We start from the raw sequence: 72,089 nt of genomic DNA on the forward strand, positions 1-72,089 counted from the left end.
GATGTGATCCCGGATGAACATCCGCGACTCTACTCGGCGAGTCTTGGCTCCAACTCCCTGAGTTCCCCCACAATTTCCAAAATAATTAATTAAAATAATATACCTGGGAATTCAGGATGTTACATACGACACGGTCAATGCTAAATGGCGTGACCTTCGAGCGGATTGCACTAAACTTAACGGTGTATTTAACAATCTTAAAAATATGCATCGAAGTGGTAGCAACGATTTCAATATTTTATCAACCGCGTTGTACCAATACAGAATTACCAACAATGGTAAACCGTTTGCCAATTAAAAAGCGTGGAAGTTTGTCGCAATGGTTCAAAATGGGTCTTTTATCCGGAAACGACACATTCGGGATCTACCATCGGTTCCAACAAAAGGTCGAGAACGTCCAAGACGGACATTGGTGTTAACCTCAACCTCAATGATGAGTTCGACGTCACCGAGGGAGAGGGTCCACCGGACGTCCAACTTTGTCGACCACCGAGAAGGGACAAAGCGAGAAAGTGGGCATCTTCTAGCGGAAAATCAATCAACGAGGACATACTAGCGGTGAAAATCGACAAAACTCTAAATTAAAAAAAAATTGATTCAACAGAGGAACAACATCGGAAACAATCGACACTCACCGATCTTCAAATTATAAACACGGTGCCGCAACCGAATCTCGACCTGGAAAATTTAAGGGTGTTTTTGAAAATTCAACAAGAAGTTCTCGACAAATATCGCAACTAGATTCTATGTTTTTAGTAATTTAGGTTTAATTTTCTACGTTATTTTTAAGTTTTTTTTAGTATTTTAGTTTTCACTTTCTATGTGTTTTTATGTTTTTTTAGTAATTTATGTTAAATTTTCTATTTTTTTAGGTTTAGTTTTCTATATTTTTTTAATTAATGTAATGTGGTTTCAATTAATATAAAATATTTATTACGTTTTAAATTATGTTTTTATTTAATCTAATCATAAAAAAATAAAAAATAAAAAAATGATAATGGTGGAGTGGTGACCATTTCCTATGTCTAGTGGGTTCGTGGTGGGTTGGTGGTGAAGCTGACGTAGCGTAGAGATGACACCACTTTTTCGATGGGTTAGTGGTGACCACTCCCCACAACCTTAAGGTTAGACTGAACTGGGATGAAGGTTGACTGAATCAACCGAGCAGTTTAAATATTTGGCAAGATTTTATGCCAGACTCAATGTATGGAGCTTGGTGGTCGAGTCCGAGCACTTTGGTCCAATGGTTGTTGTCGGAAAATCAAATATGTTTTTGTTTATTGCTATACTGGTTGCCGGGCAGCTTTCTCCAAGATTATGGATATGTGTTATAGCTTTGTGTATCTGATTGCGTTTTGAGTTTTATTAATAGGAAAAATCAGTATTCCTTCTTTATATGTGGAAGGTGAATATATATTTCTCCTGTATACAATATTGATTAACTCGACTCTTTGCAACCGGATTGTAACGCCCCGATTCTCAGGTATGGATTTAAATAAAAGGTTCTTTGGTTTTAAGTCATACTCGATGAGTTGGTTGCCCTGCTCGTCGAGTAGCAGCGGGGTGAGATCGCGTGTTAAGTGACCTACTCGCCGAGTCCAGGGAGGGACTCGACGAGTAAGAGCTGGCAGAATAAACCCTAAATCTCGGGGTTTTTCACCCTATTTAAGGAAGCCTCAACCTCCTTTGGCCTCCTTACAGTCTTTGAGAGTTCATTGAAACCCTAATTCGTGTGGTACTCCTTGTGGTGTGTGTTAGACCTTGGAAAGAAGATTGGCTTGGAGGGAAGAGCTTGAAGAACAAAGGAGTTGAGGCAAGGAAGGTGTGGCAAATAGAACTTACCTCATCTAGCATCTTTTGTAGGTATCAAGTTGCAATCTTTACTCCCCTTTTCTTCTAGATCTCTTTGTGGTTGAGTTCTAGGGTTTTATGGATTTTTGGGAGTCACATTGGTGAGCTATGGGCTAGATATGAAGTTCTAACTTCAGATCTGGACCCTTCTCAAGTTCTAGAATCATAAAGTTTCTGTATTGGTCGTGGTTGAGGCCCTCCTTGTGCATGAAACCCCATTAAGAGCTTAGATTTGGCATTAAGACCCTTGTTAGTCATGCATGCACGTAAAGTTTGCAACTTTACGTGATAAGCATGTCCTAGAAGTTTGGATCTGTAATTTGGAGCCATTTCATGGCTTAAATAAGTCTGTATGGCTTAAGGACTGAAGGAACTCGGCAAGTCATATAAAGATGGCCGATGAACTCGACGAGTTGATGAACAACTCGGCGAGTCCGATGAAGATTGCCTTAGACTCGACGAGTTGTATGAACAACTCGGCAAGTCGGATGAGTTTTCCCCAAGTTATGAATGTGTGTGTAGCCGACGTGTTGCAAGAAGGAAACTCGACGGGTGACCTTAGGGTTTCGATCAAAAATCGTAGGAACTCGACGAGTCACCTGATGACTTGGCGAGTGGGAAAGAAATTCAAAGAACTCGGCGAGTAGCCGAGGGTACTCGGCGAGTTAAGGTCAACAGGGACTGTTGACCTTGACTGAGGACTTTGAATTTGACTATTGACCAGGGGTTGACTAGTTGGTTTATGGAGTACTTGTGAGGTTGAGAATTTATGAGTATGCTTGTACTATGGTAATAGATGGAGGAGTCTTTGGCGAGTGATCCGAGAGTTAGGATTTATCTACCGAGTCGACATATGCGAGGTGAGTTATCCTCACTGTATCAAAAAGGGTCTAAGGCACCAAGGCTGTCCCTTTATGGTTTGCATCCTGGTTTAGGATGGTTACTATGTTATTGATATGCTAGATACATCCTGGTTTAGGATGGTTGCTATGTTACTGATATGCTAGAATTCATCCTGGTTTAGGATGGTTGCTATGTTATTGATATTCTAGATACATCCTGGTTTAGGATGGTTGCTATGTTACAGATATGCTAGATTTCATCCTGGTTTAGGATGGTTGCTATGTTATTGATATGCTAGATACATCCTGGTTTAGGATGGTTGTTATGTTACTGATATGTTAGATTTCATCCTGGTTTAGGATGGTTGCTATGTTAGATTTCGGTTAGATCGGTATCCTGATTATAGGATGTTGTTATGCTATTTGATCTGTTAGATCGGTTTGACTGTTATGAATGCTAGCGTATGATATTTATGTGCACATGTGTGTTGATTGGGGGTTGGGTTGAGGCGGTCCTGCTTTGTGCTGAAGGCCAACATACCCTATGAGCGGTCCGGGGAGACTGTAGGCTCACGAGGCGTTCCAGTTATGCCGAAGGCTCGGTATAGATTCAGTTAGACTGTAGGCCCTGTAGGGCGGTCCAGTCGGGCCGATGGCCCAGTATGCATATTGATTGATTGATTATTACTGATATGATATTATCAGTGTGGTGTTGGTATTTTGGGGGTAGCTCACTAAGCCCTTGGGCATCTGATGACAGGTTTATATAGGTTTTGGTTGGTAGATGAAAAGTTGGTGGATAGTCAGCATCACCTAAAATCCATACGATAAGCATGTGTTGCTAGTCCCATATAGCTAGGGGACTAAGTGTAACATCCTGTTTCAGATCGTCCGTGATTAGGGTTCGTGGGCTGCAACCCGGGTATGAGGAGGTACCGGGGTTGCGACGAGTTGCTAGAAGCGTAGGGCATCTCGTCACCTTTCCGGGGATATGAGGTTCATTGGAAATGGAGTTATATCGAGGAATCAACAGAAGTTTGAAGTTTTGGCAGGAATAATCCCTTATTTGAGAAAGGTGGCAGTTGAGTACGTTGGGCGTACGTGTGTGTACGCTTAGCGTACTCATATGCGTGATTTTTAAGCGGAGCCACCTAGTACGCTGGACGTACCAGAGGGTACGCTGGGCGTACTAGGCACATAGTGAAAACCCTAATTTTGGGTGTGACCCTATATAAAGAATGAGATGGCCTCATTCCTGGCCACCATCCTAAGATTTCAAACTCTCTTAAACCCTCAACCTTCGTTCATGGAGCTTGTGAGTGCATTTGAGAGCCTTTGAGTGTTTTTGTGTCTTCTTGGAGTGAAGAAGAAGATTTGGAGAATAAGGAGTGAGAGTCTGGGCCCTTCGATCTAAGCATGTCTATGTTGGGAGCTTCATATAGAGGTATAAAGCTTCAAACTTTCTCACTCTTCTGATTTGTGCATCTTAGTAGAGTATTTTAGGGGTTTTGTCCCAAAAGTTGGAGACTTTATGAGATATTGAGCTCCAGAGACTTTGATCAACCCCTTTGAGTGTATTTAGTGGTGTAATGTCATAAAAATCAAGACTTGGACGTTGGAATCAAGCCATGCATGAGATATGAGCATTTTGTGATAAAAGAGTGAGAGCTTTGTGTGTTTGTGACTTTTTTAGCCATGTCAAGGCTTAAAGTCACTGACTTTATGGAGTAAGAGCTATTAGGGAGTCCAGATATGTGATATGAGCCAAGGTCTTAACGAATTAAGACCAAATGAGTAGAATGAGTGAATCTGGGAAGTACGTTGAGCGTAATTCCAGTACGCCCCACGTACTGACCAAGGGTCCCCGATGGCCAATCTGGATTCGTGAGTACACTGAGCGTACCAAGGGAGGTACGCCCTGCGCAACCTCACTGTGGACTTTTGGGTTAAGTCTCATTTTGGGCCTTGAATGTTGGGCCTGGAGTTTGGGCTTGTTGCATTAGAGTTTTGGACTAGAGGAATATATATATATATATATATATATATATATATATATATATATATATATATATATATATATATATATATATAGTTAGGTTCAAATGTTTTCACTATCTATTGTGTACATGTATGATTGATTATGGACCAATCATTTTAGTTATTTTAATAAAGTATTTAATGCATATTAAATGCTGAAGATGTAATTAATATCCATTATATCTTCAACATGTAATATGCATTAATTACTTTCTTAAAATAACTAAAATGATTGGTCCAGAATCAATCATACATGCACACAATAGATAGTGAGAACAAAATAACCTAACCCTATATATAGTTATATATATATATATATATATATATATATATATGTGTGTGTGTGTGTGTGTGTGTGCGCGCGCGCTTTAGGCCCTTGGGTTGAGCTTTCCATTAGATTTGAGAGATAGGCCTCGGGAGAGCCCATTTATTATTGGGCCTTGGTGGGCCCAATGGGTATTAGTTTATTGATGCGCTCGTTAGTGGGCTACCTTTAGACCTAATGAGTGAGAGTTTGGACTTAGTTCCTAATTGGGTTAATTGTGGGTTTGGCTCAAAGATAGAAGCCGGTGCGCAGCAACAGCGTTTATAAGGTTGTTCATCATCCGATGTGAGTCTTCTCACTATACTTACCATGAGTGGTATCTTTAGTGACTGATATGACTTATGTGTTTATCTGTGTATTGTGATATTCTGCATTATGTCTTTGTGATTTATGCTGAGTATTATTATTATGAGCTTCTTGAGTTAGGACCGGAGGGTCCACCCGAGTTATGGGACCGGAGGGTCCCACTGAGACACATGACTGGAGGGTCTTATCTGAGTATAGCCATGAGAGGCTACTGAGATATGTGTGGTATTTTGGAGAACTCACTAAGCTTCGTGCTTACCGTGTTATGTGTTATGTGTTTCAGGTTTTTCTCAGGATCGCGGGAAGGCACCGAGCTTGATTGTACACACTAGTGAAAGAGTTATGTTTTTGAGGATCCTGGATTTTAATCAAACAATTATGGAGTTGCGATTTGTAAATTAAATAAATGAGATTTTTGTGAAATGTGTTATGAGAATTATGTGATTTTAAATGAAAATTTTGTTTGAATTTACGGTGTTACACTAATCAAGCAACAAGATATTTAGGTGAGGTTTGGTAGCCTTCGTCCCTTAGCCAGGAAATCGAGCAACATGGTTGGGTTTTAAAATTTTGGTAGTTGTCGTCCCTTAGTCAGGGAACCGAGCAGCAGGTTGGGTTGGTATATAGTAAATCATAGGTGCTATGTTTGCATGTATTAAAGAATTTTTATTTTTTATGTGTAATTGTAAAGCTGTCAAATGAATAGTGTAAAAGTTATCAACAATTGTTTTGGAATCTCCAATCTAGTGTAGGACAATTTTTGTAGTGGTTCGGTGCTGAGAACTAATGTATTTTTCTGTGTAGGGTACAACATTAGAAGCTGTGTGTACAAAATTGAATGTGTCTTTGTGTATGTTGGATTAGGTGTCTAAGCCAATAACTAAATTAGTATATACTTAAATTATTAGCAAAGTCCTTTTAGGTTGCCCTTAAACGTAGTAATTAAATAGATAGACTTTTAGAAAGAGAGAGACTGATTTATTAATTTATTATGTGATTAATAAACTAATTATAAATCAAGATAAATAATTTATTAATATATTAAGAGCATAATATATTAATTAGAAATATTATTATTTAGTTATAAATTAATTAGAATTAATTTTGGGATTAATTTGAATAATTAAGAATGGAAGGACTAAAGGTGACAATGTTCAAAATTTGAACATTGACTAATTCTAGAACCTCCCTAAGAGGGGGGACGGATTCTTGAAGGGTTGTAGGGTTTTCTTGGGCATTAAAGAAGCATCGGATGCCTTGGAGCAAGGAAATGGATAAGACTTATCTAAGGAAACCTGTCTTATCCAAGTTCCCTTAGTCACCTATATAAACTCTCCATGTGATTCATAATTTCGACCATCTCATTATCCCAAGAGAAACCCGAAATTTTTACTCTCTTTCTCTTCTCTCTTTAAGTCTCTTTGTTGCTAAGGTTGGGTGTGAACCATCAGAGGCACGAGATTTCTGGTACAAGCTTCCAAGTGATTACAAGAAGGATTTTGTTTAATTATCTACTAGTATAATCAAGATATATGTTTTTCTAAACCCCTTTATGATTTTTGAAAATACTAGGGTTCTTGATGTTCAATTGGTTATTGCATTCAATAGTAAAAACATAGATCTTTTAGGTTGCATGCAAACTTAGGGTTTAAATTTTTCCATCAAAATATGATTTTTATAACATATAAATCTCATTGCATACAACATTTTTTCAAGCTTGTCTAGTAAATTTTATATTGCCTGGAATATAAGTGTGTGATAATTTTGATTATTTTAGTCTTCTGCAACATGTACATGAGATATGTACAAATTGTGATTGCATGGAGTGGGTGGTTCATACTACTTTTCTAAGACTAGAATACTAAAAATACTACTTTTGTTGCATTTGGTATTATAAGGCTATGCATTTATCATGTGCTGATAAAATATGTTGTAAGCAATAAAGCATGCATGAGCATAGTATGTGTTGCGGGTATGGTTTTTAGAAGATAAAACATGTTGTGTGTCTGTGTGTTTTTTGTGCGATGAATACGTATATACTATATACTGTCGATTGGAGAAGTTTTTTTTTTCTTGCGGTTTTGTAGGTGTTTTCCTTTTTGTTATGTCTTATTTCCTTTGGAGTTCCACCTATGGTCGCTAGATTGCATTTCTTAGAATGATATTACGGATGGTGCCAATATTGTTACGTCGGTTTTGTTGTCGGTTCTATGGGTGTTGTTTCAGTTCATATGTCGATCGAGTGTGCGTCGTAGTTGGATTCTGACTATAAAACCTGGGCAACGGCAAGAAACAAGACCGTTACATTTGCCTCAGGGACTGTACTCCGGGAGCAAGCTCTGACGATCAACTTAGATCGCTAATATGAAAAGAGTCGACTCCACCTAGTGGGATAGAGCCAACTGTGCGGAGACAGATGTCTCCATAAAAGAGTAAGGTTGAAGTGAGTTAAGAACAATTACTTGGAGTGTGTTTGCGAAGCTTTTATTTATAGGCAGGGAATGGTATAGACTTCATCCGTATATTCTTTATCAGATCTTCTTAGATGTACAAGATTCTTGAGAATAGTTCTATTTTTCTTTCCGATTGTACTTTCTATCCTTTTCTTCTACTCTTCCTTTCTATTCAATCATTCTTTTTGGCAAAGCCTTGACGGGTCGGGTAGGCAATCGTCTTATGATGGGTTGCGATTGAATATGGGCTAACCCCATACAACATTAAATATTCCTACAATAAAACAATAAATATATGTATATTAATTTATGTAATGAAATGAGCTTATTCATGTCAAGTTATGCAACAATTTTGTTTTTTTAACCATTTTTACAATATTATGTATGCATAAAATAATGAATATTCAATCATAAGTTAAATTTCAGTTATATAATCCATGTTACTTTATAATAAATTCATAATAGAAAAACATAATTATATAAATATACATTTATTCCCGAGTAAATTGCTAGAAATAAACATTGCTCATAAATGAGAACATGATTCGGGATTACTCCATTATTCGGTTTGGTAGGGTCATAGGAGGCTACACAATAAACAGTGACCAATAAGACACGGTAGAAATTATCACACCCCCGAGGGGCCTCTTTTTTAGACTACCTGACCACACCATTGCGACCCATTTCCTGAAACGCGGAATCCGGAATCCGGATAACTTTTACGCGTTTGTGCCTTACTTCCTAGTATCAAAGCATTAAAATTATATTTAATCACTAATGGTAAAAGAAATATACTATCTTTGATTTTTTATTAGCATATATATATATATATATATATATATATATATATATATATATATATATATATATATATATAGGGTTAGGTTCATGTGAGACGGCCTAATTTTGTGAGACTGTGGGACGCATTTTTTTATTTTTTTTTATTTTTTTTTTTAGTTAATTCAAGTTCCGAAAATAATATTTAAAAAAAGAATTTTTGGATTTTCCCATTTATTTTGTATTTTAAAATTATTTTTTAGAATATGTACAGTTTAATATTCTATTAGAATATTTCACGTATTTTTCAAAAAAAATGGAATTTATTTTTTATTTTTTTTTATTTTTTTTAGTTAATTCAAGTTCCGAAAATAATATTTAAAAAAGAATCTTTATATTTTTCCATTTATTCTGCATTTTAAAATTATTTTTTAGAATATGTCAGTGTAATATTCTATTAGAATATTTCACGTATTTTTCAAAAAAAAAAACGGAATTTTTTTTATTTTCTTTTTATTTATTTTAGTTAATTCAAGTTCCGAAAATAATATTTAAATTTTTTTTTTTGGATTTTTTCATTTATTTTGCATTTTAAAATTATTTTTAGATTTGGTCTTACGGTCTCACAAAATTAGAATGGTCTCAAATGAACTTGAACATATATATATATATATATATATATATATATATATATATATATATATATATATATATATAATGGTTGATTTTAATGAAAAAAATGTTCGATTACTATTAAACATTGCTTTCTAAAATGCTTGCATATCCGTAGGATAAACATAAAACTAATTTAATTTATAAATTACTATCATTCTTGTATGTATCTCATAAAACAGCACAAAATAAAGGAGTTTGGATAAGAGATTTTTGTTCGTTTAATTAAATGGATTGACACGACATAAAAATAACAAGTAAGGTTGTGGTTAAAAATTTAACTCAAAAATAAATTGTTAATTTATATGCAAGATTTTTTAATTTATATATATATATATATATATATATATATATATATATATATATATATATATATATATGTTAATTTGTTTTGTAATGTAGAAATGACTCAATCAGCTAGATCAAAAATTTAACACACACATACGTCTTCACTCATTTGTCTCCTTGACTCTTACTCTTTATAATTTTCCCTATAATAGTATTATGAGTTTCTCAATTCCGTCTCTTATCTCATGCTCTTTCTTATTCACTTATTTATTTTTACCTCCTCAACTCATACTCTTTCAACATATTAGACCATGAGATATACCCAACACACTCACATCAAAAATGTTGTCACCCCAATCCCATATTATCACAACATTTAAACTACACCACTTTAAAATACTACCACTCCACATAATTATATTTTTCGTATTTTTATATTATTTAATGTGTGTGTGTGTATATATATATATATAGTCCGGTTCCGGTGATGACTTTTTTTTCGGTGAAGACTCGTAAGGACATCTTTAAAAAATTAAAAAAAAAATACAGATCATGAAATCGAGCATAGTACTATATCGGAGAGAAAAAAAATTTGGATCACTAAAATTGAATAATGGATCATAAAACATGAATATGGATCGTAAAAAATGATCCATGATTCTGTTGGATTAGTGTCTAAGCCAGTAACCATAATTGGTAAATACTTGACCGGATTGTGCATGGTCCTTTTGGGTTGCCTTCACCAAAGCAACTTGACTGGAGAAATAATAAAGAAAGAGGTTATTATGATTTATTAATATGTTATAAGAATAATATATTAAAGGAGAAATCATATTTGTTTAATTAATATTGGTCAATAATTAATTAAGAATTAATTTTGTGATCAAATGTAATTAATTAAACTAGAGGGGCTGAATTGTAATTATGTGATAGTTGCAAAATAGGGCAATGGTTATCCTTGTTAAAGGATGGACGAATTCAAGGATAAGGATATCCTTGAAATCGTCCAAGGTCCAAGAGATAAGGGTTTTCAAGGCTTATCTTGTGGTTGCTTGGTGGGCAAGTAACTGGATAAGGATAAGGACTGAAACCCTAATCCCAACCCTATATAAAGACCCCTAAGGCCTTAGGATTTTGTGCACTTGATCCCTAGAGCATCTAAGGACAAATTTCTACCTCTCTCCTCTCTCTTTATACCTTCTCCATTTGCTCTTGGTGTTTGTAAGCCATTAGAGGCATTACACTTGTGGTGCTTGCTTTCTAGACTTTGGGTTTGAAGATTTAAGTTGTTGTTACAATATAACAACAAGAGGTATGTAATCTAACCTTCTTGGTTAATTTCAAAAATAGCAATCATGATTAGGGTTTAATTATGTGTTCATAATGTTGTGTATCTAATAGTGAAAACATAGATCCAATGCTAGGGTTGCATGTACACATAGGATTGTTTGTATAAAACCCAACAGTGGTATCAGAGCCTTTGGTTAACTTGTTTTCAATTAGTTTATTCAATTGTATGAACTTGACACATTAGGGTTTATTGCCAATAAACCCTAGGAGGCTAAGGTTTTTCGAGATTAGGGTTGGCAAACCCTAATTTGCAAGAGTTTGAATAAGATCTTCAAATCCTTTCCTTAAACCCTTAAATTTCGAAATATAGGGTTTGTTTTAATCCCTTGATTTTTGAAATTAGCCTCCTCCCCAAGATAAGATCCTAAATTTTAGGGATTTGGATTATCCCATATCTTGTAATTATCCTCTAATTGTTATATATGGTAAATATAGATTTTGCATTATCCTATCCTTATTTTCGAGATCTAGGGAGATAATTAAGGGATTAGGATATCTTAAATATATAAATGGTAATTATCCTCATGATTTAAATAATCCCTTATGATTTAATAATTAAATTAATAGTCTAATTCAAGATAATTATTAAATCAAGGTTTTTAATATTTAAAATTTTAATTTATATGTCATAAATTCAAAAATTTTAAGAGAAATTAAAGCTAAATTGTGTTGAAATGTTTCAAAACTTGCCCTCAAGTTTTGGAATTTAAAAGTTGATTAAAAGTTTAATTAGGAATGTTAAATTCTAAAACTCTATTATAGTTTTGAAAAAGTTCAAATCACACCCTTATGGTTTTATTAATTAATTAAGGTGTATAATTAAAAGAAGTTTAATAAATCCATAAAAGTTTTGGTTACAATTAAAAGTATAATTGTTATATTTGACCACCTAGTATTTTTAAAGTGTAAAACACACCCTATACTATATATAACATTAAAAGTCTAACATTATATATATGTATAAGTAAAAGTCAGTCTTACCGTTAGTAGGCCTCATTCACGAAGCTGGTCTATAAGGGGTGTTTAAGGAAATTGCCTATAAAATGGCGATTGAATGGGTATCCACTCTTACCCACCGCACTCTTGACTAGTGGAGGGTCGTTAGCCGAACGGGTAGGATAGGACAAAAACCTTCCATTATAAGTATAATGAAGTACAAAAGTAACTAAATGTTTTACAAATTCCCAATCTTAGTTACTTAGGCAAAAGTGAATTGATGCAACTCCATGAAATTACACTTTGTGCCCTTGCAAAGACGTTAGTGGAGCATGTGTGGTTTACCGGCACACTAAATGGTTCTAAGCAAAGGTAGCAAAGGGTGACTCAATGTTTGTCATAGTTCGGTGGAGCGTGTGTGGTTTACCGGCACATCGAATAGGTGACTGTAACATGTGAGGGCGCCATGTAAGTTTGCATGGTTATTCACACCCGCTTTGTGATCCTCGGCATCCCAGTCACAAACAAGAGGGGCATATCGAGATTTAAACATGCCATTGAAAGTTCAATGAATCTCAAAGGATCTAGGAGTTTTCATAGATTTAAAACTTAAATTCTTTTTCGTTTTTCGTGGTGGAAATTAGTGAATCGTCATTCACTTACCTTCAAATATTCTGCAATTAGGGTTACGGCATCCCTCTCCCGAGTTGTAGAATATTGTGTTGGGTCCTAGCCTTAGTATCTCATTTGGGTGATTTACTAAGGACTCAATCAATCAACTAACATGAATTCGTTTTCTCCCGTTTTGTAGATGTCAAAGTTTGACAACTATGGTCTTCTCAAATCCCGTGGAACAAGCATTCCACATGAAGATGATATTCCACGATTCGATCGAGGAACAAGAAATCATGCTTCATTTCCTCCACCTCCTCCAATTATTCTCCCTAACCCACAAGTTCGAAGGCTTGAAAAGTTCAAGATCACTCAAGCCCTTTTGGCAAGTAAACATAAAGAAGGAAAGTCGGTGTGTGGACACGTCCTAGGGATGAAGTCACACATTGATAAGTTAAGAATGTTGGGATCCGTTGTCTGTGAGGAAATGGCTGTTGATTGGGTTCTTCAGTCACTTCCTAACTCATATAGTGAGTTCGTAAGAGAGTACTATATGATGAACCGCGACGTGACCCTTATAGATCTCACCTATATGCTTATTGCTGCTGAATCAGAAATGTTTTGGCGCAATGGAAAAGCAAAGTTGATTAGTGAATCTACCTTCAAGACCTCTATGGATATAGACAATGGCAACGAAAGATATGCTATGATAGAAAAGTTTGATCATAAGAGAAAGGCAATGTCTGAAGTAGTTCCATGTCAAGTTCCAAAGGAGTCAATTTGCTTCTATTGCCAAGAGAAAGGACATTGGAGACGAAGCTGCCCCATTTACCTAAGAGATCTAAGAGATGGGAGAGTCGAAACGTATGACTCTAATAAAGGTAAAATCCATTAACTAACTCTTTTAAGCTTCTATTCTAGATTCTTAATACACAATGTGATAAGATTACAATTGATGTTTTGTAGGATTGAAGAAAAGAAAGGAAGCTTAAGGGAAGAAGTGAGCAAAATCTAACCGTGAAGAAATGGATTTCGATCGCATTACTTGAAAATTAGATTATTGAGCTACTACTTGGAGTTAGAATTAGATTGCTAAGAAAGATGTATTAGCATAGTTTTTCAATGAATTGCATTGTAAGGACAAATTTTTCCGCAATAAAATAAATTTTGATTTTATATTATTTATTTATCCTTGCAATGGCGTATATGAAAAAATTGATGTTTGAATGTTTCTATTATTAGAAATAACGGATTTAGTTCTTATTATGTTATTTATGAAAAGTCGAGAGCTTACCAAATAGGGAGAGTTTCTCATCGCCCAAGTTTCAATTGGACAGAAACTCGGAATCATGCAACTTGGTTGCACGATGAATGAGGAATTTCATATTTGGAAATTAGCCTAATTCATTGATAAAGTGTCAATTGAAGGACTAGGAGATCGAATACACAAAGTTGCGTGTTGATCAAGTCCACCATAAGAGTAACAAAGATATTCGTCATGATTTACTAAAAGTTTAGTAAATGTGATTATACTTACAAGGTTAAGTGTAATTCTAGAAAGGAACGAATAAGAAGAATCAAGTAGACAGAAAGATAAAAGTTTCTCCATTCTAAGAAGAAGGGAGAGTACCTTTTATGCTTTATGATGGGTCTTAATGATTAAGAACCATATCTCAATTGATCCTCTAAGTAAATCTTAGCACAATTGTATGTTTAAGAAGAGGAATCAAGGATTGAAGAAATGGTTAAATCAAGAAGTCTATCATACTTCATTCCAATAACAAGTCTTAAAGTTAAGATTGTGACAATGAGTGACAAGTATTAAGAAGGTTTATAACATTCATCAAATGTGGAAAGTTGTGACGTCTTGGATAAGACAAAGACCAACTAGGTCCAATTTATGAAGTGTTTTGATAAAAGCTACACTAACTCTTGAATATTTGTTTGTCAAGAAATGGTTATTGACAAAAGAATCTTATATGTCAAGGAGTCAGTGGGAGTTTTAATGGTCTTGAAAAGGTTCAAGAACAAATCAAATAAACCTTACCGATCATCACTAGCACACGAGTTGTGGTTTACAACCTATTGTGTTGACATTTTTTATTTCTATGCCATTCGAACTGAGTTAATTATGCATGTGAGTTCTATGAGTTCTCATTTTGAACGCATAAAAGGCAAGGCACCTTAATCAATGAAAGGTACATTGATAGGAAAGGGTGAGCTGCTTAACTACTTGGAAGACGTGGTGGGCAGCTGTGCTACCATAAGGCAAGAAATCAAGATTAAGAAATTTCGATCCATATGAGTTTGAATTTGTCGTAAACTTTGTTTTTAACAAATTCACATGGATAGGAACACATACACCGTTTAAATCTAAGTGTCATAAGGTTTCCTCCTTCATGAAAATGATTGTGAAGAAATGCTTTCACTAAGAAAGATTTTAAGAAGATAGTGATTGTAAAATTGCATTCTCAAATTCGATCATGGTTACGGTATCCCTTTCCATGATTTGAGTTGTGAGGTTTGGCAGTTAGTCTTAATTGTTTAGACACACATATGAACTATCTAAGGCAAAGGTGTATAAGTTCAAGAAGCCTTGATAAAGGATTATCAAAGCATTAAGTATTAAAAACATGAACTTAAGAAATTCAATAGGTATTGTTTTTCTGAAAGTTAAGATGTTTATGAATACATGTCGAAGCTAGTAGGAGCATAAGTGTTATGTTTTATAATAATCATCATGATAGTGGGAGCATAAATGTTATGATTGTATGATTATTAAGGCACGTATTGCAAGTTGGCAATATTAATTATAGAAAACAAGAGTTATACCTTGCAAAGTTGTAAGGGTTGTAAATTTGTTTTGCTATAATTAAGGGAGAGAATATTATGTTTCATTTCAAATCTAAAGGATTAGGTTGAGAAATGTTAATAAATTTAGTCAAGAGTACATAGTGTGTTCTTAAAATTTCGATTATGATTACGGCGTTCCTCTTCACAATTTGAATTTTGAGAACATAGCAAATAAAACATTATGCGTCGTGTCCCATACACTTCGGGTATAGGATCGATTGCAAATGCTTTAATGTTTGACCATTCTAAAATTTTCCAAATGTCGAGCGCATTTAGAGGGAAAAGGGACTATAATTGGTTTTGACTAAAATAATTAAACAACTATCAAAGGACAATCCATATTGGGAATGTGTCCATATTGGGAATTGAATATTGAGAAATCTATGACTAGATTAGAAACTTCTATGCAAAAGGATGTTCAAAGAATGTACTTTGAGTGAGAGACATCACGTCTATGGAATTGTCTTGTAACAATCTTCGATAGAGGACTTTGTAATATCATTGGCAATAGTCTTTGTGACTTTGGTGCAGTGACATTACGAAAGGATAGTTGCATAGAATTTTAGAATCTAGCATATTCTATAAGTAGCAAGAATTTGATATTCTTTAACTTATGAAAAACGGATTTGGAGTTGTGAAATGAGAATGATTGGAAATGTGTTCAATTTGATCTATTTCACAAAGTGAGAACCATAGGTAAACATTGTGTGCATGCTAGGAGCATGGGCCAAGTGTAATAATTCAAGTAAGAAGTTGATTACCCGAAACGAAAAATAATGAGTAATCGATATGGTGATAAATAAAAGGTGTTTTATTTATACTCAAAGGTTTGAGGCCATATGGGATTAGTATTATTCTTGTGTTTCACATTTGCATGTTTTTACTTACAGAATAATTGAATTTATTAAGAATAATCGAATTATTCGAACGGGCCACAGTCGTTCATATGTTGGAAGTAGGTATGAATGAAGACTGTCATGAATTGGTGTGTGGATTGTCTAAAAGAGTATTAGACATAAGCAAATGTTTGCTGCAACGTTCGTGAGTGCTTATGAATATGAATTTGAGCATTGGATTAAACCCACGCTCACTTGGATCATTTCATGAACTGTATCACGAATGATTGGTGAGACGATAACATCTTATATTCTTGAAACCGAGATGTGTGAGTTGTATCTTTCAAATCGGTTACACATTGATAACATGTAAACGCACTAGTAACTTGGTGTTATAAAACATATTGTTGTGTGTGATTCGGTGAGTAAGTGCAAGCAAGCATTGTATCAAAGTTTATTCGTTCCTTTTATCCAAGTTAGGATAAAAGCGATATCTTTGGGCCCCTCGATGATTTAGTGATGACAAACGTAAATGCTCGGCCGGGCTAGGGCTAATTTGATTTGTTCAATTAGTTAGTCGTCATAAATCGGAAATCGAGATATAGTACAAAGAGAATGATTTGAAATCATATCTCATATGATATCTAGAATGGAGGAATATATGATCCCTTATCTAAAGGACATGGTTACTGATAAGATCAGAGTGTGACAACGTCTTTGAGAGCTACGATTGCAAATCGAGGTGTACTTACATTTATAGTTACTAGACTTATCCAAGTGGGAGACTGTTGGATTAGTGTCTAAGCCAGTAACCATAATTGGTAAATACTTGACCGGATTGTGCATGGTCCTTTTGGGTTGCCTTCACCAAAGCAACTTGACTGGAGAAATAATAAAGAAAGAGGTTATTATGATTTATTAATATGTTATAAGAATAATATATTAAAGGAGAAATCATATTTTTTTAATTAATATTGGTCAATAATTAATTAAGAATTAATTTTGTGATCAAATGTAATTAATTAAACTAGAGGGGCTGAATTGTAATTATGTGATAGTTGCAAAATAGGGCAATGGTTATCCTTGTTAAAGGATGGACGAATTCAAGGATAAGGATATCCTTGAAATCGTCCAAGGTCCAAGAGATAAGGGTTTTCAAGGCTTATCTTGTGGTTGCTTGGTGGGCAAGTAACTGGATAAGGATAAGGACTGAAACCCTAATCCCAACCCTATATAAAGACCCCTAAGGCCTTAGGATTTCGTGCACTTGATCCCTAGAGCATCTAAGGACGAATTTCTACCTCTCTCCTCTCTCTTTATACCTTCTCCATTTGCTCTTGGTGTTTGTAAGCCATTAGAGGCATTACACTTGTGGTGCTTGCTTTCTAGACTTTGGGTTTGAAGATTTAAGTTGTTATTACAATATAACAACAAGAGGTATGTAATCTAACCTTCTTGGTTAATTTCGAAAATAGCAATCATGATTAGGGTTTAATTATGTGTTCATAATGTTGAGTATCTAATAGTGAAAACATAGATCCAATGCTAGGGTTGCATGTACACATAGGATTGTTTGTATAAAACCCAACAGATTCAATGTTAATGATCCAAAAAAAAGTTTCAATTTTTTTTCTCTCCGATATAGTATTATGCTCGATTTTATGATTTGTATTTTTTTTAATTTTTATTCAATTTTGTTAAGGTGTTCTCACGAGTCCTCACCGAAAAAATAGTCATCACATGATCCTGTTTATATATATATAATGGGTGTAACAGATAAAACAATGTATTCTTGTTAAACATACTGCAACATTCAACATTTCGAGAATCATGAAGTGAAAATTATTTAGAAGTGTCAAATATTAAAGGAATGTTGAATATTGACAAGTCAAAAAAAGGGTTACCATCTAGCGACAATAAGGATGACTTAATCAATGATGATTGATGGTAAGAGAATGAGAGCACATCGAAGGAAGTAAGAGGACTATATGGGCTAGACATGAAAGAGCATGTTAATTCTGAGGATATAACCTTGATAGGAGATTGTGGAGGTTAAATATTAGGGTTAATGAGTTGTCTAACCCCTCTTATTCCCTTGATTTTCTAATCTATTATGTTGTTTCCTAGTTCATGCTTATATGCTTGTACGATGATGTATTAGCGTATTTTTATTGGCTCATTAACTTACTCATCATTATATTTGTATCACTTACAAATATAAGATGTGTGTATTGTCATTTATCTATGTTTTAGGATCATTGCTTATTTTGACTTACTCTCCTCTTATTTTCCAGCATTGCAACTTGTTTGTTTACATATGTCGGAGGTCATTTATGTGTGATATAGCCTCTCTTCTCTATATGGAGACATGATCATTGATATCTACCTCTCATTCCTAAATGTAGTAAAATTCTCGAGTAATGTTGATGTTGTTATTAAATTATTAAAGAATACTTTTATGATTTTTAGGATCACATGTGACTTTGTAACTTCCCAAAAATGATTGTAAAATTTTTATTTTTCAAACCTCCAAAAATACAACCAAATTGTTCCAAATCGAGCATAGTATCAATATTATTAACATCAGAGTGAAATCAATGTCTATGTGGAATAAAAATAAGGGTTGCTATGATGGTCTTCCCTTACAGTGCCTTGGCTATCCTAAGGTCTTACACACAAGTGTCATGGGCAACCTTCATGGTCTTTCAACAAATGTCAAGTGCTACCCCCGGGTCTTCCATGTAAGTATCACAAATACAACTAGCATCCTACATAACAGAATCTGGTAGACCGACATTGGTGCCTTCGACCGACAAGTATAATGAGAAGACTCACCTTCCAAACAATAATCAACTGATACTGTTCTCACTGCCGAAATACAGATGCTATACACCACCTAGACAGTCACACAAGGTAAAAACCTTAGTCCACCTTCCAAAACTAGGCGTTTGACCAAAAGTCAACTCAAGTCAAAACAGTCGGTACATCCCTAGTTGTCACGTCGTGGCGGTCAGAATAGCATAACAGAGGCACTGGGTTCTTAACAGCTTAATGGGTTAAGTTGTTTCCTTTGATCCCAACAGCTCCAAAGCTCAGATCTGGTCCTTCCTATGGTTAAGACCCCCAAGAGATCAAGATCTCAAACCCTAGGTCCAATAAAGGCAAAACATGACATGAACTTAACCATTAAGCACTTAGTCTCTAAAGTTCTTAGTCCATCAGCTCCAAAAGTGTTTCTAACACCAAAACTAACATAAAAGTTGTTGCTTTATAGACATACATGTCTAATGCATGTATTGAACTCATATTAGGTCAAAATAAGAATTATGACCAAAATATAATGCATGAATCAAAATCCAACCATACTTCAGATGCAAACCACCAACCACTCCAAATGTCCCAGAGATTCATAAAGTTGCAAACTTTATGGGATCTTACCATTCCAACTAAGAAGAATATGGGACAAAACTATAGATCTAGCAACCTAACAACATAAAGGTTGAGTCTTGGACATTTACAAAGGTCCAGAAGCGTGCTAGAATGAGGAATGAAAACTTGTTTGCTGGATCTTGGCTCACTTCTTCTTCTTCTTTCTTCCTTCAATATCTACCAAAAGCACCAAAATACACTTTAAAAATGAAGAAAAAAGGATTAGGGTTTCTTTATGGTTTAGGACATCTCCAACCAACCCTCAAACTCCATTTTTTCGCCCATTCTCCTCCAACCCTACCCCATTTCCATCTCCATTTTTGTAGATATGAATAGTATAACCCCAAATATGGGGTTATACTCTTCATATCTCCAAAAATGAAGTTGAAGTTTCGGTTGTTAATTTTAGTCCCTTTTGTTTTCATTTTATATATTTTTAATTTATTTTTGTCTATTATTTATAATTTTAATATAATACATATTTGTAATATCATATTATATACTAATTTATATTAAGTAATCGTAAATATAAAATTCAATATTTATTTATCGAATTCATATAAAAAAATTAAATATATACTAAAGACTTGAAATACAGTAACATATTTTATAAAATATAGTAATCAGATATGATCGTGATTTTGATATATTTAATATAAATATAATATTATTTATTAAATAATTATTTATAATAACATAATATTTAATTTAAATTTATTATATATAAACATTTTATTTATGGTATATAATTTATAATATTTTTGTAATGAAAAAATATAATATATAGTATTTGTTAAATCTAATTAGTAGAAGGTGTATTTGACAATATATATAAGTTATAAAAATGGAATATTCTATGAGTATATTTTTTGGGGTAAAAAATGGAATAAAAAATGGAGTAGAGATGGAGATAAAACACTATTTACCCAATTTTTAATCCATTTATAGGGGAAAAATGGAGATGGTCTTATATTGTCCGCTTTGGGCCGTTCGACAATAAGACTTCCTACGGGGTCACCCATCCCAGTACTACTCTCGCCCGAGCACGCTTAACTGCAAAGTCTTTATGGGATCTGATGCACTCATGACTTTAAAACACGTTGTGTTAGGAAATGTATTCACACCCCTTATAAGGAATGTTTAGTTCTCCTTCCCAGCCGACATGGAATTAGGTGCAACTAACCTGCTAACCTGCTCGCCTTAAATTTATTTTTAGATTATTTATATTTAAATATATCTTATTATAAAAAAATTACTACTTCGATTGTCTTGACGTTAAAGCATTTATTTTTCTGACTTTTTCTTATTTATTTATTTTTTAAAGATTTTTACAAATAATTATGTGGTTGGATTTATTTTTTATTTCCAATTTAAAATCAACTAAATTTTCAAGTAAATCATTTATATTTTCAAAAAAAATCCGGTTCCATTTATTTGGTTGGAATTCGATAGCCTAAAAATTGACATTAATCCAATGTTTTAAAAACCGGTTTTTTAGTTGAATCGGTATGCTTATCAATTTCCGGTTCAACCGGTTTAACCGGTTCGACCGCCGGGTCAACCGGTTTCTATAATTTTCATCATTTTTCCTATTTTCCTATACATATATACATATATAAATTATGAATTTGATGTTTACTAGTTCAAACATTAGAAATATACATAAAAATAAGTTGTAGATCAATCCAAATACATTAAAATAACACATAACCATAAGTTCGAGTATTTTACATCAATCCATATACGTTAAAAAAACATAATACCAAAACAAAATATAGTTTTAAATGAATACAAACACATCAAAAAAAAAACTTTATAACATTTATCATATGTTTTTATTTAGAGAAAACTAAATACATTTAAAAAATCATCTTATTCAAATGGTTCTTTCCATGTGTTTTTATTCACTTTAACTGGTTCAACCGGGTTTTTCTAAAACCGGATGGTTCAATCCGGTTCAGAAATCGACATAAAATCGGTGATAGTTGAACCGCTTTCTTCTCCGGTTCACGGTCCAACCGGTTCGACCGGCCGGTTCAAACCGGTTTTTAAAACATTGCATTAATCATAACTTTTTAAAATCTTGTTCGTATATATGAAGCTCGTTCATCAGAATCTGTAACTTTGTTTTACAACTTACAATTTTTTTATAGTATTTTTACAACATGTATATAATATTAACTACTTGATGTCATGTTCGTATCGTAAAAAATAATTGTTCGTTTAATAGTTAAATTGTAAATCCGTATTTAATGCCAAAATAGATAAAAATGTTCCGAATTAATCAAACTCTGATAGCCCAAAACTGATTTTATATTTACGTATATAAACTCATTGTAAATAAGGCTAAAAATCAAATAAACTCTTTTTTTTAATCTCAAAAATATAAAGATTATATATTAAATAAGGGGAAGTAACAATGTAGCACATCAAAGTTTTGACAATTGTCTAATTTGGTCACTAATTTTTTTTGGTACATTAGACCACTAAACTCATATTTGATCTATCAATTTAGTCATTTTCCCTGCTTTTAAACGATTTCCCGGTTGACGTTGTATATGTGTCAATTAATATATATATTTTTTTGCTAATCCGATGACATGTGAGATATGTCACGTCAGTAAATGATATACAAACCTTAAAACCTATCATCTTCACCCGTCGACCTTCATTCTTCGTTTTTCACTGTAAACGAAGTTGTGCTAGGGTTTGTGAAGAATTTTTGTGATCAAGCTGAAGTACCAAAGAAGTCGCTCCAATGGCACGATCGGGACCTAATGGACTGTTTGCGATGGTGGAGCTCAACTACCAATGAGTATTTACTTGTAATCCTTTTTCTTACATTGGTGGTGTGAAAATCATTTTCAATGATGTTCACTTTTCTTTTACGACTTATTCTGAGTGTGTGACCTTCTTCGAACGTTTCATGCATGAAGATTGTAAAAAGGTATATTACTGTAAACCAGACATTTCCCTAATGGAAGGGCTTAATCCCATTTCAGATGATGTGGAATATGTTGCTTTTATTTTTTATGCTTATGGAACAGATGATATAATTTTTGTTTATGTGGATCATATTGGGGTTGGTGTTGATGGGTGGTTTGATGATGATGATGGACATAAGTCTTGTATTCATGGTGAAAATGAAGATAACATAGATGAACTTACGAGTATTGAGTTTGAATTTAATGAAGATGTAGTGCATATGAATAGGACATAAAATGATCCTTTCTTAAGTAAGTTATGTGTTGATGGGGAAGAGAATATTGCAAATGATGATGGTGGGATCGAATTTGAACCTAACATCCAAATTCATTCCATATTTAATGAGTTATTACACTAGAATAAACAAAAACCAATTATAGGAATGAGATTTAAGGGTCCAGGGAAAGTAAAATCAATGTTTTTGCAACCATGTCGTGGCTAATGGATATCAACTGTGTTTTGAAAAAAATGATAGGTATAGACTTTTGGTGAGGTGTAGTAAGGGTTCTTGCACATTTAGATCACGGGCTTCTTAGATGAGTGATGAAGAGAGTTTCGAAATCAAGTCACCAAAAGCTGATCATAATTGTACTAGGAATTTCAAGTTTGGATGACCGGTGACATATACATGGATTGGGAGTCAATATACCAAAGAGATTGTACAAACTCAGAAATTTAGTGTAAGGAAGTATTAGGTAAAGTTAATGACCAAGTTTGGTATCCAAGTTAGTATGGGCAAATGCATGAGAGCAAAGAAGTATGCACTAAATCTTATTGAAGGTAGTCTTGTTGAACATTATGCTAAGCTATGGTCATGAGATTTTGAGGACAAATCCTAGATTAACTGTAAAACTAGATGTGAAGATTGGTCCAGATGGAAAGAAGTATTTTATCAAGTTCTATGTTTGTTTTCAAGGAGTCAAACAAGGTGTATGTTGCCTTTTCAGGTAAATTAATGACATAAAAGGGCATTTTGGTCACTTATGAAAGTATGTTGCTTTTTAAGTATATTCATGACATAAAAGAGTATTTTGGTCACTTATGAAAGTATGTTGCCTTTTCAAGTAAATTAATGACATAAAAGGGTATTTTGGTCACTTATGAAAATATGTTGCCATTTTAAGTAAACTCATGACACAAAAGGGTATTTTGTGTATGCATGTGAATGTGATGAAGATGGTCTTTACGAAAGATGGTTGTGTATATTTCTGCATGGGATAATTTGGAATAATGTGCATGCATATGAATGTGTTATATGGTCCTGGATATGGTTCTTTAATGCGTTGAAAGGTCCCATTTTCCAATTTAAAAACATCCACTGACTATTGATTGAAAATGGTCCCCATGTATATAGTGTACTTTCACATGGACCACTTTCTACTTTATTCCTAATATAATACCATGCACTACAACCAATTTAATTATACATATAATAAAAGCAAAATAATCCATGCATGTTTCAATAACATAAACATTTCCAACATCTGATTATACAAAATGTCATACAATTGGGACTTTCAATCTGGCTTTACAAACGTTATAAATGTCTTTTCATTAGAGACTTACCAGCTTACAACATCAACACGCCAAGGTTAACATCCCCCCCCCCACCCAAAAAAAAAATTCTAACTAAAAACGGATTCCAAACCACAGTCAAGAAGAAAATAAAATTAGGGTTTTTTTTTTCAAAATACAAATCTAGCATGATCGACTTTTCACAAAGAAACACCACAGTCAAACCCTAAAATTTATGTTATAATAAAGGTAGCATGATCGAGATTATCAGGACTTACCAAACTATTTCGACAATTCCAGAAACGCCTCCCATGGTTTATTATCTTCCAATACGTTCGTTCTTTAGCTGTAACGTTGCAATCGCAAAGCTGTACCCTTTCTCGCATTTGAACACGAGTCACTTGTAGCTGATTCCTTGAAGTGGACAAGCTGAAAGACATTGTTCTTGAGGATGACAAGAATTGGTGGATAGGATTTGACTTTTCACAAAAGGTTAAGTAACATTTAAATAGTGGTTCGATTCAGGGTTTCAATTAATAAGGGTTGTTGGACGAGTCACCTTCTTTGTGTTATACATAAACTTATTGGACACATCACCCAACCACATAAGCAGTGGAACCAATAAATCGTCTAATTTTTTGAAAAATGGTGTAATTAGAAGGTAAAATTGGACTTTAGTGGTCTAATGTACAAAAAAAACTTTAGTAACGAAATTAGATAATTATCAAAACTTCGATGTGCTACAATGTCATTTTTCCTTAAACTAAATTAGAATAATTAGTAATGAAAAATAAATTATATATATATATATATATATATATATATATATATATATATATATATATATATATATATATATATATATATCAATTAATTCTCTTTATTTTCTTCTTCTCCCCCAAAACGCCACCAATCAACACCATTACCATCGGTGTTGAAAGACTTCCCCGAAATTCGAAACACGTTGATTAACTAGATTCCTTTAGTTGTGGACCCATCTCTCCCTCTCCGTCTCTATACAAAAGGCTATAGATGATTGAGGTAAGTCTTGTTCTGCGAGCAGTCGCAACCTCGATAAGTACTAATTAGAAATTTGTTATCTTCCTTTGTTGGCATTCGGGTGAAACAAAAGGAACCGACTGTTGAAGTCGTCGGAAAACATGGACGACAAGAGAAAACTAGTGTGCTAAAACCAAAAAATCAGATCTGGTGGTTTCCTCCAGCGAAGTCGAGAGCCGATACTTCCAGGATTTTGGTGGCCTTTTTTTTTCCACTCTACCCCTATTGTGCCCTCTCCTTTTCTTTATCTCTCTCTCCGTACTACTTTTGTACATACACACCTATAGATTAAAACACACGCATACGCATACCAAAGTTAATATAATCATGAAAAACTTGTTATTACCAATGACAACATAAAACCAATGTCATTTTTCCTTTGTTGAAAACAATGTATTTTTCCTCTGTGGAAAACTATGTATTAAAAACCTCCATTAGGGTTTTTTTAAGCATGACTATTTTTTTACATGAGTATGTATAATATGAAAAAAATATTACATGTAAAATTGTAAAAAAGTTTTAAACTTAAGAGTAAAAGCATAATATATATATATATATATATATATATATATATATATATATATATATATATATATATATATATATATATATATATAACTTAAGGTTTTTTTTTTTTGCAAAGTTAATATAATCATGAAAACTTGTTATTATCAATGACAACATAAAACCAAACATTTTAAAAATATATATGATTGGCAAAAACAAATATAAATCTAACTTTAAACAAAGACAAAATTGTACAAATAGTCCTTGTGGTTAGCTGAAAATTGTCACTTTGGTCCAAAAAAAGCTTGGACTAGCACCAGAGGTCCAATCTTTTCATTTTGTTGCGACTTTGGTCCAATTTAGATTGAACTTTTTTTATAAAGACGATTTTGCCCCTTGTTATTTATTTTTTCATTTTTCTTTTATTACCAATAATTAAAAAGCAATTAAAAATAAAATCTCTCTCTTTCTCTCTTTCCCTCCCTCCCCCCTCTCTCTCTCTCTCCCTCCCCCTATCTCTCTCTCTCTCCCCCCTTTACTTTTCAGTTTCAGAGATTTTCGTCTCTTTAATCTCTATCACCGCTATTCCTCCCTACCCGAATATTATGTTTTTTCAATTAGAGGTAAATCCAACCCAACAAATTGAGAGATTCACAGCGGAATGCTTCTAGCATGGTTCATGTCTTGAAACTTTCTTTAAAGTAAAGGGATTCAAGAGATACCCCATTTCAAAATCATGTTGGAACCATTTGCATCATCCTCTCCGTCTTCCAATGAAGATAATGACAATACTTTTGCAACAAAGAAGAAATATGGAGAAGAAATGGAGCCCAAACCATTAGTTTGACGACTACAGAGAAACACCTCCAGAACGGGGATCTATACATCGGAAGCTTTTCTGGTAACGTGCCTCACGGATCTAGGAAGTATTTTTGGTCTGATGGCCGTATGTACGAAGTTGATTGGAAGAGAGGTAAAGCATCTAGACTTGTTCTTACAGATCTTGAAATGAGAAAAGCGGCGGGTTAGGGTTTTATGAGACGATAAGGGTGACAACAAGAGGAGATAGATATAGACAGATGAAAGGGAAAGATCCGATCAGAGTTTGACTCAAACTGACCACAATTTGTTCTCCCAACTTCAAGTCTCCGATTTTGAGCTCCTATTGTGGCTTCGCCATCACTGGTCTTTCAGTCATCTCTTCCAAAGCCTCGCATTCTTCTACCTTGTTCCCTACATTCTTTGACTGCCAAAAACGACTTGATTCAGACTAATCACCTCAACCCCAAAACAAGCATACCACACAACTCATCAACCACTTGATGATGGTCTTGGTGCTATCGTACATTGGAGAGTATGGAGAAAGATTAGAAGCATGTTCTGTATCAAATGCAAGGGATAGTTGAAATTTTAGGATCTAAGTAACGGGTTAGTTTAGAATTGATTATTTTTTTAAAAAAAATTGTGTGATTGGGAGATGAGGTGTTCTTGATTGAGAAACAATAAAGTGATTGAAAGTTCTCTGGTTAAACAGAGAGAGAATTATGTGGGTATGTGTATGTATGTTCTTGAATGTTGAAGAACATTACAAACCAATCAATGTGTGTGTTATGGAGAGAGAGAGAGAGAGAGAGAGAGAGAGAGAGAGAGAGAGAGAGAGAGAGAGAGAGAGAGAGAGAGAGAGAGAGAGAGAGAGAGAGAGAGAGAGATTTTTTATTTCATTTTAATTGCTTGTAATAAAAGAAAAATGGAAAAATAAATAATAAATGGCAAAATCATCTTTTTAAAAAAGTTCAATTCAAACTAGACCAAAATCGTAACAAAATAAAAAAATTAGACCTTTTGTAAACTTTTTTGAACCAAAATGACAATTTCAGCTGAATTCGTAAACCATTTATGCACTTTTGTCTTAAACAAAATCTCCCAATAAAAGATTAGGATTTTTATGACATTAATTCTAATTTGTATAATATGATATTCCAAATATAGACACTACACGACACACCGCACCACTGTCAGATTGGACGTGTGAAGAAACAAGAAGACCGTGCGAACACCTCTTTTCGGTAAAAAAAAAAATACAAAGTGAAAAAAAAAAAAAACAAAAGCAAAAGAAAGGAATTTACTTTTCCTTAAAAAATAATAAAAAAATAATTTCCTTTCATCATTAATTTAAATTAATTATTAAAGCAACAAACGCAAGGACACCAAGTTGCTGGAATCTCGGTTAAAAAGCCAGACTCCTATCCTCCTACTTCCCACTCGACTCTCCCTCTGTTTCTAGAGAGAGAAACTCACCCTTTTTAGAGAGAGAGAGAGAGAAACAGTTACCTTTCACACGAAAATGGCTTCATACTCCGCAACAACCAAATCGTTTACACTATTTTGTCTTATCGTCTCTCATTTCCTTGCTGTTTTTACTGCAGAAGATGGTATGTACACTTACTTCATTCACTCTCTCTCTGTTTTCATTTTGATTTTCAATTGTCGGTGTTTTTCACTTGTTCTTGCTGTTTATCGCATTTGAGATCTGATTTTCCAATTCGTGCTCTGTTTGTGAGTGTTTTTGTTTACTGTATATGATAATACGAGATCTGTCTGTGTGCTTATGCGATTTAATTGCGTAAATGGAGTGAAATCGAGAGATTTGAGCTTCGTAATTTGAGATCATAGAGAAAAAGAATGTGTGTTTATACTTTATATTGTTGATTTCAAACAGCTTTATGTGTGTCCTTAGTTTTGTCAGTAAATCCTCTTAGCTCCCGGAAATCAAGTAATCGTGCAGATTTAGTTGTACTACAATGTACAAGTTCTAATGCACACTAACACCCCTTTCGTTCTCAAAACTGTGGATCCCAACGAAATACTCATCCTTTTCAACTTATGTTTTGCATTTTTCACACACTTGCTCTTAATTTATGGTATTTATAGCAAAACATGACTTAATGTGCATGTTTATAATGAACTGAAGAAAACATACAAAAATTATCATAAAATTCGTGCAACATTGTGAAATTATAGGTAGAAATTGTTATTTTAGGAGTTATTATACAAAATATGGGTAAAAAGTATTTGTAGTAACTTGTTTTTAAAGCATATAAACCGTTGTGAAAAAACTGCATGGCTTGAAGTCGTTTAGATTAGTGAACAACAAATTTTATATGATTCGTCTATGAAAAAAGGACATCGATTACATTGATATATAATTAATTGAAATAAAAATAACTGATAATTAGTAAGATATTTACTTTTAGGTTATGTTTGGCCAAAATAAGCTAGCTTAGTGTAATTTGTGGTTTAGTAAAACCCCAAAAACAAACTTATTTTAGCTTATGAATTAGTTTTGATAAACTACTTTGAGATAGCTTTTGATAAGGAATTTTTTTCATAAATAATCTAAACATGCCCTTAATAATATCTATTTTTCTTGTACTATTAGTTATATATGTAAATGTTTATTTATGTCATTGTACATCGTAATCAAGCTTATAAACTATTTTTTTACCGAACATTATTAATTCATAAACTAGCTTATCAATTATCACCTACCTTTGTTTGTCAAACAAAACCTTAATAAAAAATTTGTATATTATATTCAAGTACAATAACAATCCTTTATAATATGAGATATAACATATATCTTTCTTAATCGGTTAGTTGTCAATTTCGAAATTGCTTTTAATGGATATCCTATCACAAATAAATGTTGTAAAAATTAGTAATTTTGAAAGAGAAAAAAAAAATCATATTTTATATTTTTAAAAATTTATCGAAACACCTCTATATTAATAAAAGCTACAAATAATTTTACCAAATACATTGTAAAAGTGCATAAGGGAACACACTTGTTTAATAATACATATTTATATGCATCTTAAATATATTTTTAATGTAAAACCTTATTATACCAACATGACAATAATGTAAATGGAGAAAAGAACGAAAAAAACGAGTATCAGATTAACCCAACTTTATGCAACCTCTTTAGTCCCACTTTTGACTTGTCTATCTCAATCATTACCCATTTGGAAATCATTTTTATAATCTAATCTAAGCTCTTTATGTTATCTAATTGTATAATTAATTTTAGTAATAAAAATATGTGCATTAATGTACTTAAAAGATATCTCATGATTGCTATCACATGATATTAAAGTGGAATTTAATATATAGGTTTTTATAGAAAAAATGGCAATAAATTCTTTTTTAACCCATTTTGCATTTTCTTTGCAAACTACATTTATTACTGAAAAGATTGATCACCGATATGAGCGTTTTAGGAAGTTTCGGTTTGCATCCTCTTGTATTGTTTTATTTGCCCACCTAAAAGTGTCAAAATTTACCTCTAACTTTATACTTTGTCACTTTCATCAAGATACAACTATACAAGTACTTTTTATAGAGTATCCCCAATTCAATATCAAATTCTTTTTTTCTTTTTTCGTATTAATTTTGGTATAATATTGTTCTAACCAATATTTGTTTCATGAAAAAACATTCTTCTTAGTAAAGATCAAGTATCGTGTTATATTATTTGTTTAACGTAAAATACAAAGATTGTCTTTGAAAATCTTTAAAATATTGAAGAAAAGTAATGTATTTGTAACATATTTTTTTGTTGTTTAAAATGGTGCAATGGGTTGGAGGAAAATTATTTTGTTCACCAAATATTACACACTTTTTATCATTTTTATTACTTAATGGGTTGGATTTGGTTTCAACTAGCCTCACATCCTAAAACTGTAAAAATAATAAACTGTAAAAAAAATCCATATGATTCATAGAAAAAGATAATGATCACTCGAACATGGTCCATGTGATATCGTATCAGATAAACTCAAACATGGGCTTGTGCCTTTGTCTACCATTTGCATTTGTCTCTTGTCTTAGTACAATCTTTATTGGTTTTTTTGTAATATTTTCATTACTTGGTTGCACACCTTTTATATTACTTTCTTGTTAAATTAACTTAATTTTAAAAAACATGTAATTATTATATATGATAAAAAAATATTATATATAAATCAGCTCCTAAAACATTAATCTAGAAGTGATATAGTAATATAAAAAAGACTATGATTTTAGAGACATACAATGTCTCAATTAAGTCAAAAGCATGTATTCTTTTTATGCAAATTGTCAAATTTAAAATTATTGTATTTGATATAAACTTACTGAGATAAAGGAAGCATTTTATAAAGTAAGAATATTTATCTTTTTATTATTATTATTATTGTACCGTTGTGTTTTACCGCGCAAATATGTAGGCCCGTTTTGTTTGTCATGGAATCTTTGACAATAAGTCATTTATAAAATAATAACAAATAATTAAATAAAATAATACTTATTATATAGTGTAATAACTTTATTTTGTTTCGAAAATAGTTTTTTATTCTTATCCAAAAATATATAATATTTAGTTATAAGTTTCATTAGTAGTTTATTGTTTACTATTATTACACATGATAATCGATTTTCATAAAGGTCTATAATTTTTGTTACCTTTTCTAACCACCAACAAGGATATTAAATGAATACTTTTAAAGGTCCTAAAAAGAACTAGTTAATTTAACGTTAATCGTAACAAAAATGTTTTTTTCGATATCTATTGGGATAGAGTCATAAAATAATAATAATGTACCTTTTTATGTGTGGTATTAGTCATTTAGCAAAAGAAGAGAGTACCTGTCATAAATTTTCATCAATAGTTGTATTTTATTTATCTTTAAGTAACATACTTTGTAAATACTTCATTTTTTGTGGAAATGATATTTGCAATTTTTAATACTAAAAAACTTCAAAAAAGTTATTTTTTTTTTAAGATAGCATTTACGTTTTTATTTTTTATTTTTTATAAATCAAAACCGTTTTGGTTGCCACATTATCATTTCTAAATTGTTGTTAAAAAAAAAGACTAATTTTTGGAAATGGTTGACGGAATTAGACATATTTATCTTTTTTTTTCCCCCCAAATATTAATTTATGAAAAGATTAAATGTAATATAACAAAAAAAATCGTTTATCGGATAAATATATTTTATTATTTCCCCAAAAAAGATCTCCTATGGTATCTAATTTATTTGGTGCATTCTTTTTCTCATCATATCTAAATTTATTTACATATTATACTCCTTTCTTTTTCTTTTAATAACAAAAAAACTATCTAATCACATAGGCTTACTAACCAACGGCGACTTCGAGACACCACCATCGGGAGGTTTCGCCGACGAAGGCCTCGGGGACAACCCCGACGCAATCCCAAACTGGAAAGTCAACGGCACGGTGGAATTAGTCGCCTCCGGTCAAAAACAAGGCGGAATGATCCTCATCGTCCCCGAAGGTCGACACGCAGTGAGACTCGGCAACGACGCTCAGATCTCCCAAGAATTAAAATTAGAAAAAGGCGAAATTTACTCCATCACTTTCAGCGCCTCTCGCACGTGTGCACAGCTAGAATCCTTAAACGTGTCTGTTCCACCTGCGTCACAGACGATTGATTTACAAACGCTGTATAGTGTTCAAGGGTGGGATACTTACGCTTGGGCTTTTCAAGCTGATCAAGAAGATACTAATGTCGTTTTTACGAATCCTGGCATGGAAGATGACCCCACGTGTGGGCCCATCATTGATGATATTGCTATTAAGAAGCTTTTTGTTCCTACCAAACCTAAAGGTATGGTTTATGCTTTTAAATATAAGAAATAGCATCATACTTTTAGTAATACATTTAAAAGATCTTTACAAAACCATTTTCATAATTGGTAGATTTTTCAAAAGTATAAATACTCTATTAAGAACAAGATTTGAGTAAATTGCACTTTTAGTACCCTGGGTATAGCTAATTTTGCTAATTTGGTCCCTGATTCCATGTAAAATGACTATTTTTTGTTCTGAAGTACAACTGATTTTTGCAATTTTGGTCCTAAAAATAATCATTTTACTTGTAATTACAAAAACCTCAAGTAAAGAGTAAGGACTAAAATTGCAAGAGAACTTTTTGGGACAAAAAATGAGAAACTCAACTATATTCAATGACAAAAACAAGGTAATTTACTCAAAAAAAATTGATAGAGTTTTCAAAACAATATTTTAATAGAGAATATGAAAGTTGGATGCTATAATTCAAAGATAAATGAACACATGTTGAATTTAATCCGTAAGCCATATATGAGTGTTTCTTTTCGACTTAATGCAAAAAGAACATCTTAATAGAAAATTAAAAAAAAAATGAACCAAAGTTGAATTCATTAAAATTGGTCTTTATTTTCTCAGATATTTTTAAACATTATTTATCCAGATAACGCAGTACTAAATGGAGATTTCGAAGAAGGTCCATGGATGTTTAGGAACGCATCTCTAGGTGTCCTACTCCCAACCAACCTGGATGAGGAAATCTCATCCCTACCCGGTTGGATCGTAGAATCCAACCGGGCAGTTCGTTACATCGACTCAAACCACTTCTCAGTCCCGGGCGGCAAACGCGCCCTAGAACTACTTTCAGGCAAAGAAGGCATAATCTCCCAAATGGTTTCCACCACCCCAAACAAGCCTTACAAAATGTCATTTTCCCTCGGTCACGCGAATGACATGTGCAAGCAACCCCTTGCAGTCATGGCATTCGCAGGTGACCAAGCGGAAAACATTCACTATGCACCAAACGGGAATTCCACTTTTCAAATTGTGAATGTGAATTTTACGGCTAAGGCCGAGAGGACACGTGTCGCGTTTTATAGTGTTTATTATAATACGAGAAGTGATGATATGAGCTCTTTGTGTGGGCCCGTGGTTGATGACGTGGCGGTGGTGGTTTCGAAGGGGGTTAGAGGGTTAGGGTTTTCGGGTTTGGTGGTTTTTGTTTTGGTTTTGTTGTTTGTGGTTTAGTTTTTATGTTGTGATTTATTTGGTAAAGCATTAAGCAAAGCTTTTGGTGGTTTCCAGTTGTATGTAGTAATGAAATTGAATATTTATGATGGAATGGAATAGAATGAAGTATTTAGTATTATGATAAATTTATTGTATTTCGATGAATCATTTTTCTATTATAACTTTATAACATTATGAAATAAGAACAAATCGAATTCTAACATTTTTAAGAATTTGCTTGGAAGCCATTCGCGATAATGACTTCATATAACTTCATTATCATTCACATACACAGACGAGTGCATTCAATCAGTTGATACTTGCGCCTTCGTCAATTTATTTTGTGATAATTTATTTTGGTAATTTCTATAGGTAGGAATAGGTTCAATCTGAAGAGAGTTGTCCCACTACTATGTGATAATTTATTTTGCAAAAACAAAGACTATAAAATCGACTCCAACAAAAAGCCATTCATCAAATTTGTACATGTTTAATAGGGAACTTCAAGTCTACTATTCTGATGTTGATCACTCGTTCTTAGTGACCATGTACTCTTCCTTAGTGATCATGTGACCATAGCATGTGTTGTATTATCATGAAAATTCACATGCTTGTGGTCTCCACCTCTATCAACCATGAATGGACATCCATTATATTCATATCAAACATATCGATATGATTATGTGAAGTTCGTATAACATGGTCATATGTTTATGTGAAATTCCTAGCTTTTACGGATTAATATCCTTATTTCCTTGAATCTGGTTTTAAGATGACCATAACTATTGTTCCACTTTCTATTTGTTAGAATGCATACTATTTGGAATAATTATGTGGCTCAGGGTCTTGTCTTATTAATCTGAAAGGTATTTGTAGATTACAATGAAGAATTTTATGCTAATACTAATCCCTATTTTAATTTTAATAAATGAATAGTTTTAATCTCTTTGTGTCAAGTGTCACTTTAATACATGTCCTCATTAATATTATGTCATGTATCATGTAGATATATTAGGCAACTCATTTCAAAATTTAAATTTACATTTTCTAATTATATAGTAAATTTGAAGTTATAATAACTTTAAAATTTTGATATATCTCTTAATTAATAATTTATTTAAAACAATTGATTAATAATTATAAATTTTTATTATGAAAGTTTAATTAATTTTATAACCGTGGTTCCCATGGGTTATAAACTAGTACCATAATATGAAAACTATGTCACTGCAAATACGGAAACAATATCAAATATAAATAAGGAAAGTAGGATAATTTCGAATACTAATATAATAGAGTACTATTGTATACTCGAAAACTATAGCCTAGAATCAAGTAACTTATCACATGGTCACAATAATCAATTTGGAATATACATGGACCCATAACATAAATTGTGTATGACATATTAGCAACTAAGCACATTAAGTTCTCTACATCATATTATTTGGGTTGTAAATATATATTGTATTTGTTGGACAATTGATCTTATTTATTCATTTACTGCATCAAATAATATATTATAACATCTTATATAAGATCCTATGGCAATTATTTATGACAAAGACATGTAGCATCTCAATATTTTCATATTATAAAAGCATCAAAATCTTAAGACCCAAAATATTCATATCAAATGGTTTTGGTGCTTCAAATAATTTTTTGCATTTTCAATAATACATACCCTGAACAAAAAAATTAGTCTGAGTATTTTTCAACCCAGTCAATGTAGAGACATTACAATAGAATGCCAAATGAATTTTGGATAAATTTATGAGAACTTAATTACTGATTTTTATTTACAACATGACAAGTTATTCAAAAATTGTTTTAGCCTAAAATACGAGTCTAAAACATCTAAACATTTCATTTTCCAAGATTTGTACTTTTACTTTTGTTTTGTGTATTGCAAGACCCTTTTTTTTTTTTTTTTCTTCGATAGAAACGTTGTTGATTTGTTGTCATTCGAGATAAAAAAAAATGTTTTAAGATTCGTAGAAAGAATAGTTGATTGATGTAAAACCTAATCGAACAATAAGACATGAACTTGAGTAGTAGGTTGAAAACATATATAAATTCCTTGAATATATTTCATCAACGCTGTCTGTCAGTTCTTCAAAAAAGTAATCGAACTTTAAAAAAAAACACAATAACTTAACTACCCATTTTCCATAGCATCAAAAAAGTCAACCAAAACATACACAATCCATCTCAAAATACATTTTCCTTTTTGCACATTTATATGCATATAATGGCCTCATATACCAAATTATATAATATCAATTCACTTCACATATATAAAAATATCATTTTTCCATAGAGAATTAAACATTAAGAGATCCTCCACCTCCACCTCCACGTCCACGTCCCATTGTAAACCCTTTTGTTCCATCCGGCATTCGTGGTCCAGGTGGCGGCTTTGATACTTCACCCCCATGATTATTATGCACCAATGTCCCATGACCTATATTTATTTACATATATTATTATTATTTATTATAATTATAATAAATAACCACATCAAAATGACCATCTTACCCATGCCAATGCCAATGCCACTAGATCCTTGATACTTGTTTTTCCTTGGACGCCTTCGGTTTTGGTTTTGACAATTCCTGTTTCCGTTTTTCTCCTTTTTTTTTTTTGTAAAAAACTCCATTAGGTAAAAAAAATATATAATTTTTATGATGATATTGAATTATTATTTATTAATTTATTAATACCTCTTCATTTGGTATATCATCATGATGCTCACTTGATTGTTGGTTTTCTTTTTCCATTGGTGGATGTGGATCCACTTGAACATTAATTTTCTTCTCGGAATCATGTCCTTTTTTTCTTTGTGCAATTTTGACCTAATTGTTATTAGTAAAATCATAATTATCAATGATTAAAAATACAATTTATAAAAAAAAAATTGAATTACCTTGCGTTTGAGAAGCTTCACTCGCATGCCATGTCGCCAATCTTGCTCATTGTTTAAAGTAGCAACCTAAACACCATAAATTATAATATTATAAATATAAATAGCATATAAATAAGTAAACCATATAAATAAATATTATAAAAGGAGTTGAAATTAAAAATGAAGAGAGCTTCAAACTTACAGCATTCTCAGCAGCTTCAACAGTGTTGTATTCCACCACTGCATGCAGCTGCAAACACCAATTAAAAAAAAAACATTGATTTTAAATAAAATACATAATTCAAATAAAAAATAAAAGAAAAAAAATATGTACCTTACCTTTCCACTTAGAAGCTTCTCCTCAATACTGCATTTCCTTTGCTCCTTTGCAGCATTCTCTTCATGAATAGTAATTTTCTTGATACTAAACAGCATTAGTAAATATAAGACAATTGACACATAAAAAGTAAAAAGATAAAAATAAAAATAAAAGTATAAAAAAAAAAGTAGCATACACTCCAGCTTGGCTAAATATCTTCTTCATGTTCTCTACTGTGTGATCTTCTGGAAGATTCTCCACCAAAACAGTGCATAGCTATAGGTATAAAGAAAGAATTATTTCATTACATATTATGCTAAAAAGAAAACTTTTTAAGTTTTTATAAAAGAGATGAAAAAGGTGGAGTATATTGTATACTGTATAGTGTATACCTCTGGATCCAAAGCCTCGGTCAAAGGGAATGGATGAACTCGTTTGACTTTCTTCTCATTTGAACTTAATGTCTGCATCCATCAAACATCAAAAATCTAGCTTTGAAAACTAATAACACTATGTTTAGGATGATTATGATTTGAAATTAAGAAAGATTGTGTAACTTACTAGAAGAGAAGATTCCTTAAGTGCAGCCACAATCAGTGATTTGTGATGTGTGAGCTTCTTCATTTTCTTGAAAGAAGCAATAACTGCAACAGGAACTGCAAGAAAGAGTGTGTCATTTCTATGGAGATGATTGTGAAATTTAGTCAATTAAGTAGTGAAGTGAATTACTTACCATAGCCTTCCTCATCTTTTGCAAGATACTTCAACAAAAACTTGTCTGTTCTCAAGTTTTCATCACTGAAATAGTATTCCACCTGTGCATAAAGAGAGTGTATTTACTATTGTGTTTCACAATCTGTAAACAATCTGTTCTTTGTTGTTTGAGTCAAAATAATGCACACATATACAGCTTTTAGAGATTAAGTCATGTCCCCATTAGGGTCATGAAGTAGAAACGAAACAGAATCTAAACACACTGTCAATTCGAGCATCATACCAAAGAAAAAGGAATTACAATGTGGTCCTCAGTAGACTAAACTAGATACATCAATGTTCTGCATCAATGGACAATAAGCACCCTTGGGTTGATTATATTGTCATGGAATAAGGTATCATGTCGTTTTCTGAAGAAGAGCAACTACCTTTTTAGGTTAATAGCTATAAACCAGCACAAATTGGAAAAATCAAGTATATACACAAACAGAAATATAAGCGTGTTCAACACAAAATAACACATACACAGACAAGGAATCGATGGAAAGAAAGCGCAATTAATCGAGGCATGTTGCGCCTGATCGTATTATCAAGTAACTAGTAATGGATACTTACAAGCTTGCACAAACCAACCTAGTCACAGGCACAAATTTGAAGATGATTTGAGCCAAAATCGAATTCAATCGATATCCGGATATCCTAAAACCCTATAAGATACCCCAAGCACCATCACATATTACATATTCAAAAAATTTGGCATACCTGTTTGATGATCTTGTCCCGAAGCTCATCCGTTAGGGTGGCGGTATCGGCGGCCGAAGGATGAGGAGGGGGAAGTTCATCGGATTCCGGAGACTGATTGTCGAAGTGAGGATCCATGATCGTTTCCTCCGGCGAACCAACGGGGAGGACATCAGGATCATGGATTGGCATGATGACTTCTTCTCCACCGCCTTCCATTTGAAGAGAGGAGAGAGAAGACGGAGAGAGAGAGAGAAGGTTGGCGTAGAAAGCCTCTTCTTCTCTTTGCTTCTTCTGATCTCTGGAAGTGGAAGGGTACAACTGTAGGGCTTATAAGAGTGGCATACGACGGCCGCAGCCGCCTCCTCTGGAAGACGCCATTCGTCTCCTCAGACCAGATATTTGCTATTTCCACTCCAGCAACACGATTTTGCAAAAAATATTTCTTTTTATGGAAACAAAGAGTTTGTATTCCTTAGTTTTGTTATTTCCAAATAAATTCTTTTATCAAACAATAAAATATATAAATTATTCCAAGATTGAAACATAACTAAGAATCAAAAATTTGAAAATCAATCTAAAACCAAACGGAAAATAAAAATACAAGTTCGGTTCCGGAGCAGTTTTGGTTTCCAGTTCCAAGGCCGCAAAAAAACTGCACTTCTAAAGTACATTGTTGTTTTTCGTATTTTGGGGTAGTATTTTCACATTATCTAGTGATTTAGATTACCATTATAATGAGATATAAAATCAAAATTGTTGGTTAGGAAAAACCAACAACCCTAATAGTTTATGTTTAGGGTTATGTAACTAAACTATTTCTTAACCAATTTAATTGTTTTTTTAGCCTAAATTGTAGTCAAGATATAGGGTTACAACCTTGAAAAAAAAGTCAACTAATTTCGGGCTTGTACGAGGAGTTATGGTCGATCAAAGTTGGGTAAAAATTATAAAGATAAAAATGCAAAAATGGTCCTTATGCTTGTCAAAAAACTGTGGTTTTAATCCAAAAAAAATTTGGTGATGTATAAGTGGTTTAATTTTAGATCTTTTTAATGATTTTGGTCCTTATACACTTAAAAATGCGATTATAACCCTTATTATTTGTTATTTTATTTATTTTAATGATTTTAAGTTATTAAAAATAAGAGTATGGCCCACCCTCCTCCTCATCTCTTTTTATTTTCTTCTTCTCCCCCAAAACGCCACCAATCAACACCATTACCACCGGTGTTGAAAGACTTCACTGAAATTCGAAACATGTTGATTAACTAGATTCCCCTAGTGGTGGACCCATCTCTCCCTCTCCGTCTCTATACAAAAGGCTATAGATGATTGAGGCAAGTCTTGTTCTTCGAGGAGTTACAGCCTCGATAAGTACCAACCAGAAATTTGTTATCTTCCTTTGTTGGCGTTCGGGTGAAACAAAAGGAATCGACTGTTGAAGTCGTCGGAAAACATGGACGACAAGAGAAAACTAGTGTGCTAAAACCAAAAAATCAGATTTGGTGGTTTTCTCCAGCGAAGTCGAGAGCCGATACTTCCCGGATTTTGGTGGCCTTCTCCTTTTTTCCCACTCTACCCCTATTGTACCCTCTCATTTTCTTTATCTTTCTTCGTACTACTTTTGTACATACACACCTATAGATTAAAACACATGCATACACATACCTATAGATTCAATCTGATTTTTTTTGCACTTCTTCGATATGTGGTTTTCTTGTGCTTTGATTTCAACATGAAGGAGACAAACTCAAACAAATGTACGGTCGGAATTGAACTCGTCGGAGAATATGCAATCCATTACAAATCAACATCACTTATGTATGAGAAAGAAAGAGAGAGTGAAGTATGGTTGGAGATTATGAGTGTAACAATTGGGTATCAACTAGCTCCGTTTCTTGAAGGATTATACCAATTTCTTTTTGGCGTTCGAGATGGGAAATTGCTTGTTGTGCTAAATTATAAGTTGATTGTATTTGTGGATCATATTCTTGGAGATTGGATTTTTCATGGCATTTGGGACATTTTCATCTAAAATATAGGTAGAGCTAGAGGTGGTTAAAGGTAGTGGCAATCGGAGGTTCATGAGGTGGTATTTCTTTTTGGTGGAGAGAGATATAGAGATAGAGGGAATGAGAGAGAGAGAGAGATTTTGGTATGAGTGATGACTTAGGTAGTGTTGGGTGGGGTGGGTGGGATTTCCTTTTAGTTTTTTAACTAAAAGAATAAGAATATAAATAAAATGAAATTAAAATAACTATTTTAGGTGTATATTCATCAATTTAGGCGGGTTATTAACCAAAATCACAACAAGATGTCAACCATAGGGACCGACATCACACAAAGTATCCAAAATCGGACAACTGGTGCACCACCAAACATTTTGGGACTAAAACCACTTATAATTTACAAGCACATGGACCATTTATGCAATTTTGTCAATTATAAAATGTAACATCTCATTTTCACAACAAAAGTATTTCATTTTTAAATTAGGTAAAAACATTGTTTCCATAAAACCAAGTAAAGAAAAACCCTGAGTGTCAAAATAGGAGTCATCCCAAAATCAGAGTATCATAATAATGCAGAATCACAAAAGTTGCTGATGAGTGTGTACAGTCAAGCTTTCATCTTCCCACGATCATTTGAAGTAGCTGAAACACATTTAAACCACAAATTTAAACACGAAGCATAATGAGTTCCCTCAAAATATCACATACATCACAACATTATAATCAGTTATAGGTTATCAGCAACCCCGAGACTATTAGCAGCCCTATGGGATCACAACAACCCTATGGGTTATTATTAACCATGTGGGTTATCGGCAACCCTATAGACTATCAAAAGTCCTGGAGTTATCGGCAACTCAGATACATATATAACAACAATAAGCAAATAAGACCCAACTGGTCTGGCATGCATATACTATGACATGGGTAATGCAATAAGAAAACTCACTAAATCAAATAGCTAAAATCTACTACTCAAAGTCCTGCAGAAACAACTACACGAACCTCCTAAACCAATCACAAGCTAAACCTCAGACTATAGCTCAACACCTCTCTAATTTTGACCAAAAGTCAAACTTGACAAAAAAAGTCAACAGTCAAAGTTAGCCCCAACTGACCTCCACATCAAGGCTATCTATAGACCACGTCGTGGCAGCTACACGACAAAAAAGACATGGTGACACCATCCACCACATCGTGGCAAGCAAATTGCCACATCGTGGGAATTGGTCTCTCACAGCTTAATGGATTAAGCTCTTAATTTTTAACCCTATGAGCCACAAATTTCATATCTGAACCTTCCCATGGTTTTGATGGATAAAGTTTCCAACTTTATCCATTAAGATATCCCAATAAGGCAAGATCTCAAGTCCTAAGCTCTTAATGGTTGCACCTATTGCATGGACACTAAACTAAGTCATGAAAATCCCCTTTCTAACCACCACCATGGTCCAAAAGTCGAACAAGGCACACAAAGGTTCTGGAGTTCAATCAAACTCCAAAAACGAGAAGATATGGACCAAAAAGCTCATAAAATGACCTAGAACTAGATCTATAGATCTAATGTGCAAGGTAAAGACTTTATACCACTAAAAGACCAAAAATGTGATGAAGATGCAAGATCTAAGCTAGAACCAAGCACACAAGCACCAAAATGGACTCCTTCTTCCTTCGACCCTAGGAGTCAGTGCCTTTAAATAGGGCATAAACCCGAAGATCTAGGGTTTTGCACCAAAATAACCACCACGTCATAGTCAAGGCCTTGTCACGTCGTGGTGCTTAACAAATACACATTCCTTAACCTAAAGATGCCACGTCGTGGTCCCTCAATCACCACGTCGTGGCCAAGCAAAAATCCTCCAAAAATTAGACATATATTTTAAAATAAATAAAAATGAAAATCTTGCTTTAAAATTTCGGGACGTTTCACACGTTACACCTACATAATCGTAATAAAAATGCAGAAGCTAAGTCTTGTTTTGAAAACCATAACATAACATAGAATGGTTAAACTAGATGTCATGTGACTCCGAGAACGTCCATATTGTAACGTCCCAAAAACAACGGTAAAATTTTATTTTTCAAACACCCAAAGTAACACCAATTTGTTCCAAACAACCATAGTACAAACTATTCTCAACATCAGACTGAAATCAAAAGTTAATGCATAATAAAATCATGGGGGATGTTGTGCGATCATGTCGGGACCTTCTCTTTCGAGCTGGAAGTAGCTGAAAATGTTAAACCACTAAAGCGTAAGCGCAAAGCTTAGTACATTTCCCAAAATACCACATACCATATAAATGGGCCCAACCCAACATATAAATAGGCCTAGCCCAACATAAATACTAATGGGACCAACCCAACATACAAATGGGCCCATCCCAACATGAGTAATAATGGGCCTAACCCAACATACAAATGGCCCAACACAACATAACAAACAAGCGTCACAAAGATAACTAGCACAATCCTGTGGGTTGGCATTAGTGCCTTCGACTTACGAGTACAATGAGAAAACTCACCTTAATTTGAAGACAACAAATCTCACACTCAAGTTGTCGAAATTGGAACTTCTCGTGCTAATCAATATACCGTAAGACCCTCATTAGAAATCAAAGCAATAATTCACACCAAAGGGTTATATTCCATAATTACTCTTTCTTTTTGGGTAAAAGACCATTTTACCCTTTCATGGCCATAGTCCACCTAACCTGACCTAATTCCCATTTTGATCAAAACTCCACTTATGGGTTACAACATGTGTACCTTGATCTGCGCCCAACATATCATTTGGATGGAATCAGGACAAAATCAGGCTACACTCTGCCTAGCCAAGATTACACCCCGCGTAAATGCTCTATATTTACAACTTCTTATTAAGTCCCTAATTCACAAGGAACAAACGTCTAACTCTCATATTTGGTCCCAAATAACATCCTAAGTGATAAAGTCTTCAACTTTATGCCTTTGCATGGCTGAATGGAGCATAATACCAATCCCTAAGTCCAAAACACACTTCAAAGCTCAAGAACTCATGAATGAAAGGATAGGAGCAGAAAAGCTCCCATTTTTAACACTCTTCAACCTTAGAAATGATAGAGAAAGACACTTATGAGGTCTGGAGTAGATCATACTCACCAGGACCAAAGTCACTGGATAAAAAGCTCATAAAACTCACAACTAACTAGATTTATCAAAGAAATCATCAAGTTTCAAGCTTTTTACCTCTTGGAAAATGTTGAAGAAGAGCAAAGTCGATATCTATAAGCTTGAGGTTCACCAAGTACTCCTTCAATGGCCTACTTCTTCACCAAAACACACAAGTATCACTCGAAAGCTTCATAATCCACACTAAGGGGCTAGGGTTTCGTAGTTACAATATGAGAGGGTGGAGGCTGAGCATGAGAAGGCTCTCAAGGGTTTAAAGCCTTTAAATAGGGCTAAAAAAAATCCCCAATTAGGGTTTTAGATCCAACGCTCCTACGTCATGCGTAGCCATTAGTACGCCCTGCGTAGAGCATTAAGTCCTTGTAATGACTTGTTAACCTACGCCATGCGTAGATGACTACTTACGCCCCGAGTAGGACCAATTTTCCAAAATAAAATTAAGACTTTTAATTATAATAAATGTACCTGAAAAATCGGGTGTTACACAGATATCCTAGTCACGTCAACTCCTTGTCCTTCAAACCTGAAGGAACTGAAACTAAAACATTAAGTAGAAATTGTAAGCCTAGGGCTTAGTGAGTAATGGAAACACTCGCCCATTATACAGATCTTATTGTAACGTCCCATTTTGACAAGAAAAAAATTCATTTTTAAAATGGGTAAAATCACCATTTACATAAAACCCAAGTTATGAAAACCTATTTCTTCCAAAACATAGTTGTTTGAAAATCAAAGTAATATAAATAACGTATAATCTCCATTGTTGCGGATGAGTGTGTACAGTCACGCCTTCGTCCTCCCACGGTTACTAATGGTACCGAAAAACATTTATTCCACAATTGTAAGCCAAAGCTTAGTGAGTTCCTCCAAAATACCACACACCACAATATACATATAATACATGCACAAATGAGCCTTCAATCTATTTGTCTTGCCTCGCAAGGCCTACAAAATTCCTAAACCGCTCTCCTGAGCCTACAGTCTGACAGGACCGCAACACAAGGCCTACAGTACACCTGGACCCCTCTTTATCATCATATAGTTGATCTACACCTGGCCTAAAACACATCGTTGGCCTGCCTGGGTTTCCTGGCCTACAAAAAAAAGCAGGACCACCTTAACCCTACACCCAATATGTCGACATATGTAACAACAAGCAATCAAGTAAACACATAAACACATGCAACTATCTATACTACAGCTCACTACCGCATATCAGGCCTCATACAGGACACTACACCACTACCGACAGATCTCTAAGGAATGCATAGGTATATGTAACTAGAGGTGAGATAGACATTCAAACAGGTGATCCCATTCTTGAGCCACAACCAAATAAGGAACAAGAAAGAAATCCTAGATCAAGAGTTCTCAGACTATCATACATGACTACACATATCCCCTAGGTCACTCTACAGAAGATTACCTACTTATTGCTACTCTAACCAACATACCCCTACTCCTATATCCTGACACATAAGGATATATATTTTAACACATAGTATAGTGAGGGAACTCACCTGAATAGAAGACCTAAGGAAACACAGCAGCGACATCACTCCCTGCATTGATCACTTCTACGAATAGGTTGGCACAAAATACAAATAAATTAGTAACCCAAGTCCTTCAAGTTTGAACCAAAGTCAAATTGGTCAAAAGTCAACGGTCAACAGTCAACAAAAGTCAACGGCCAACCAATTCATCACTCACCACAATGTAGAGATCTCTTGGCCATGTTGTGGGCACATCAGGACAAAGCAGCTGTAAAGCTGAGAACCACCATGTCGTGGCAAGCCCATTTTTACATCGTCGCAATTGGAAAATTTCCATATTCTTCATTAAGAGTTTAACCCTTACAGATCTAAACCTATAACTTCAGATCTAGTCCTTTTCAATGACTTAATGGACAAAGTTTCCAACTTTATCCATTAGGACTCCACCACAAGGCAATATCTACAATTCTAAAACCAATAAGTCCTTAATGGGGCCACATATTGAACTTTGACACAAGTAACTCTAACCATGGATCTTTTCTAAATTACTAGAAGCTTGGAGACCTAAAAGGACCATAACAAGATCTGGAGTTCCTCAAACTCCAAGAGCATCTATGGAAGGGACCAAAACCACCAAAAGTGACGCCAAACTTGAATTTAGAAGAAGGAATGTCAAGGTATGAACTTTATACCTCAAATAGCTCAGAATTCAGAAGAGAATGATGGATCCAAACTAGCTCCTTAATTCCTTGCACTAATGTGAACTTCCTTCTCCCTCAAGCTTTACCACAATCCAAAGAATAGATCCAAATCAAGAAGACAGACTCTGAAAAATCCATGGAGGCTAAGGTTTTGTGATGAAGGGTTGGAGGCTGAAGAAGATTCCCTAATCCTTGAGATTAGGTGCTTAAATATGGAAGAAACCCTAAAATATCATAGGCTTGAGCTGCTATTGCTGCCACTTTGTGGCACTCCTCTTGCCACAAAAATCTTACCATTGATTACTCCAATCTTCAATTGATCCATCCTAGAAAACAGGTGTTACACTTATGCAATTCACATCATACACATAAATATCAAGTAATAATCACATACCACTTTACATTCTTTCCCATAATATATGTCAGCATAATCCTTTACCCCATATGGTAGAACTAGAACTTCCTCACTTAAGATGTTATTCTCTAGTAATCCATCCTGCTACCATCCGTACATGGCCATCCAAACCGAAACAAATAGACTCCCTATGTGAGACTTTTCTCTAGTTGCTTAATTCATGACCACTTTCCCTTGAGAGGATTTTTGTGGTCTTACATGCAAAAATCATATATTCCACATAATAAGTATGTTCATGAGAACTCACATGAACAACCGACAAAATGAAATCCACAGAGCCAAGTCGGTGGTATCGAGACTTCATCAAATTGCTACACAATAAATAACCGTAATTTAATAATTAAGATAAATTATTGACAAAACTGCAAAATGGTCCCTATGGTATGTATTTTTTTTTAGGTTTGGTCCAAACCTTGATTCTTTTTATTGAGGTCCTTTTGAGCTAGTTTTCTTTTTGGTTTTGGTCCCTCAGAAAACTAAAAAGACTAAAATGCCCTTTTATTTTTATTTTAACATTTTAATACATATTTTTATATTTTATTAAGTAAAAAAGAAGAGAGAACCCACTTCTCTCTCTCTCTCTCTCTCTCTCCCAGCTGCACACCCCTACACTAAAAAATCAAAACCATGGATTCCACCATACATACACTTCTACTTCCCCATTTCCTCATTTATTTTCTTCTCTTATTTTCGTCAATCAAAGCTAGCATCTATGGTAACAAGCATTAACGGTAGGAAAGTGAATTTGATGAAGCAAACGACCAACAATTTCTTCTGTGAATTTATATGTGGTCTCTTCTTTCTTCTAGCTAGGTTTTTGATAAAGAACAAACCCAAATTCTTAATGATCTTCATGATTTCAGAATTTTGATCGGCTTTTTATTTCTAGTTTTAAAGTAAAATGATTTATAGGTTCTGCAACTTATCTTCTTCATGAGATTCTTCATCAAATCACATTTTCAGCCCACCATCCCACAACACCCAAATCTTCGCCTCTCATCTCCTCCACCCTTCTCTGTCCCTCTTACGTCTCTGTCTCTCTATGAAACTTTGAGGTCCAAATGAAAACAATATCAAGGACAGTGGAAATAGAGGTAACGATGATGAGGGTGGGTTTATAGATGATACTAAGCCAATTTAGTTTTAGGTTTTAAATGTCTGCGTGTTTATGATTGGTACCCTGTAAACTTACAAAAGGAAGTTTTAGATCATAAATTGTTTCAGATCAAGTTTGGGTTTAGGTTTCAAATCAGAATTCTATTCAAATTAGGATTTGGTTTCAAAAATCAATTTTCAAGTAATTGTTGTGAAGGAGGATGAAGGGATGATCAAAATGAAATTTGATTCAAGTAATGACGGTGTCAAAAAAACCATCAATCAAAACAAGGCTTAGTATAAATGAGGTTTGATTCAGGTTTAGGTTTTAGATCCAAAATTGCACCTGGTTTTTGATGTGTGAGTCATATAGTATGTTCTTATTAGATTGAGGTTTTCATAGAAAAGATGCACCATATTTTCCAGTGAGAGGGTGGTCCATTTTGTTTTTTGATTCTCTTACAACGAACATAACTCCCTTTTTGGCTTGAAAATTTTGTCCACACGGGTCTGATGGTAGAAACCGGCTTGCAAAAGTCATCTTGGAATCGATTGTAGTTACAATGATAAATTGATTGCAGATATCAATCGCAATAAATATGGCTAGGAATCTGTTGTAAAAATTGATAATGAGTGTGTGTGTGTGTGTGTGTGATGGTGATTTGGTGGAGTTCATGGTTTAGATTTTTGAGCGTGAGGGTGTGCAGTTGTGTGTGGGAGAGAGAGAAAGAGAGAGAGAGAGAGAGAGAGAGAGAGAGAAATGTGGGTCCTTTTGTTGTTTTTTAACTAATAAAATATAAAAATAAGTATTAAAAATGTAAAATAAAAATAAAAGGGCATTTTAGTGTTTTTAGTTTTCTGAGGGACCAAAACCAAAAAAAACTAGCTCAAAAGGACCGCAATCCAAAAAAATCAAGGTTTGGACCAAACGTCAGAAAAAATGCATACCCTAGGGACCATTTTTGCAGTTTTTTCTAAATTATTTATTTACCCTTCCTTATTGATTCTAGGTCCAATAAGAGCTATTTTATAGACAAAATTCCATTTTTCCCATCAAACACCCAAACCCAACTATATCACCCGCTTCAAGGTACTTTCATTTTTGACCCTTGGTATGTAAATATTTTGTAGATTTGGTCCCTAGGGGACAATTTTGCCAATTTTGGAAATCCTGGGAGTTTGCGGGACGTACGCATGCAGGGGACATACCTTAAAATTTAGGGTTTGGACCCTATTTAAACAACATTATGAACCTTGATTCTCGCATTTCTCAACCTTCATAGCCCTTTGAGTCCCATTTCGAAACCCTAACCCCACTTGAGGAAATTTGACCCTGTTGTGTGTGTTTTTAGTGTGTGTTGGTGAGATTTGAGGAAGAAGAGCTTGGAAGAAGGAGCCTTGATCAAAGGAGAGCTTTTAGATCCAGACTTCACACACTATTTCTAGCTTCATTGAGGTATAAAGCTTGGAACTTGCTCCTTGTATAGTTAGATCTAGTCTTTATGAGGTTTTGGTCCCTTTTTGGTCCTATGAAAAGATCTAGTGTCTTTCTTCCACTCTAGAAGTTAGGAGTTGCTTCTCTTGATGTTTTTGAGGTCTCTAGTCCATAAAGTTAGCATCTTGATGGTTGTGGATCATCCATGCAAGTGTTTAGGTCCATTTGGTGAAAGTAGAATGCCAAAAGTAAGGTTTGGGTTCTTTTGAGCCATGCAAAGGCTCCAACTTCACGACTTTAAGGATTAAGACGTTCCATAAGACTTAGATCTGAAGTTTGATGAAAAGGTCTTAAGGGAATAAGAATCTAAGTTGGAATTTAGGACTTTGGTGAGTACGTCAGGAGTACATCGTAGTACGCTACTGTACTGGGTCAGCATACTGAAGGTCGGGTCAACGCAGGTATGCGGTGCGTACAAAGGGTACGCAGGGTGTACGCTATGATTGGGCTCTTTTCTTTTTGGGCCTTCTTTTGGATTTGGACTCCCATTGGACTTTCGGCCTTAACTGGATTTCGGGCCTTGTATCTGTTGTCATACCCCCAAACTAGAACAGCGGAAACGTCTGGGGGCGGATGACTTCATGTATAATATCATAACAATTGAATAATAGAGATCAAAGAATCAAAACCATTACATTGAATATTAAATAAATTCACATTTTTGTTCACGAAAGCAGTATTTACATGATATTAAAAGTGTACGACAAACATGAATAACGAGATGCGACAACGTCCCATCCCTCAAAAACTTCTATGGTTACTGATATGTGTATTTATATATATATTTTTATACATTATATCTTAATATTTTAGCCCTTATTATTCTCTTTTAGAACTAAAAAGTACTTACAATGCTTTGAATTATGATTTGCAGTTATTAGTTGTCGATAGAGCGCAAAAGAAAAGACTGGAGTGGAATTAGGGCTTAGAAGCTAAAAGAAAGAAAAATGCTGGAGGAGTCAATTACGCCCAGTGTAATTGCTAAGTACGCTAAGCGTAATGGCCAAACACGGGTTACGCCCAGCGTAGTATATGGTTACGCCCAGCGTAACGGCTTGCATCCAGATATCCTCATCGCGACATAATTCTCAGTACGCCCAGCGTAATCCGACTTATGCCCAGCATACGTAAGTCGGTTCCAAGGGTTATAAAAAGCGATTATCAGCTAACCAGAGCGGGGATTCGACTTCTAACCTAATTTAGTCGATAATTAACTTATGTTAAGCCGTTTTGAGGGTCTAGAAGGTGGTCAGAAGGCCGTTAAGCTAATGGGAGCGGAGATCGGAAGGATTAGAGAGCGGATACATGTCGGTAATCATATGGGTTGTTAACGTGACCATGTTTAGCATTCCATTGTGATACTATTATGTGTTTAGTTTCTGATTTAGGTGTAAAAACGTTTTACTTTGTGTTTATGATTGACTGAAACCTTGATTATTGGACTAATTGCTATATTGAATTGTTTGTTTATGTTTAATTTATCTTGCCAAGCTTGTTAAAAGATCCTTATGTGTTAATGATAATTATTTGTTGTTAATTGTCAAGTAAATTAAGTTGTATGAACATCTGCTTGATTTCTTGTATCTTATGACTTTGATGACCATCAAGATTATAAGTCTAGAAATAGCGAATGCGAAACTAGGATTAACTTGGAAATAAGTAAGTTAATGTGTGAGCCTTGGTTGATGACCATCAACAAGAGGTTAATTGAACGACCAATTTGATTAACTACTATTACAAGTCTTGCTTGATACGAACTGAACACTAGGAAGCATGTTAGTTTAATCAACTGATCACTATTTGAATTGACTTGTTTGCTAAAGGATTAGTAATAGTGAACGCGAATCTAATCATTTTAGGAATCGGTGAACATGAATAAATGAAGTTGTGTATGCAATTGTCTATGCTTTTACGGTGTCATTTATCTAAACCAAAGTAGATGAAGAGATTTGTTCTCCTGTTAGTTTATCGAGATTTGTCAATTAATTGTTCGTTTGAGATTTATTAAACTACTTCTTTATTCCTTTCGTGTGTTTTGTAACCTATAATCAAATATTCTGAATTAATTTACCACCGTTCTCCTTGTGTTCGACACCCTTACTTATCAAATCTATACTATACTCGATCGGGTTCACTGCCTGTAAGGTGTGGTTAGATGCGATAAATTAGGACTTATAAATAAAAAACTAGTGCATTAAAAATTACACATCAAGTTTTTGGCGCCTTGCCGGGGAACGACTTTTAATTAATTTAGTTTATTTGATTATTCGTTATTTGTTTTTAGTTTAGTTAGTTGTTATTTTTAGTTTTATTTTCGTTGATATCATTTCACTTGTCGGGAAGGTTCTTGTTGTTAATTGTAGGAATTTGGGATCGTACACATTGATTGACTTTACCTTTTGCATGGGTTTCGAGAATGCAAGCAATTAGGGAATTCTTGACCTGCTTAGCCTACTACTTTGTTGATTTGTCCAACTCAATCCATGGGGCATAGTATAGCAAGGCGTATTGTGGTGGTTAAGTAGAAGACCGAGCTCTTGTTGTTCTTGACTAGCTAGGTCACTTCTTGTTCTACTTTTAGTTAAAGGTACGAAGAAAACAAAGGAAATATTCTAACGGGTCCCAAAAGTTGTTGTTTTCACAAACCATTTCTTGCGTGCAAGGGTTTTAATCAGCTATTGTTGTTTGATCTCGACAAAGACAATTGATCATGATGTCTCTTTTTTTTAAAAAAGAATATGTCACTCATCGGAAAGTCATGGCTGTTGTTGAAGCAATTAAAAAATTTTATATTTAGAAGTTCCCAAATTTATTAGTTGGAAAAAGGAATTTCAAATAAGGAAAAGGATAAATTTCAGTTAAATTACGCCCAACGTAATTAACATTACGCCAAGCGTACGCAACCTTGATTGCGGATGACTTCTTCTCGGAATGGGCGGTACGCCCCGCGTATGTTTGAACTTACGCCGAGCGTAAATCGGTGACATGTTATGTCTTTTTACCCTTTGACTTTTTTATTATTCTTTCACATTTTTCCTTCGCCGCACGAACTGAGACGGTCGAATACTCCCACAAGATCTTCGATTTTTCTTCTTTTCTTATAGAAATTGACACAAAGGTATGTTATTCGGAAGCCATATCACGTTAATTTGTTTTTAATTTAGTGGCATTAGCTTCATTTAGCCTAAATAGAGTTCTAGGGTTTATACCCTTCGTCAATTGGGGTCGATTTCACATGAATTTGGTGTTTGATTATGTCTTATTTGACCGATTCAGACCATTAGACTAAACCCTAGGACTTAATTTGGCTTTAATCCCGAGCAATACCCATCGATTCAACTTTGTGGATGCACGCCTAGCGTTCGCTGGACGAATGCTATCTGTTGGTCCCGTATTTTGACTATCCTTGCGTAAGGCCCTGTGAATACTTATTAAAAACAAATAATTTTGATTGAATACAGACCATGAACAACTACTTGATTGAATATGGCCTGAGACTTTGAACGAAATTGCCCAGTTACGAGTCCTTGAGCATCTAGACGTACGCACTCTTTTGATTCCGTATTTTGACTACCTTCCCAGTTTGACTGTCTGTAGATGAGTTCTATCTTGACTACCCCAATGTAATCCCACTGCATATATATTTGTTGGATTTATAGATTATAATTGAGAATGAGCAGAACATAGTTTCCACTTCCTGGACGTATAGTATGCTGGATGTACGCCCAGCGTACAGTCATGCCCAAGCACCATTATTTTTTCAGTCTAAATCTGTTAATGTTGGGATTATTTTGTTTGGTGTTTATTTGTGCAGATTATGAACCGTAGAACTCAAAGGACCATCCCACCCGAGGACGTGACCGATCACCGTTTCTTGCAGTTTCCGTAAACTCTAAACAATGCAACCCGGGCCAGATATATCAACAATCAGAGTCTGCTGCTTACTAAGGAGATCGACATAGCACCTTCATTTGACTGGGAACAGGCGACCCAGACTGGACTTGCTGCGCTGATCCGGGATTTTTTTGCAATACACGCACTCGGACGCGAGTGGAGTGCATTTGTTCGTATGTCAGGGATGGGCAAGACTGTTCAGGATCCAGGAGCCTGTGTATCGGGAATTTTTGCTGGAGTTTTATGCTTTAGTTTCCTATGACCCTAGGAAGACACCTGATGATAGGACAACCTTTTCCTTCAGACTGGGTGGTGTGAGTCGGGAGTGCAGTGTGATTGAGCTTGCCACTCGAGTTGGGATATACACAGCAGACGAGACGAGGAGTGTTCACTTCCCGGCATTCCTTGCTGATTGTCTCACGGGCCGGCCAGATGACTATAATGAAAACACTTTTTGGGCCGAGATAACAGGGGGAGTGTACACGCCATCTACTGCATGGGGGAAGATGATTCGGTCTACCACATATAGATTGCTGCACCATCTGATTTCCATATCTCTCACGCACCATAAGAATAGTGAGAGAGTGTCGTCTACATACTTATATTTCTTATGGGCACTTGTTACTCCAGGGAGGCACCTAAACCTTCCAGTTGCTTTAGCCGCTTATTTGGGTAGGAGGGCCAGGGGACTTCAGGAAGATAGCCCGATTTGCGGGGGGCATTTTATCACGCGATTAGCTTGATCCTATCAGATGTTGACGCATGAGATTATGAGATCGATGGTGTTTCATGATATGAGGCCGATGAGCCTTCAGTTATTGGAGTCGATGCATGTACTTGAGCGGGGCGAGTATGGTGTCTTGCGGGTACGACCAGATGACGTGGCGGACGAGGAGGGTGCAGTCGAGCCACAGCTGCGACGAGCCCAGTGGCGTAGACCTGCTCCTCGAGGAGCGCAGCAGGGACCTGAGTCGGAGATTGATATACGTTACCTGGCTCAGCGCATGGACGAGGGATTTCAGAGCCTGGGAGAGCGCGTTGCACATGTGGAGAGATAACAACAGTGGTATGGGGATGCATTGACCGCATTCTTTGCCCACCAGGGGTTTCAATACTCGGTTCCTTTCCCACCACCATTCTAGTCACAACCTGATGGAGCCGGTACATATGGGACACATCAGCATGATGACGGGGATGCCGAGTGATTTAGTTTATCCTTTTTATTTTTATTTTTTGTGTTATTTTTAGTTTATTTTTGTGTTGCTTAGTATTAGTATTTTTATTTGGTATGTAATTAAGTTTAATTTAGGTTGTTTTATTTTTGTTTTCCATGTTGATGCTCTTTGGTTGTTTAGATCTTTGCAGAATTTTCGCCCTTAGAAGTTGGCAGTAAGTTCAGCAGCTAGGTCCGACTGTTGCTAGAAAGAGTCGTGTGAGAGTTCGAAGATTATAGTCAAGACCCACGATTTGTCATAAGTGGGGGATGCATATTGATTTCGTGAGCGATTATTTAGAAGAGTGGCATTTTATTTTTAACTCTTATGGTATAGATGAGTTGTTCCCACACCATAGAGTTTTATTTTGACGCGAGGTAGAAGTATCATCCCGGCTGCCACGATATGGTTGACACTTTCCTATGTTGTGGGGGAATTTTCATCGCGAGAAGAGGCTGTCATTCTTGACGAGACAACGTGGTCGACACTTTCCCACGTCATGGTTACTATACATTGCATTTGTTTGCAATCTTTTGCACCACATTTTCGAAGTCGTCATTCTTAATTTTATTTATCGGCAAATTTAGAAACAGCAGTTCCAGTTTCCAGTCTTTCAGCAATGTTTGGAGCAACTTGTAGCAGCCCCATTCGATCTCGCGACAACTACCCCAGGGGAGTCTGTTCTTTTTTCTCCCTTTTTATGTGCTTAATTAGTTTTATGCATACAATGAGGACATTGTATGAAATAAGTGTGGGGTAGGAGTCGATAAAAGTAAATTTAAAAAAAATGAAATAATAGTTTGGAAATTGCTAGATTTAGGGAAATTTAAAAATTTAAAAACTTGAAATAATAGTTTAATTTAGAAAAATATAGTGATAATTTAAAAAAATTGCTAATATCGTATGAGATGATCCGATGAGAACTCAAATGTTTAGTTGAGCCAATACACGTTATAGTGCATTTGTGGCCGCCCTTATTTTAGTGAAATCATGGAACAAAAACACAACCTCGCTTAGTTTGAGGGATGCAATATGTTTAGCATTGTGTACCAGAAATGTATCCAGGAAAATTATTATCTTTAACCAATAAAGGTTGAAGTTGAGCGCCCCTACTTAAGCATGTAGGGTTTTGAGTGAGAAAAAGTGAGGTGCATGTTTAAAAAAAAGAAAAAAGAAAAAAAGAGAGAATTACAAGAAAAAGTTTGAAGAATTTTTGGAGCATCAAAGTCAAAGTATGAAGATCAAAGATGAATAAATTCTGAAGAAGTTCAAAAGTTGAAGATACCCAAAAATCAAAGATCAAATATCAAAGAAGTGAAGAAATTCAAAAGAGCTCCATAGTTGTATCATAAATTGTAATTCTAGATTATGTATGCTTGGGTTGCTCAACCAAAAACACCTTGAGGTTAGGAGGTTTTCTGCGGATGCATTCGGAGGGATGTATAAAATGAGCATTGTTCGAAAGAAGTGAGCGAGTGTTTATAAAGATTGTGAGTATTTAAAGTATGGGGGGGGGGTACTTTAGGAAAATTTTAGACACAAATGCATGCGTTGCGGTCTTGACATAATGGCTGAGTTTAAAATGGATTGTTTAGTGCGAGATTGGTAAAATAAAAGTAAATTGCTTGGGGGCAAGCAAAAGCTAAGTGTGGGGTATTTTGATATGTGTATTTTTATATATATTTTTATACATTATATCTTAATATTTTAGCCTTTATTATTCTCTTTTAGAGCTAAAAAGTACTTACAATGCTTTGAATTATGATTTGCAGCTATTAGTTGTCGATAGAGTGCAAAAGAAAAGACTAGAGTGGAATTAGGGATTAGAAGCTAAAAGAAAGAAAAATGCTGGAGGAGTCAATTACGCCCAACGTAATTGCTAAGTACGCTAAGCGTAATGGCCAAACACGGGTTACGCCCAACGTAACGGCTTGCATCCAGATGTCCTCATCGCGACATAATTCTCAGTACGCCCAGCGTAATCTGACTTACGCCCAGCTACGTAAGTTGGTTCCAAGGGTTATAAAAAGCGATTATCAGCTAACCAGAGGGGGGGATTCGACTTCTAACCTAATTTAGTCGATAATTAACTTCTGTTAAGCTGTTTTGAGGGTCTAGAAGGCGGACGAAAGGCCGTTAAGCTAATGGGAGCGGAGATCGGAAGGATTAGAGAGCAGATACATGTCGGTAATCATATGGGTTGTTAACGTGACCATGTTTAGCATTCCATTGTGATACTATTATGTGTTTAGTTTCTGATTTAGGTGTAAAAACCTTTTACTTTGTGTTTATGATTGAATGAAACCTTGATTATTGGACTAATTGCTATATTGAATTGTTTGTTTATGTTTAATTTATTTGAGTATTATGTGTTATGTGCTTAATTATGTGTCTTAATTTAATTAAGAATAAAAATAAGCGTCAAAATGAAATAATAGAAGTGTATTATTTGAGTATTATGTGTTATAATAGAAGTCTAGGTTAACCTTTGTAACCCGTTTTGAAATAATAGAAGTGTATTATTTGAGTATTATGTGTTATGTGCTTAATTATGTGTCTTAATTTAATTAAGAATCAAAATAAGAGTCAAAATGAAATTTTAGATAAAGCCGATATCTATGGATAATGTTGTAGTAGTTGAAACGAGGTTTCCGTGCATATAAAGAACGCCAAAATCCGAGTTATAACGAAGAAGTTATGACCTATCGAAGTTTCGCGACAGAACCGGCACGACCCAGCGCGACCCAGCGCGACGTAAATAGTGAATTTAAGGTAGATAGATATCTATCCTTAGTGATCTAAATGAGAATTGAATATCTCATCGATAGTAGTGCAACGACGGAAAGACGGACGAAAACGGAGTTCAGGTGAAGGATTTATGAATTTCGAACGGAGTTTTCCTGTCCCGGCCTACTAAAGATAATATATAAGTAATATACTTATAATATATTAAAAATAAAGTCAAAATTAGCCAATGGAGTCTAAACGAGAGTTGTAGAGTATAATCTCACCTTCGCGGCGATATAAAGAACGTCGAAAACGGAGTTCGTATGCAAAAGTTATGAATTTCTGAAGTTCGGGGCGCAAAACCCCAAAACTGTCAGAGACCACGACGTGGCAAGCAGTGCCACGACGTGGCAAGTCTCCTGACACCTCCGGGAGTCCCCCAGATGCAACTTGGGATGACGCATGTAGTGACGACCAAACCCACGACGTGGAAGAAGGTTGCCACGACGTGGCAAGGGCCAGTTTTGCCCTATAAATAGATTTGAAGGGCCAGCCGTTTAGGGTTGCTAATTCTCTCATCTCTTACCTCGATTTACGTGTAAAGAAGTACCCCCGAAGCCCCGGTATCAACCCCGAGACCCGAAGCAAGTCCCGAAGCCCAAAGATCCCGAGAAGAAAAGAGTTTCCGAGCCGAAACTCTGCCCGCGAGAAACCCGGTGTGTGAAGTGATCCCGGTTTCACCGAAGAATACTACTTCTACAAGCTGTAGTGCTGTCCGATCATCTTCTGATCAAGTGAGTGTGTAGTTACTTTCTTCTTACGCATAATTATGAAGTATTTTATACAAGATACGTGTTATGTGTATAATTTTGTGGTTATGTGTGTGAATGTGTATTCACTCTCTTCTATCTCATAGATCTGATTTATTTTCTATGAAATACGTGTTATGTGGGTGTGCCTAATCTGTTATGTGGAATATGTATTGAATGAAAATGCTATACAGGTTTTAAACTATGTATGGAAATATATATTTTTATCTACTAATATGTTGGGTAGAACATGGGTAGATAGTTGGTGTGTAATAAACAGATGAGAGGCCTCGATGTTGTTGTTGTTGTTGATCTAGTTATTCAGCGGAGTATGGATAACGACCACAGACTCTTTCTAGACAGTCCTGTGGAACGCTAGTAGGTTCATAACCTGTAGGTGTTGTGAACAATGTGTTCACCGGTGTACTCTATCCCCCTCATGGTTGCCTTTAGGATATCTATTGTTGAGGAAACCCCTTAGCAGTAATGTCTGTCCTGATGAAAATCCTAGATTAGGTCCCTTGAGATAGATGTTGTTTTAGGGACGTAAAGTGAGGATAACGGGAATGGGTAATCGGGATAGTGATTGGTTGGTGAAATTAAATATAATTTATTTATTGTGGGTTGAAAACCCTATGTGCTCACCAGGCTCCCAAGCCTGACCCACTCAGCTTAATTCATATTATAGGTAGTGGAGCGAGGGCATAATATGGTTGAATCATCAAGTTGTTTTGTTTACAAGTCTGTATATGTATATATTTGTTGAATGACTTGTAATGTTATCGTTTATTCTTTATGGTCTATATCAGAACATGACATCTCGAGTTTTGATTATATAATGAAAAGGCATCTCTTGATGAAATGCTTCGATAAATATTATTCTATCATATTTTGTTTTGGGAACAAATTCCGCAACACTTTTAAATCAAAAGTATTTACTCTGAAATTATTTTAAAAAACATAAATGAAATCGGTCTTTTCTGGCCGTGATTTTGGGGATGTCACAGTTGGTATCAGAGCATTAGTTTAAGAAAACTAGGAATTTGTAGGATTTCTAGACTTAAACTTAGAATGCTAAGTGGAAATTTGAGTTAAGTGTCTGTTGGATTTTAGACACGAGCACTAGTTTATTTTAGGAAAGTTGCCTAAAATGATTTTATGAGCTAAATGTTATATGTTGTCATATATGATATTAATTGTTCGGATCTACGGTCTGTTGCCGACCGGATTTGGAAACCTTATGTGTGTAGGATTCTAAGCGTATGCCTACGTTATTAGAACTAGCATGTAAACGTTTCGGAGTAATAAGGATGATTTGAATATCTATCGTGAATAAGGATCTAATTTCACTTTATTCGGTGTGTAGATAAAAAATGGTGAGAACAAGGAGTGTCGTTGGAAACGCGGATGAAAATAGGAATCAACCGCCAGTGATTGAGCAAGCACCTGTTGTAGCAGCAGCACCAGAACCAATAACGATGGCTGGGGTGCAAGCCATGATTCGGGCTATGTTAGTCGAACAAAGGGATGAAATGCGACAGATGTTGCATGATAATAGGGACGAACCTATCATACCTATTGAGGAACCCGAATTGATTCCCGAACAATCGGAAGAAGGGAACAATAGTTGCATTATGAGTCAAGTTGGGACTCAAGGAGAACGAAGGAACGATCCGGAAAGGAGAAACAACAAGGATGGGCGAATGTACAAGAACTTCTTGGGCGCCAAGCCGCTAAGTCTTTCTGGGAGCCCAAAGCCTGTTGAGATAATGGATTGGATCTCCGAAATGGAGATGGTATTTGAAAGTTACGACTGTAGCAACAAACAGAAGACTGTCTTTGCAGTTAGACAACTGAAGACTGGAGTCTTGAGTTGGTGGAAGTTGTTGGCAGATACTATGCCACGAGGAGAAGCCCTGAAAATGTCATCGGAGCAATTCTTGGAACAGTTAAGGGTACAGTATTGTTCAGAGATAGATCTGACTGATCTGAACAATGAGTTCCAAAACTTGAAGAAGGAGAGGATGAGCATAGAGGACTATGATACTGCATTCACTGAGAAAATGAAGTTATTTCCGTACCTAGTGCCAACGGAACTCTCCAAGATTGAGAGGTTTGCTAATGGACTGCCTGCCGATTTTGGTCCGACAGTCAAGATGGCAACTACTCTGAAAACGGCTGTTCGTGCAGCTAAGAATGTGGAGGCCCAGCAGAAGGAAAAGGGTCTTGAAAGGATAGAAGTTGGTGAAAAGAGGAAGTTCGATGGAACTTCAGGGTCCAACAAGAAAAACAAGTTCTCAAAGTCTGGTTCGAGGGGAAGTGGAGGCGAAGCGAAATGGTGCGACAAATGTAAGAAGAAGCATCATGGAAAATGTGAGGTAGTGGCCACGTGCTACAAGTGTGGGAAGCCAGTGCACTATGCCAATGAATGTACCCTCTCTAAGAAAGTTTGCTATGGTTGTGGTGAGGAGGGACACATGTCGAGGGACTGCCCGAAGAAGAAGGAGGCAGCTAGACCCAACATTCCGCCAAAGCCGAAGGCGAGAGCATTCCAGATGACACTGGAAGCTGCTAAAGATGAAGCTGATGTCGCTTCAGGTACCTTTCTCGTAAACACATTGCCTGCCCAAATTTTATTTGATTCTGGAGCCAACTACTCCTTTATTTCGCATGAATTTGGTAGGAAACTAGCTTTGCCTGTTGTTAGACTAGATAATGCCTTATTAGTCGAAGTTTCTAGTGGCAAGTTTGTACCTGTTAGCCATCGTATGAAAAACATCTTAATTGATCTGAATGGGAATAAGTTCCACGAGGAATTATTTCCTATCGAACTTAATGGTTTCGACATCGTATTGGGAATGGATTGGCTTAGCGCCAATGATGCCGAAATTTTGTGCAAGAAGAAGATAGTGAAAGTGAACCCGCCTGGGAAGGAATCGTTTATGGTGTATGGAGATAAACGCAGAGTAAATTCTGGAATCATTTCTCTAATGAAAGCCAGAAAATGTTTGACCAAGGGGTGTACATCATACTTAGCATTCGTGATCGATGCTAAGTAGGAAAAGAAGGTGATGCAGAATATTCCCATTGTATGTGATTATCCGGAAGTATTTCCCGAAGATCTTCCTGGATTACCGCCTGATAGACAAGTGGAGTTTAGAATAGACTTGTTACCAGGGACGACGCCAATAGCAAAAACACCTTATCGATTAGCACCGAAAGAGATGAAGGAGCTGATGATGCAACTTCAGGAGTTATTGGACAAGGGTTTCATTAGACCTAGTTCATCACCCTGGGGAGCTCCGGTGTTATTTGTGAAGAAGAAAGATGGAAGTATGAGAATGTGCATTGATTACCGAGAGTTGAATAAGGCAACAATAAAGAATAGATATCTGTTGCCGAGGATTGATGACATGTTCGATCAACTACAAGGTTCAAGTTATTTTCAAAGATCGACCTAAGGTCAGGATATCATCAGCTGAAAGTAAGAGAGCAGGATATAGAGAAGACTGCATTCAAAACACGATATGGACACTACGAGTTTTTGGTTATGTCGTTTGGACTAACCAATGCTCCAGCAACATTCATGGATTTAATGAACAGGGTTTGTAATCCGTTCCTAGATAAATATGTGATAGTGTTCATAGATGACATTCTGATTTACTCAAAGAGCCAAGAGGAGCATGGAAGACACTTGCGAGAAGTGTTAGAAGTCTTGAAGAAGGAGAAGTTGTATGCTAAGTTCTCCAAATGTGATTTTTGGATTCGAGAAGTCCAATTCTTGGGTCACGTGGTCAACCAAGAAGGGATAATGGTTGATCCAGCGAAGATCGAAGCTGTGATGAAGTGGGAACAACCGAAAAGTCCCACGGAGATCCGAAGCTTTTTAGGATTAGCCGGATATTACCGAAGGTTTATCCAAGGTTTTTCTTCGATCGCTACTCCATTGACAGCTTTGACCCACAAAGGAGCTACTTATGCTTGGAATGATAAGCATAAAGAAGCATTCGAGAAGCTAAAGAAGAAACTATGCGAGGCACAAATACTTTCTCTACCCGATGGAGTTGAAGACTTCGCTGTTTTAGCGATGCGTCTGGGGTTGGATTGGGTTGTGTTCTGACCCAAAGGGATAAAGTGATCGCATATGCGTCTTGACAATTGAAAGAGCATGAAAAGAACTACCCGACTCATGACTTGGAGTTGGCAGCGGTAGTTTTCGCTCTGAAGATATGGAGGCATTACCTCTATGGCACGAAGTGCAAACTTTTCACTGATCATAAGAGTCTCCAATATCTCTTTAATCAGAAAGAATTGAATATGAGGAAACGACGCTGGCTAGAGTTACTTAAGGACTATGACTGCGAGATACTTTACCACCCCGGTAAAGCAAATGTTGTTGCTGATGCTTTCAGTCGGAAAGTCAATCTTGAAAAGAGAAGGCCAAGAGCGTTAAGAATTGAAGTTGTCTCGACTATTTTGGAAAGTATAAAGAAAGCTCAAAGCGAAGCTTCTGAAAAGAATAACCGAAAGGAAGAACGTTTGGGAAAAACGTTGGTGTTCGGTGTAAACAGTCATGGACTAAAGGTGTTCCAAGATCGGATTTGGATACCTAAGACAGGAGGAGTCAGAGATCTTCTGATGGAAAAAGCTCACAAAACCATTCGATTCATCCCGGTAGCACTAAAATGTATAGGGACCTAAAACCCTACTACTGGTGGCCGACGATGAAGCTTGATGTTGCAAAGTATGTGGCTGAGTGTGTGACTTGTGCAAGAGTAAAGACACAGCATCAAAAACCGTACGGGAGTTTAGAACCATTGCATGTGCCTATGGGTAAGTGGGAAGAGATTGCTATGGATTTTGTCACTAAATTGCCCAGAACAAAGAATGGTCACGACATGATTTGGGTGGTCGTTGATCGATTCACTAAGAGTGCGCATTTCATAGCGGCCAAGGAGAAATGTGATGGGTTTAATGCATAAGAACAATCCTATGTGCTCATACAAACCCTAATGCTTGGATCTAGGTTTCTCTATTGTACATGCTTTGAATCCAAGACTTATAAACTTAGATCTAACATATTATGAACTAAATTAGGGTTTAGAGAATTACCTTTGATTGTTATATAGCAATAACAATCAATTCCTTGCTTGGATTGGCTTTAAAAGCTTAGTGCCTCAAGTGTTGCACCTCTAATGGAGTCACAAACACCATATACAACTTGGATGAAGAGGAGAAGAAAGGAGGCTGCCCAAAAACGACTAGAAACCCTAGAGAATTCGTTGTCCACGTTTTTGGGGCCTAAGGGGTCCTTTATATACTTGTGTGGGCTGCTAGGGTTTCAGTCAAAACCCTAATGGACAGCTTAAACTCTAAGCAGCCCATGGAACCTTCTGGATAAGGCCATGGACGAAAATATGATGGGCTTCCATCATAATTTCGTTCACCCCTTGTTCCTTTAGCATTCCTTAGCCCAATAACTCAATTATCCAATAATTGCAGTCCAGTCCCTGAATTTAATTAATCTCTTTTAGCCACAAAATTAATTATCAATTAATTCTTGACTAATATTAATTAAACAATATGATTTCTCCTTTAATATATTATTCTCATAATATATTAATAAATCATATTTAAACCTTTCTTTTCTTAATTCATCCTACATATTGCTATGGTGAAGGCAACCCAAAAGGACCATGCTCATAATCGGGTCAAGTACATACCAAAAGAGTTATGGACTTAGACACTAATCCAACAGTCTCCCACTTGGATAAGTCTAATAACTATTTTCCGTATGACTTCAGAACCTGATCAACAATCGTAGCTTTCAAAAGCCGCTGTCAACTCTGATCTTATCAGATGGCGTGTCCTTTAGATAAGGGATTATATATTCCTCCATTCTCAAGATACCATATAGACATAAGACATGAATTTTAATCATTCTCTCTATACTGTTTCCCGACTTCTGATTTATGACGACTGATAACAAACTACAATTGAATACATCAACTTAGTCCCGGCTTGGCCAAGCGCTTAGGTATCATCACTAAATCATCGAGAGGCCCACATATATCGCTTTTATCCCACTTTGGGTAAAAGGAATGGATAAACTTCGACTCAAATGCTCGCTTGCATTTACTGATCGAATCACACACAACAATAAGTTTTATAACACCAAGTTACTGGTGCGTTTACTTATTATCAATGTGCAACCGACCAACAAATAACAACTCACATGTCTTGGTTTCAAGAATATATAATATTATCGTCTCACTAATCACTCGTGATAAAGCCATGAAGTGATCCAAGTGAGCGTGGGTTTAATCCAATACTCTAATCTTATCAAAGCACTCATGAACTCTGCAGCAAACTTGTGCTATGTCTAAACTTTTCAGACAATCTACAGACTCTTCATGATAGTCTTCCTTCATACTTACTTCCAACGTATGACCGACTGTGGATGTTTGAATAAACTAGTTATTCGGGAAGTCAAAACATGCAAATTGAAACATAACAATAATACTTAATCCTATATGGCCTCAAACTTGTGAGAGTAAATAAAACACTTCTATTTATCCACCATATTGATTACTCATTATTTATCATTTAATGTTTCAGATAATCAACTCATTACTTGAATTACAACAACAATTGTCCCATGCTCTAAGCATGCACACTTTGTTTCCAATGGTCCATGCTTTGTGAAATAGATCAACTGAAAACTTTTCCAATAATGCTTATTTCACAATTCCTTAATCCTAACTGTTAGTGTAAGAACACAAGGTTCTTGCCACTACTAGAATATGCTAGATTCTAACATTTTATGCAACGATCCTTTTGCAAAATTATAGCACAAAAGTCACCAAGACTTGGCCAATGAAATTACAAAGTACTCTATCGGAATTTGTTAAAAGACAATTCTATAGACGTGAAGTCTCACATTCAAAGTACATTCCTTTGAACATCCTTCTTGCATAAAAGTTTCTAATCTAGACATAGATTCTCAATATCCAACTCCCAATATGGAAATATCTCCACATTTTCCATATGACAACTCATTCTTAATAGAATCTTATCTATTCATAATAATGTCGATATGGTCCATCCAATACCATACTTCCAACTACTCACAAGCGACCAATCCTCAGCGAACTTTGGATCGTCCTTTGATAGTTGTTTAATTATTTCAGTCAAAACCAATTCTAGTCCTTTTTCCCTCTTAATGCGCTAGACATTTGGAAAATTTTAGAATGGTCAAATATTATAGCATTCGCAATCGATCCTATACCCGAAGCGTATGGGACACGATGCATAATGTCTTACATAAAGATATGATACTTTACAAATCTTTTTCCATAATATTTTATGTGTCACATTCTCACAATTCGAACTATGAAGAGGGATGCTGTAATCATAGTCGAAATTTGACAACACACTATGTATCCTTTGACTAAATTTATTAAAATTTCTCAATCTAAGCTTTAGATTTTGAAACGGACTATAATATTCTCTCCCTTAATTATAGCAAAACAACTTTTCAACCCATGCAACTTTGCAAATTGAATCTTGTTTTCTATAATTAATATTGCTAACTTGCAATACTCGCCATAATAATCATACAATCATAACATTTATGCTCCCACTATCATGATGATTATTATATAAGCATAACACTTATGCTCCCACTAGCTTTGACATGTATTTAGAAAACAAATGAACTTCCAGAAAACAATGCCTATTGAATTTTTTTTTTGAAATTCATATTTCTAATACCAGATGCTTCGATAAGCCTTTATCTAAGCTTCTTAAACTTATACACCTTTGCCTTAGATATCTCAAATGTGTGTTTAAACAATTTAGAACTTATGTTACTAAGTTCCAAATGTTCAAACTAACTGCCAAATCTCACAATTCGAACTATGGAAAGGGATGCCGTAACCATAATCGAATTTGAGAATACAATTTTCACAATTGCTATCTTCTTAAGATCTCTCTTAGTGAAAGCATTTCCTCACAGTCATTTTTATGAAGGAGGGAATCTTATGACACTTAGATTTTACGGTGTATGAGTTCCTATCCATGTGAATTTGCCAAAACCAAAGTTTGTGACAAATTAAACCTCATATGGACTGAACTTTCTTAATCTTGATTTCTTGCCTTATGGTAACACGAGTGTCCACCATGTCTTCCAAGTAGTTTAGTAATTTGTCCTTACATATCAATGTACTTTCCAACGACTAAGGCTCTAGTATGCATTCAAATGAGAACTCGTAGAACTCACATACATAATTAACTCAATTGTAATGGTAGAGAAACAAAATAATGTCAGCACGACAGGTTGTAAACCTCAAGTCGTGTGCTAGTGATGATCTATAAGGTTTATTCTCGATTTGTTCTTGAAACCTTTCAAGACCATTAAGACTCCCACTGACTCCTTGATATATAAGATTCTCTTGTCAAGAAACATTTCTTGATAAGGAAAATATTCAAGAGTTAGTGTAGTTCATATCAAGACAAAACGCTTCACATAATTGGTCCTAGTTGGTCTTTGTCTTATCCAAGACAACACAACTTACCAATTTCAAATGCGCAAGAATAAGAAAACTCTTCCAAATTCCACATTTGTTAAGTGTTATAAACCTACTTAAGACTTTTCACTCAATGTCACAATCTTGACTCTAAGACTTGATATTGGAACGAAGTATGATTGACTTATTGATTTAACCATTTCTACAATACTCGATTCCTCTTCTTAGACATGCAATTGCACTAAGACTCACTTAGAGGATCTATTGAGACATGGTTCTTAATCTTTAAGACTTATCATAAAACACAATAAAAGGTACTCTCCCTTCTTCTTAGAGAGGAGAAACTTTTATTTTTCTGCCTACTTGATTCTTCTTTATTCGTTCTACTATTCATTGAAACTCTTTCAATCAACTCAGAATTACACTCAATCTTATAAGTATAATCATATTTACTAAACTTTAGCAAATCATGACGAATATCTTTGTCACTCTTGTGGTGGACTTGATCAACGCACAACCTTGTGTACTTGATCTCCTTGTCCTTCAATTGACACTTTGTCATAGAATTGGTCTAAGTTTCCCAAATGTGAAAGTTTTTCATTCATCATACAATACACATTGCATGATTCCAAAGGGATAGCCGTTTCACCTCGTGATTTTGGAAAAGTCTACAAGAGGAATTGGGTACCAAGTTGTGTTTAAGTACAGCTTACCATCTGCAGACTGATGGTCAGAGCGAACGGACGATACAAACGCTTGAAGATATGCTGAGAGCATGTACTATGGAATTCCTAGGTAACTGGGATGAACATTTACCTTTGGTAGAATTTTCCTACAATAATAGTTTTCACTCGAGCATTAAGATGGCACCTTATCAAGCTTTGTACGAGCAGAAGTGTTGTACGTCGTCTTGTTGGCTTGAGGCTGGGGAAAAGCAGTTTATGCGACCAGAGATGGTTCATCAAACTGCTGAAAAGTTGAAAATAATTAAGGAAAGAATGTTAGCAGCTCAGGATCGTCAAAAGAGTTATGCTGACAACAAGCAAAGACCGATGACTTTCGAAGTTGGAGATTCGGTTTTGCTTAAAGTCTCGCCGTGGAAGGGACTTATAAGATTTGGTAAAAGGGGAAAATTAAGTCCAAGGTTCATTGGACCGTTTAAAGTTCTTCAGAGGATTGGGAACCAAGCTTACAAGCTTGAACTACCATAAGAACTGAATGGAATTCATAACCCTTTCCATTTGTGTTATTTGCGGAAATTCACGGGAGAAGTTCCCGACATGATTCCACTTTCGGATTTGAGAATCGATGAGAAAAAATGGTTGATTGAAGAACCAGAGGCAATCGTTGACCGAAAGACAAAGAAGTTGCGACGCAAGATGGTCGAGTTAGTGATTGTCCGATGGAAACACACGAATGGGCCGAATCTCACCTGGGAGACGGAGAGTGACATGATGGGTCGCTATCCGCATTTGTTTGTTGATGCGTGATTCTGGGGACAGATTCATTCTAAGGTGGAGAGAATTGTAACGCCTGTGTTTCTGGGCTTGCCATTTTTAGCAATGTAATAGTCTAGGTTAACCTTTGTAACCCATTTTGAAATAATAGAAGTGTATTATTTGAGTATTATGTGTTATGTACTTAATTGTGTGTCTTAATTTAATTAAGAATAAAAATAAGCGTCAAAATGAAATGTTAGATAAAGCTGATATCTGTGGATAATGTTGTAGTAGTTGAAACGAGGTTTCCGTGCATATAAAGAACGCCAAAATCCGAGTTATAACGAAGAAGTTATGACCTATCGAAGTTTCGCGACAGAACCGACACAACCCAGCGCGACCCAACGCGACGTAAATAGTGAATTTAAGGTAGATAGATATCTATAATTAGTGATCTAAATGAGAATTGAAGATCTCATCGATATTAGTGCAACGACGGAAAGGCGGACGGAAACGGAGTTCAGATGAAGGAGTTATGAATTTCGAACGAAATTTTCCTGTCCCGACCTACTAAAGATAATATATAAGTAATATACTTATAATTTATTAAAAATAAAGTCAAAATTAGCCAATGGAGTCTAAACGAGAGTTGTAGAGCATAATCTCACCTTCGGGGCGATATAAAGAACGTCGAAAACGGAGTTCGTATGCGAAAGTTATGAATTTCTGAAGTTCGGGGGCGTAAAACCCCAAAACTGTCAGAGACCACGACGTGGCAAGTCTCCTGACACCTCCGGGAGTCCCCCAGATGCAACTTGGGCTGACGCATGCAGTGACAACCAAGCCCACGACGTGGAAGAAGGTTGCCACGACGTGGCAAGGGCCAGTTTTGCCCTATAAATAGATTTGAAGGGCCAGCCGTTTAGGGTTGCTCATTCTCTCATCTCTCTCCCATATTACCTCGATTTACGTGTAAAGAAGTACCCCCGAAGCCCCGGTATCAACCCCGAGACCCGAAGCAAGTCCCGAAGCCCGAAGATCCCGAGCAGAAAAGAGTTTCCGAGCCGAAACTCTGCCCGCGAGAAACCCGATGTGTGAAGTGATCCCGGTTTCACCGAAGAATACTACTTCTACAAGCCGTAGTGCTGTCCGATCATCTTCTGATCAAGTGAGTGTGTAGTTACTTTCTTCTAACGCATAATTATGAAGTATTTTATACAAAGTACGTGTTATGTGTATAATTTTGTGGTTATGTGTGTGAATGTGTATTCACTCTCTTCTATCTCATAGATCTGATTTATTTTCTATGAAATACGTGTTATGTGGGTGTGCCTCATCTGTTATGTGGAATATGTATTGAATGAAAATGCTATACAGGTTTTAAACTATATATGAAAATATATATTTTTATCTACCAATATGTTGGGTAGAACATGGGTAGATAGTTGGTGTGTAATAAACAGATGAAAGGCCTCAATGTTGTTGTTGTTGTTGATCTAGTTATTCAGCGGAGTATGGATAACGACCACAGACTCTTTCTAGACAGTCCTGTGGAACGCTAGCAGGTTCATAACCTGTAGGTGTTGTGAACGATGTGTTCACCGGTGTACTCTATCCCCCTCATGGTTGCCTTTAGGATATCTATTGTTGAGGAAACCCCTTAGCAGTAATGTCTGTCCCGATGAAAATCCTAGATTAGGTCCCTTGAGATAGATGTTGTTTTAGGGACGTAAAGTGAGGATAACGGGAATGGGTAATTGGGATAGTGATTGGTTTGTGAAATTAAATATAATTTATTTATTGTGGGTTGAAAACCCTATGTGCTCACCAGGCTCCCAAGCCTGACCCACTCAGTTTTATTCATATTATAGGTAGTGGAGCGAGGGCATAATATGGTTGAATCATCAAGTTGTTTTGTTTACAAGTCTGTATATATATATTTGTTGAATGACTTGTAATGTTATCGTTTATGCTTTATGGTCTGTATCGGAACATGACATCCCGAGTTTTGATTATATAATGAAAAGGCATCTCTTGATGAAATGCTTTGATAAATATTATTCTATCATATTTTGTTTTGGGAACAAATTCCGCAACACTTTTAAATCAAAAGGATTTACTTTGAAATTATTTTAAAAAGCATAAATGAAATTGGTTTTTTCTGGCCGTGATTTTGGGGATGTCACAGAATATAAGTGATTTTGAAAAGTGTCAACAATTAAGTTGGTGAGTTCATAAGCGTTTTTGTATGCGAAGGAGTTTGTAACTGTTTCTTGTAAAATGATAATGTATACTTCCAGAAAATCCAATATTTTCATTGTAAATGAGTTGTAGTCTTAAAACCCTAAGACCAAAATGTATAAGTATTGTTGTACACAAAAGCAGTAATATGTAGCTTTATTCGTATATAAATCCATTTGAAAGCATGTTTCGTCATGTATAGATTGTATTATACTGAAAATTGTGTAACGTAGTTTTATGTAAATAAAACTATTGAAGAGATGTTGACCCGTAAATCAAATGTTTGCTGATACTCTATGTGAGTCATTATAACCATACTAATGCGACTAGTTGCCTAAACGACGTGCTCCGGACGTCTGAATTGTTTACGACATTTGTCACCCCAGACCTGCCGGTCTAACTGTAGCTAACAGTTTAGGTGCGGGGTTGTCAATCCCGTACAAATCTATACACAAGTGTCACGCTCTCCCTATAAGAGAATTTGGTTATAATGCAGATCTTAGTATGTGTACTCTGGTGGGTATGGTGAAGCCTAACATCTCACAACCAATATCAATCGATTTACGTGAAATGAAAACCCCCATTTTCTTGTAAATGAAATAACTATACCTTTAAATAATTATTTGTCCCTTCTGAAAAGATAATGTAGTTTTGTGACTTCCAACTATACCAATTATAGTTTATCATGTTTGTTTGTGTAGAGCATTTATATAATCCTTTATATAATTAAATAGTAATCATGTTGTTTAGTTTCATTTGTATCAAACCTCATATTTTGGGTTAAAACCCACAAAATAGTGGAATAAATAGAATACACTCAATTTTGTTGGAAAACTATATTTTTGGTGAAAAGCTTCCAAAAACCTTATAGTTTTGTAAATCATAACTTTCCTCACGATTTTTATAACATAGATCTAGTTTTGTTTTTGTTAGTTTTACACTTGAAAACTAATATAACACAAATATTTGTACAAAACTAGTAATAATCACATCTTATGCAAATAAAGGCTTATACTTTAACATAAAGATAAAACATGCAAAATTTGTGTGATGAACAATTTTTGACTTTTATTCCCCCCACCCCTAAAACATGAAAAATCTTGAAAATATGGGGGGTATGAACTCACCTTGAGTGGAATTGTGGTTTGTTTGAGAAGATGAAGTGCAGATTTCAAGCCTAAATTCTTGAGTGGAGTGGATAAACTTCCTTGGAGATAGTATTATCCTAAGGGTTTAACACATTTTAATGTGTGTAAATAGGATGAAATGGACACGAAAATGTATTAAAACACCAGGTAATCACGAAAATACTTACCAAACTTTAAGAACGCACTTGAAGAATTTTGTATTTGGAGGATTTGGCTTTCTCTTGAGGGGTTTTGAAGTGGCAGCAAAGAGGAATGAAATGGATGGGGATTATTAGGGCTGTAAGTTCATGCATTATAAGGGGGATAAATGACATGAATTTTGCTTCGTTAACTGATGGATATTGTATTTACTCATTGGAGTTTTGTTTGGGTTACTGTTGAATTTTGCATGGGAAAATAGGATAAACATCTAAATCACAAAGTCAAAACCCCTTATCTGCTTCCTTAAATCGTAATCACTTTTGAAAGGAGGTAAAGGAGGTGTTTTCAGCCATACATGACCGAAATCACTCTATTCGCTTTGTGATTTCGGTCCTAAGTCCCCCACCAAATGTGATTTCGGCCTTAGTGGGCTCATTTTGGAGTTTTCGGCCTATGTGGGTTTGTTTTGTGTTGTTTTTGGTCTTAAGGGTCATCCATCAAAGGGTTTTCGGTCCTAGGGTGTTTTAGGATGGTGATTTCGGCCTTGGCAAACCGAAATCACTAGGTGAGTGGGGTACTTGGCCAACGGCTATAAAGTAGTGTTCTTAATTCCATGATTTGTTCCAATTGTTCGGCTTGCTTGACCTTTAAGTGTTTACTTCAAACATGATTTATAAAGTATGCATATATTCACATATATACACTTATACAAACAATGTCCTTTTGGCTTTCAAAGTTTAGTTACAACAAGGTTACATTGTGGTTGCACTTATACCTAGATACATGTTGAACCTTGCTTAATTCAAAATTTCCTAGTTGTCACATCTATTGGGTCATAGTTGGACCTTAGGTTTATGGGTTAGGCCATTATAGGGCCTTGGACCACTATATGGTTATTGGTCCAATCTAGCTGGTCCTAATAAAGAAAAAGATAGGATCGTCTTTTTACCCTAGAGGTTGAGGGTGTTGGGTCGGGGACCCCGGTTATGAATTTGACCTAATTATTAATTAGGGTATTGTTTGATTGTTTCTCACGGGGATTTTCCAGATCAACAGCCCAAGCATTTATCTAATTTTCAGCACTTGAGGTGGTCCCCTCAGTGTGCTTGAAGGGTCGAAGGCACAAATACCGACCCATGATTTATTATGATTAGGACGCTAGTTGTCTGTGTGACTCTTACATGTGTATTATATGATATGTATACCGGGCGGGGTCTGATGCTATGTTGGATTAGGTGTCTAAGTTCATAACTATTTCTAGAATGTACTTGACCCGGTTGGCATGGTCCATTTTGGGTTGCATGGCATTGCAACACTTGGATAGACTAAATAAGAGAAAGTACACTTAAGGTTTATTAATATATTATAAGTTCTAATATATTAATAAT

At 35.2% G+C, this 72,089-nt stretch overlaps 2 protein-coding genes across 2 annotated transcripts; one reads left to right on the forward strand and one right to left on the reverse strand.

The window, feature by feature from the left end:
• The first annotated feature begins 27,852 nt into the window (after positions 1 to 27,852).
• Positions 27,853 to 33,642, forward strand: LOC145061058 (protein BIIDXI-like). The gene is made up of 3 exons (XM_079008426.1): positions 27,853 to 28,065; positions 31,809 to 32,306; positions 32,931 to 33,642. The coding sequence occupies exons 1-3, from the start codon at positions 27,978 to 27,980 to the stop codon at positions 33,512 to 33,514; spliced, it is 1,170 nt and encodes a 389-aa protein (XP_078864552.1). The 5' UTR covers positions 27,853 to 27,977; the 3' UTR covers positions 33,515 to 33,642.
• A 2,004-nt stretch (positions 33,643 to 35,646) lies between these two features.
• LARP6A (RNA-binding protein) lies at positions 35,647 to 38,610 on the reverse strand. Its single transcript, XM_079010087.1, has 11 exons — positions 38,197 to 38,610; positions 37,454 to 37,535; positions 37,282 to 37,376; positions 37,113 to 37,184; positions 36,917 to 36,996; positions 36,741 to 36,825; positions 36,604 to 36,651; positions 36,423 to 36,488; positions 36,220 to 36,351; positions 36,035 to 36,128; positions 35,647 to 35,960 (listed from the first exon to the last, which is right to left on the reverse strand). The coding sequence occupies exons 1-11, from the start codon at positions 38,392 to 38,394 to the stop codon at positions 35,821 to 35,823; spliced, it is 1,092 nt and encodes a 363-aa protein (XP_078866213.1). The 5' UTR covers positions 38,395 to 38,610; the 3' UTR covers positions 35,647 to 35,820.
• Between the last annotated feature and the right edge of the window lie 33,479 nt (positions 38,611 to 72,089).

This window comes from Lactuca serriola, chromosome 7 (assembly GCF_051521515.1).
Source record: "Lactuca serriola cultivar US96UC23 chromosome 7, Lser_US96UC23_V15, whole genome shotgun sequence".
In the NCBI taxonomy this organism is placed as follows: domain Eukaryota; kingdom Viridiplantae; phylum Streptophyta; class Magnoliopsida; order Asterales; family Asteraceae; genus Lactuca; species Lactuca serriola.

What these genes read in the sequence shown, in the direction of transcription:
- LARP6A (XM_079010087.1), bottom strand. Translation starts at nt 38,394, where the DNA reads ATGGAAGGCGGTGGAGAAGAAGTCATCATGCCAATCCATGATCCTGAT. An exon ending in GGGACAAGATCATCAAACAG is followed by an intron (nt 37,536 to 38,196) that starts GTATGCCAAATT and finishes CTTTATGCACAG; the next exon opens with GTGGAATACTATTTCAGTGA. An exon ending in TGAAGCTTCTCAAACGCAAG is followed by an intron (nt 36,352 to 36,422) that starts GTAATTCAATTT and finishes AATAACAATTAG; the next exon opens with GTCAAAATTGCACAAAGAAA.
- LOC145061058 (XM_079008426.1), top strand. Translation starts at nt 27,978, where the DNA reads ATGGCTTCATACTCCGCAACAACCAAATCGTTTACACTATTTTGTCTT. An exon ending in TGTTTTTACTGCAGAAGATG is followed by an intron (nt 28,066 to 31,808) that starts GTATGTACACTT and finishes CTAATCACATAG; the next exon opens with GCTTACTAACCAACGGCGAC. An exon ending in TGTTCCTACCAAACCTAAAG is followed by an intron (nt 32,307 to 32,930) that starts GTATGGTTTATG and finishes TTATTTATCCAG; the next exon opens with ATAACGCAGTACTAAATGGA.